Consider the following 58,148-nt stretch of genomic DNA (forward strand, 5'->3'; position numbering starts at 1 on the left):
TTTCACTTACTTGGTAACAAGTTTCATAGTACAAGTATCCCGTAGAAGTAGCAGAGAGAAATCAATGTAACCACTAAGTTGTGTGAATCAGTGGTAAGAGTCCTCTTTGGTGGGTACAGCTCTGAACAACACCAGTCAATACTGTACTCAGCCCTGAGCATCCACCAGTCCACTCAGTCAGTGTTATCCCATGGATGAGAGTTTTGACAACTGTACATCCATGCTGAATTGCCGATGAAGGCACACTATTTTCACCTCCTTGTTTGAAGTCTGTATAAATAAAACAAACATTCACTGAGATATTAGTAGAAAGCAACAGGAGAAGAAGACTGACAGATGCACACAAAGAGATAAGAAAAAGATGAACACCAACACAATAAGAGCCACAGAGTAAAGCTAAATACATAAGGTGGGAGAGACATGGGTAAACACAGCCAATCACACAGATCAATGCTCTTGTGCAGACACACAATAACAGAGATGAGAGCTCTGAGCTGACCTTCGCGATGGATGGGGCTGTCAGAACATCACAGTCTCTGGTTCGGGTTCTGAGTGGCGGCTGGTCACATGGCGATGACCCTGGAAGTGGACCGACTCCTTGAGGCCCTCCCTGGAATGGTGCATGCTGGGAGTAGACTTCAGTAGACTAACTGAGGAGAACAGGCCTAAAGCAGGAGAAGATTGGATAGGGATTCGAAATATCCTTCAATAATCTAAAACAGGGGTGTCAATCAATCAAATTGAAGGATATTATGTTTTAAAAAAGACCTAAGTGTCTTCACCGTGTTCAGCCCGCTAACAATCCCCAAAACGAAAGCTACACTCTTAGAAAACAGGGTTCCAAAGGGCTTCTTCGGCTGTCCCCATAGGATAACCCTTTTTGGTTCCAGATAGAACTCTCTTGGTTTCCAAGAGAACCCAAAAGGGATCTACCTGGAACCAAAAAAAGGTTATTCAGAGGGTTCTACTATGGGGACAGCAGAAGAACCCTTTTAGGATCTAGATAGCACCCTTTTTTTCTCCTACGAGTGTAGACAGTCCGGAACCATCAAAAAGTCCCAAAAGATTGGATAGAAATCTTTTTTTTTTTCAGATCTTGACAAGGCAATATACCCAATTTGCCATGAAGCCTCGGTGAAGACAGAATGTGGCCCCGAGGGCAAAATGATTTTGACATGCCTGTTCTTAAGCAACAGAGCTAGTGTTATTAAACTCAGTTCTGAACATATTTCGCTCAGACAGCGGCATGCCAGTCTTAAAAGAACATTATAGCTCTCATACCTCTGCCTTCAAGGTCTTGATCTCCCAGCTGAATGGACACATCAGCTGAATCCCACTCATAATTCTCATCCACTGAGGCCTTTCTCCTGAAGAAACACGCGCACAAGCGGAAAGTTTGTAATGGCTAAAGTTGAAGATTTTCTCTCATCAGCTATTCATTATGTTGCATGTTGCTCAATGTCAAAGGGACAATGTAGAAAGAAAGAATTAGAGATACTAAATAAAGGGAGACTGAAGTACATACTAGCTCAAGGGACAGACTCACCTTTTCAATGTCTCCATGTCCTGTAGGTGTGACTCCACTGTGTTTCCCTGCATCTCCTCGGTGGACTCAGGAGAGCTGGTGAGGGTTGGGGACAGGCAGATGGACATTCGCCCGTTTGGAGGCTCCAGACTCCCCCTGCCACTGCTCTGGCTGGCATAGCTACTGTAGCTCCCCCCCAAGTCTGGCACTCCCCGATGATACCTCCCAATCTCTACCTCATGTCCCCCATACCTCTCCTCCTTTTCCTCCTCCACTACTACCTCCTCCTGCTTCTTCTCCTCCTCCTGGGGTGGCTGAGGGGTATGGTGAGGTGCAGGCCAGCTGTAACCCCTGAGCAGGGAGGGAGCCGTGGTTCTGCCTCTACAGTCTGGGGGTCTGGGGTGCTCCCTGTGGTCCCTGGGGAGAGATACATTCTTCCTGGCCTCCATGCGCTGCACTGACCTCAGGGCCTCTTGGTAGGTGATGGGCCACCTGTAGGCGTCTGGGAAGATGGAAGCCTTCTTCCTGGGGTCGTGGGGGGGATGACTGGGGCTGGAAGGCACTGAAGGAGGGGTTGGGGGGAGCTGCGTCTGTCTCTCCAGCACCGGTCTTCTTACGCTTTGGATGTGCATATCACCCCCATATGCTTCACAGAGCTGCTGTGGGGCCCTGCTGGGAGGTCGGGTGTCCTGGGGGGGAGGTGGCGGGGAGGGTGAGGCAGAGAAGCAAGGGGGGCCTCTGTGTGAGTGGGGGTCTCAGGAGCTAAGGAGTTTTCGGGTTCAAAGAAGACAGAGTCTGGGCGGAAGGAGAAGGGAGAGGAGCAGTTCTCCTGGCTGAGAGAGTCGACCCAGGCATCAGGCGTCAGGAAGTTACCCAGGGATTGTCTCCTGGAGTCTAGACTCTGGCTGCGTTGGTGGTTGCTGCCGTTCCTGTTCTGAAAGCCTCCGAGACTGATAGCCTTCCTGAGCGCCGGCCTAGGAGGCTGAATGGTAGCTGGGCTTCTGCTCCGAGATGACCTCCTGTGCCACTTCTCCCGCTCCTCCCTAGGCACTGGGCTTTTCCTGTGGGCCAATGGATGGGCTCTGTGGCCTTTCATGGTCTGTGGTCCTCTGTGGTCTTTCTCAGCCAATGGGGACTCATTGTTTACCTGATGGGCATGTCTCTGGTGCCTTATGGGATTTGTAGGAGGATCCATCGAGCCTTCATCCTCTGGTTCATCCACAGTCATTTCTACACATTCTGAGAGATCAACCGATGTGTGTAGAGATGACTCTTCACATGGCTGTGACCTTGCTAACTCCACTCTCCATGAACCAGGCACTTTGTTGACAGAGACATCTGGCTTAGACTTGTGTGAAATGCTGACATTACATTGATTGCTCTTGCCATTCCATTCATGTGACTCCAAGTCACCTCTCTTCAGCTCTGTTGATATGTTAGTTTCATCACAAAGCCCTGTGTGTGTCTTGACCCTAGCAGTATCCATCCCTTCCTGCCTGTCTAGTAGCTGTTGGCTCACCCTCCTCTTAGAGTGACACTCTGGTCTCTCTGACCTGAAGGGGTGTTGTGTGACAGGAGACAGAGAGGGACACTGGGTGAGTGGAGGGTCACAGTTGAGGGCCGCTGTCCTCTCAGAGGGGGTCTGATGTGCTGGGACAAGGCTGGTGGCTGAAGTGAGAGGGCTGGCCTCCCAGATAATATAGGACGGGGGTGAAGGGCCTTTGGCCCTGCTTGAGCACCCCCTGTTGACCTGGGGGTGACTGAGATGATGGGGGTGACTGAGATGATGGGGGTGACTGTGTGGTGAAGTGTTGTCCTGAGGTTTCCATATTGGATCGCACTCTTCAAACTCTCTCCACCTCACCTCGTCGCTGCCTGGTCCCCCTCTCTTGCCGTCTAAAGTAGCGTTACTATCAAGTGTGTACTTCCGTAGCTCTCTCTCCAGCTCCTCTCTCTCCCGGGCCAGCTTCAGACACCTGCTCAGGTTGCCGGTCTCCTTCTCATGCTCCATCTGCAGGACCAGGGTGCTGGCAGTGGCTGGCTGGACAGCCCGCTTTAGGGATGGGTATCCTGGATTGCTTTCCTCCAGGCTTGGCTGGGGGGACATGTCTGAGTTACTGTCTGAGTAGAGACTACTCTTGTCTGGATGTCCAGCACAACTGTCCTTCTCCTCATCCAGGTAGAAGCGTCCGTGGAGGGAGAGGTGTTTGGCCATGGCCCGGACCCTGGTCGTGGGGTTGGGGTCAGTTCCACCACAGGGGGGTAGGTCCACTGAGAGGACAAAAGGCGGCTCCCTCCCCACCCTCTTCTCAGAGCGAAGGGACACTGACCTCTGGACCCCAGTGGATTGTGGGAAGTCTTTCCTCAGGGATCTCATGGTGTTGGAGGAGGGGGCGGAGACCTGGTCGTAGGGCAGCTCAATGAAGCGACCGTCTGGACCTCTAGAGATAAACTCCAGAGGGGAATTGGGGGAAGAGCCTATCCTGGGGAGGTGGTGATGGTGGTGGGCGGCATAGTGAGGAGGAGGTGGGGGGCAGGAGAGCAGCTGCTGGCGCTGGTCCTTGTATTCACTGTGGCTGTCTCTGCCAAAGGAGGAGTGGTCTGACTGGGAGGAGGAGCAGGAGGAGTGGGAACCGGGATAGTGGGGGTGGCAGTGGGAAGGGAGGAGCTTCTGCTTCAGCACACTGTCTGGACTGCTAGCAAGCGACCTGCTACAAGAGAGAGAGAGGGGGTTTAAAGGAAGGAAGGAAGAGAGAGAGAGAGAGAGAGAGAGAGAGAGAGAGAGAGAGAGAGAGAGAGAGAGAGAGAGAGAGAGAGAGAGAGAGAGGGGGGGGGCATTTTACTGAGCCATCACCATGTCTTGAGATGTTTTGTGAAGACATCTTGAGTCATCTTAAGACATGTCTTTGAGAAAATGAAAATGTGTCTATAGCGAGTCAAGAAGACTTCTTAAGCTGTCTTGAAGATATCAGTCTTGAAAAAAAGACAAAGGCGATCCAGGGTATGGTCAAATTAAAATCTTCTAAAAGTCAGAGAAAGAAAATCACCCTACAGTAATTAAAACAAAATGGCGAGAAGGAGAACAATTAATGATATTATGGAGGAAGTTACTTACGTTGAGGGGGGGCTTTTATAGATGGCAGGAGGGAGATCTGAAGGGGGGGTGATGATTCACAATGACACAGTCACCATGGAAAGGAAATAAATGAAAAAAAGTAAATCAAGCCCAATAATATGAGCCCAATCAAAGCAGACAAAAATGGCCAGAGCCACAGCAATGGGCCATGCCTCAAAGTTAATTACACTCACATTAATCAGCCACATTAATGAGGAATGACCCTAATTAGCTAGCAATGTAAACTAAATGAATGTATTTTACAATGAAAGGGGAATGGGGTTGACAAGCATGGCGATGTGTCTATGCACTGAACTGTGCATAGACTGAAAAGTGTATTGGAAGTCATCTACATGCTGTATAATGGTGTTCATAGTGCATGTGATATTATCAGTAAGTGATCAGGTTTCACCATCTGTCATCTTCCTGCGTCGCTGGTCTCTCTTGTGACTGAAGATACACACGGTCCCCAGGACCAGGATGAGGGCCAAACACAGGAAGCCCACGCCGCCCATCACTCCAGCCAATAGCGGCTCGGGAACAAACTCCAGGAAGCGGGAAGTGGCAGGGTACATATCCATCCCTGTGACATGACCGCAACATCAGCATCCATAACACAGAACTCTACCACAGCCAAATGTTAACAATGCATTCCTTACAGTAAATACACTAGGGAAGCTTGTCCAAGACACAGTATGATAAAAGCATGACACTATCGCTGATATATCTGTCTTCAATAAGTCCCATGGTGAAATATGAATGTTAAAAAGGCCAGATATGGTCAAATTCTAAATACGTTATTAGCTGCAATATTTCATAACTCAGACTCTTAAAAAGACCAGTATTCTCCAGAGGGCTGTTCTAATTCTGTAATGGGCCTGTGGTGCCTGTGGTAATGTTACAGAGGCGGGTTCTGCCTGGCTCCCCAGCTTGAAACACTAACCCATGGTGGAGACGTTGACTGATGGACTGGGCTCGCTCAGCAACTCCCCTCGCCGGGACAGCAGCCGCAGCTCGTACACACAGTCCTACACACACAGGGGAGGACGGAGGGACGGGGGGATGAAACCAGACTTTGTCAACATAGGATCACGCCTGCAATGCTAATCAGGCTCATCTGAATTCAGATGTAGGGAAGAGAACGAGAGAGGGACAGAGGAGGCAGACAGAGAGGGGAGAAAGGACAGATTGAAAGAAGGAAGAAAGATGATCGCTGTCATATGATAAGCCTGAGAGAGGCTTCCTCATTTAAATACCACTGTAGTGTCTAACGGAGATAAGAGTCTTTAATACTGATGTCTGCTGACTGGTCTCTGATGGAGTGACGAACAGGGACTGGCGGTTACCTTGCGCAGACCTGGAACGATCATCACACTCCTATTGGCACCAATGTCCTCGTCCAGATTGAACCACTCCCCTTGCTCAGTGCGCGATTGGAGGACAAATCCAGTGATGGGCAGGAACTGAGAATAGGGGGACCACTGCAGGACTATACCTGCCAAGCTCTGATTGGCTGACAGCGATGTGGGTGGCTCTAGTTTCGCTCTCCTTGGGAGTGGATCTGAAGGCGTAAGACAGAACACACTTAAAAATAGACCACTTAGGAACTATCATTTGGAGAATAATGTTCAAGCATGCAGCCTTAGAGTAGACAATGTCATTCAGGCTCTAAAGAGACATTGTAAACAGAAGACACTTCAACACAACGTGTACTGACTCAGAGTTCGGGTGGTGGCGATTTCGCTGAAAGGCCCAGTGCCAACTTTATTGTGTGGCAGGACACTGAACTGGTACTCTGTGGCAGGGACCAGCCCAGTCACCTGCAGACTGGAGCCAGAGGAGGAGGGCACAGGCACAGAGAGCCACTCCTGTTTCTCCCCACTGTCACCAACAGACATCTGCTTCAACCTGCAGAGAGAAGATGAGAGTGAATGGAGAGAAAGGAGAGAGAGACAGAGATAGAAAGAAAACAAACACAATTTTGATAAACTCCCATATCTACTGGGTGAAATACCACAGTGTGCCATCACAGTAGCAAGATGTGACCTGTTGTCACAAGGGCAACCAGTGAAGAACAAACACCATTGTAAATACAACCTATATATGTTTATTTATTTCCCTTTTGTACATTTAACCATTTGCACATCATTACAACACTGTATATATACATAATGACATTTGAAGTGTCTTTATTCTTTTGGAACTTCTGTGAGTGGAATATTTACTGCTAATTTTTATTGTTTATTTCACTTTTGTATATTATCTACTTCACTTGCTTTGGCAATGTTAACTTATGTTTCCCAAGCCAATGAAGTGCCTTGAATTGAAAATTGAATTGATAGAGAGTGTGTGTGTGCGTATATTCTATGCACAATGTAATATATCTATATGATAACGTAGAGATTCTACACAATAGCATTATTTTCAAGAGATGGTGTCACGATCGTCGTATGGAGTAGACCAAGTAGGTTAGAATACATTCTCCAACGCATAACACGGTGCCTGCCCGGTACAACGCCCTCTCTCTCCACGGTAAGCACGGGGAGCTGGCGCAAGTCTCCTACCTGACATCGCCACACTCCCAGTGTGCCCTCTCCCAAAACATTTTTGGGGCTGCCACTCGGGCTTCCAGCCGCGTCGCAGTGCTGCCTCCTCATACCGGCGCCGCTCTGCTTTCGCTGCCTCCAGCTCTGCTTTGGGACGGCGATATTCCCCTGGCTGTGCCCAGGGTCCTTTGCCATCCAGAATCTCCTCCCAAGTCCTTTGATTGCTGCTGCTGTCCGTTACCACGCTGCTTGATCCATTGTTGTTGGGTTATTCTGTCACGATCGTCGTATGGAGTAGACCAAAGCGCAGCGTGGTTAGAATACATTCTTCTTTATTTAATGAAGAACACAAAGAACACTTAAACAAAAAACAACAAAACGAATAAGACGAACGTGACCGCTATATAAACAATGTGCTACCGTGCAACATAGACTCCGGCCGCAAAAACCTAATCTAAATGGGAGGATCCGGGTGAGCCTCTTTCACTGCGGCGGCTCGGGTGCTGGACGTGGACCCCACTCCACCATAGTCTTAGTCTGTTTTTGTGGCCTCCTAGGAACGGCGACCCTCGCCGCCAACCTAGGACTGGCAACCCTAGTAAAGGACCCCACTGGACTGAGGGGCAGCTCCGGACTGAGGGGCAGCTCAGGACTGAAGGGTAGCTCAGGACTGAGGGGTAGCTCAGGACTGAGGGGCAGCTCAGGATTGAGGGGAAGCTCAGGACTGAAGGGTAGCTCAGGACTGAGGGGTAGCTCAGGACTGAAGGGTAGCTCAGGACTGAAGGGTAGCTCAGGACTGAGGGGTAGCTCAGGACTGAGGGGTAGCTCAGGACTGAAGGGTAGCTCCTGGCTGGCTGACGGCTCTGGCAGGTCCTGGCTGGCTGACGGCTCTGGCAGGTCCTGGCTGACTGACGGCTCTGGCAGGTCCTGGCTCACTGATGGCTCTGGCAGCTCCTTGCTGGCTGACGGCTCTGGCAGGTCCTGGCTGGCGGCTCTAGCAGCTCAGGACAGACGGGAGACTCTAGCAGCTCAGGACAGACGGGAGACTCTAGCAGCTCAGGACAGACGGGAGACTCTAGCAGCTCAGGACAGACGGGAGACTCTAGCAGCTCAGGACAGACGGGAGACTCTAGCAGCTCAGGACAGACGGGAGACTCTAGCAGCTCAGGACAGACGGGAGACTCTAGCAGCTCAGGACAGACGGGAGACTCTAGCAGCTCAGGACAGACGGGAGACTCTAGCAGCTCAGGACAGACGGGAGACTCTAGCAGCTCAGGACAGACGGGAGACTCTAGCAGCTCAGGACAGACGGGAGACTCTCGCAGCTCAGGAAAGACGGGAGACTCTCGCAGCTCAGGACAGATGGGAGACTCTAGCAGCTCAGGACAGACGGGAGACTCTAGCATCTCAGGACAGACGGGAGACTCTAGCAGCTCAGGGCAGACGGGAGACTCTAGCAGCTCAGGACAGACGAGGCGCACTGTAGGCCTGGTGCGTGGTGCCGGCACAGGTGGTACCGGGTCCGAGGACACGCACCTCAGGGCGAGTGCGGGGAGGAGGAACAAAGAGAACTGGGCTCTGGCGTCGCACGGGAAGCCCGGTGCGGGGGGCTGCCACCGGAGGGCTGGTGCGTGGAGATGGCACCGGATAGACCGGACCGAGAAGGCGCACTGGAGATCTGGAGCACCGAGCCTGCCCAACCTTACCTGGTTGAATGCTCCCCGTAGCCAGGCCAGTGCGGCGAGGTGGAATATCCCGCACTGGTCTGTGCAGGCGAACCGGGGACACCATGCGTGTACAGTGGGGCAAAAAAAAGTATTTAGTCAGCCACCAATTGTGCAAGTTCTCCCACTTAAAAAGATGAGAGAGGCCTGTAATTTGCATCATATGTACACTTCAACTATGACAGACAAAATGAGAAAAAGAAATCCAGAAAATCACATTGTAGGATTTTTTATGAATTTATTTGCAAATTATGGTGGAAAATAAGTATTTGGTCAATAACAAAAGTTTATCTCAATACTTTGTTATATACCCTTTGTTGGCAATGACAGCGGTCAAACGTTTTCTGTAAGTCTTCACAAGGTTTTCACACACTGTTGTAGGTATTTTGGCCCATTCCTCCATGCAGATCTCCTCTAGAGCAGTGATGTTTTGGGGCTGTTGCTGGGCAACACGGACTTTCAACTCACTCCAAAGATTTTCTATGGGGTTGAGATCTGGAGACTGGCTAGGCCACTCCAGGACCTTGAAATGCTTCCTACGAAGCCACTCCATTGCCCGGGCGGTGTGTTTGGGATCATTGTCATGCTGAAAGACCCAGCCACGTTTCATCTTCAATGCCCTTGCTGATGGAAGGAGGTTTTCACTCAAAATCTCACGATACATGGCCCCATTCATTCTTTCCTTTACACGGATCAGTCATCCTGGTCCCTTTGCAGAAGAACAGCCCCAAAGCATGATGTTTCCATCCCCATGCTTCACAGTAGGTATGGTGTTCTTTGGATGCAACTCAGTATTCTTTGTCCTCCAAACACGACGAGTTGAGTTTTTACCAAAAAGTTATATTTTGGTTTCATCTGACCATATGACATTCTCCCAATCTTCTTCTGGATCATCCAAATGCTCTCTAGCAAACTTCAGACGGGCCTGGACATGTACTGTCACGATCGTCATATGGAGTAGACCAAAGCGCAGCGTAGTTAGAATACATTATTTTTTATTTAATGAAGAACACGAAGAACACTTAAACAACAAAACAACAAAACGAATAAGACAAACGTGACCGCTATATAAACAATGTGCTAACGTACAACATAACATAAGTTAAATACCCTAAGAAGATGGCTGCCTAAATATGGTTCCCAATCAGAGACAACGATAAACACCTGCCTCTAATTGAGAACCAATCTAGGCAACGATAGACCAACACAAACACCTAGATGAAAACAACCCCATAAATCTTCAAAAACCCCTAGAAAGTCCAAACACCCTAGAATAAGACAAAAACACACATATCACCCATGTCACATCCTGACCTAACAAAAATAACAAAGAAAACAAAGAATACTAAGGTCAGGGCGTGACAGATGGGGCAATGTTAGTAAAAGAAACAGCTTGAAAAAGCATGGTGAAGGATACTGGTTTGTCTTTCAAACTGCTCCATCTGGCATCAGTAATTACTGGTGGGTTTCTGTGTTCTGTCCCAGTCTGTGTCAATACATTTCGTCTGTTTCTCCGTTTGTGACCGTTTACCTCTGCTGCCGCTGATGATGCGCTGTCCTCCACTGACGTTCAACGCAATATATTAATATGTTGCTAATATGGTTACACAGCACAAGGCCATGGAGAGGGAGACAGAACATAGACTAGAGGAGTAGATGACTCACCAGACTGTGAATTTCTGGGTGTATCCCCCATCAAAGCCTGGTTCCCAGGAGACATTGGCCTGCTTCGCCCCTGGAGTGACAGACACCAGGGTGGCAGCATGGGGACTGGTGCCTGACAGACAGAGGAGGAGAAGAGAAAGAGGGAGCAAGAAGTAAGAAGGGGAAGTATAGTGATAAGATGAGCGTTGCGTCATTATTTGACATTGATTCGTAACATACTGATGCGGTTACATAACGCCATGAACAATGTTCGCAGTAGACGAGACTACGCAGCTCCCCGGGGACTGCCATGCAGAATAAATATCAACCCACAGAGAGAAGCACGAGATTGAACATTCTAGAGCAGTAGTCAATCTCCAAGGCATATTCCTAGTTGATCGCCAAACATTTCTGTACAAAAAAACAACGCTAACGCCTTGTGTTCCTATTTGATGTATTTTTTCCGTCTCAAGCTGTTGGCGATAGGTGCACCCGATTCAGCTGCCCTGCGTGCCAGGTAGGTGAATTGTTGCCATTTTTAATCATTAAGTGTCTGAAGGTACAAACTCTGTCTACCCGGTGGGCCCGGAGAATAAATCAAGTGCACCTAGTTGGCCTACCGCTGTCCAATCGGATGGCTCAGATTACCGTGTCTGCAGAAACGTAGCAGGCATAAAAGAAAACTACAGCAAAGATGATACTGTGAGACTTAAAACGTTTAAAACCATGACTAGAGAGAAACTGTCAACGAATACAGCAAAGAGCTGCTGTTTTTATGAGTGAGTTAATGTTTAAGTTCTTACTCAGCACTGTCAACACTTTGTATTCAACACTTTTATAAGCCATTAAATACTCGTTCTTCCTATTTCCACTCAGTGCTGCAACAAGCACTGCAGCAGTAATGAATGAGTAGGAAAGTGTATCTATAGGCGTTGTTGTTATTATTACCGGTGTGGGTATTTTTTTATATCAATGATATTTCACTTTCTCTGTTCATAGGAGTAACAGCATGAATTTGTGCATGAGGCAGAAATAATGTGGGTTTGCCATCAGCTGGAAGACGGTGTCCCTTTTTGGTCAGTGTCAGTGGAGGAAAGGGAGAGCGGAGGGATGTTGAGAGGCGGACCCTCAGTCTGCTGCTCTCTCCCTCCGCTGAGACTGACCCTCAGTCTGCTGCTCTCTCCCTCCGCTGAGACTGACCCTCAGTCTGCTGCTCTCTCCCTCCGCTGAGACTGACCCTCAGTCTGCTGCTCTCTCCCTCCGCTGAGACTGACCCTCAGTCTGCTGCTCTCTCCCTCCGCTGAGACTGACCCTCAGTCTGCTGCTCTCCCCTCCGCTGAGACTGCCCCTCAGTCTGCTGCTCTCTCCCTCCGCTGAGACGGACCCTCTCTGCTGCTCTCCCTCCGCTGAGACTGACCCTCAGTCTGCTGCTCTCTCCCTCCGCTGAGACTGACCCTCAGTCTGCTGCTCTCTCCCTCCGCTGAGACGGACCCTCAGTCTGCTGCTCTCTCCCTCCGCTGAGACTGACCCTCAGTCTGCTGCTCTATCCCTCCGCTGAGACTGACCATCGGATGCAGGCACCATCAGCCCAGTAAAATAAAAATAAAAAGCGAAGTATTTAAATGTATGCTCACTCAGCTGTGCCTCACAAGTAATACAATAATGGATCTATTAATCGGTGTGTAAAAAAGTGGTCAGAAGAAGCAGATGCTAAGCTACAGGACTGTTTTGTTAGCACAGACTGGAAAATGTTACAGGATTCTTCCTATGGCATTGAGGAGTACACAACATCTGTCATTGGCTTCATCAATAAGTGCATCGATGACGTTGTCCCCACAGCAACCATATGTAAATACCCCAACCAGAAGCCATGTATTACAGGCAACATCCGCACTGAGCTAAAGGCTAGAGCTGCCGCATTCAAGGAGCGGGACTCTAACCCGGAAGCTTATAAGAAATCCCACTGTGCCCTCCGACGAAACATCAAACAGGCAAAGTGTCAATAGAGGACTAAGATCGAATTGTACTCCACCGGCTCCGATGCTCGTCGGGTGTGGCAGGGCTTGCAAAAATTACAGACTACAAAGGGAAGCAAAGCCGAGAGCTGCTCAGTGACACGACGCGCTAACCTATGAAGCGCAAATAACACTGAAACATGCATGAGAGCACCAGCTGTTCAGTACAACTGTGTGATCACGCTCTCCGCAGCAGATGTGAGTAAGACCTGTAAAACAGGTCAAAATTCACAAGGCCGCAGGGCCAGACGGATTACCAGGACGTGTACTGCGAGCTTGCGCTGACCAACTGGCAAGAGTCTTCACTGACATTTTCAACCTCTCCCTGTCCGAGTCTGCAATACTAACATGTTTTAAGCAGACCACAATAGTCAGGACAACAACCTCTCCCTCATGATCATCAAGACAAAGGAGTAGATTGTGGACTACAGGAAAAGGAGGACCAAGCCCGTCCCCGTCCCCATTCTCATTCTCATAGATGGGGCTGTAGTGGAGCAGGTTGAGAGCTTCAAGTTCCTTGGTGTCCACATCACCAACAAACTAACATGGTCCAAGCACACCAAGACAGTTGTGAAGAGTGCACGACAAAACCTATTCCCCCTCTGAAGAGTGAAAAGATTTGGCATGGATACTCAGATTCTCAAAAGGTTCTACGAGAGCATCCTGACTGGTTTCATCACTTCCTGGTATGGCAACTGCTCGACCTACGACCGCAAGCCACAACAGGGGGTAGTGCGTACAGCCCAGTACATCACTGGGGCCAAGTCAGAGGAAGGCCCTAGAAATTGTCAAAGACTCCAGCCACCCTAGTCATAGACTGTTCTCTCTTCTACCGCACGGAAAGCGGTACCGGAGCGCCAAGTCATAAGACTCCTGAATATCTAATCAAATGGCTCCCCAGACTATTTGCACCCCCATCTTTTACGCTGCTGTTACTCTGTTATTATCTATACATAGTCACTTTAATAACTCTACCTACATGTACATATTACCTCAATTACCTCGACTAACCGGTGCCCCCGCACATTGACTCTGTACCGGTACCCCCTGTAAATAGTCTCCCTATTGTTATTTTACTGCTGCTCTTTAACTACTTGTTACTTTAATTTCTTATTTGCATTTTTTAAACTGCATTGTTGGGGGCTTGTAAGTAAGCATTTCACTGTAAGGTCTACATCTGTTGTATTTGGCGCATGTGACTAATAAAATTTGATTTATGATCATATAGACTACCTCAAATTTCAATAAAAAAAATATTTGATTTGGCCAGAACAACAATGTATTGGCAGGACAATTCCAGCAAAGCCAATATGCAGTGATAATGTATTGGGTTTCTAGCTTACTGCACAAACCTCATTTCTACAGTACTGTTTTTAATAGGTCAATGTTGCATAGGCCTGAGTTTTTTAAGTCATGCAAATAACATATCTAAGTGGTAGATCCCCGGCTTGCATTTTGACTCAGAAAAGGTTGGTGACCACTATTCTAGAGTTTTCCCTGTTAGTGTTAACTATCAACGTTTCCCTTTACTGTGGCAATTGTGGTCGAATCAACGCAAAATTAGACACTTTAATGCAACATCATGAAACAAAACAAACTATGCAAGAGATTTTGCATCGAAGTATGATTCCATTGCACTAACATGCACAACTAAGCCCGTAGTAGACCTGTATGCAAATAGACCATTGTCATTTATGGATCTGTGCCATTTACTTTGAACTGGACTGTGTCTACAGCACAAGTGGTCGTGAGTAGATGGGCTTGTTTTGAGATCAAAACGAGAGCTGCATGTAGCCACATTTTGTTCATATCCTTTACCAGTTAGTGAGTTATTAGCCCAGTTATAGATCATTTGTCGTCAGCAATAGGGGAGCGAGAGCAAAACGTGCACATTCCTAGACATCTTTGAAAAGCGAGTCAGGTAAAGAGCTTTTTTTGTCTTAAAGGGGAAGTGTTGTATTTTGAGGCTGGCTTGAATATGCTAAGTAGCCAATCAGCAGAGGGTAGCATCATTTGTCTGCTTCTTGTAATAATGGTATGGAAATAATAATGCATATTATTTTGTAAAGTGGTTTCTTTCATCAAACAATACAACAACATGTTCAGTCACCTCGTAGGTCTAAACGGACAAGTGGATAAACAGGGTAATGTCAAGCCCTGTATGTTTTTTTCCAAACGTCTCATGGAATGTAGGCCTACATTGGCTGCATGATAGAACAGCTATATCCATGTTAAAATGTTATAGGATGCATTTTCTCCATAGTTTTTCATGGTAGGCCTACATTATGATCAAATAGCCACAGTAGCCTACTTGGCCACTGTTAAAACTGTAACTTAAAGCAGTAAACGTGCGCTGGAAGCACAGAATCTTTACAAAGTTCAAGTTTGCACTCAGCAAACCTGAAATTTGCTCAGTGCTGAAAAACAGAGAGAACATTGGTAATGAACACTTTACATAGTAGCTACATTAATAAAGATGAGTAAGTCAGTCAGTCTGTTCCACTCACCCAGCACTGAGATGAGAGTGCTGGCTTTGACAGTGGCCACGCGGTTTGTAACGCTGCACATCCACTCCCCCTGGTGGTCTTTACTGAGAGGAAGCAGCAGCAGGGAGCCGTTAGCTGCTACAGCGTACTGAGAGCGTGTGGCAGGTCCAACCTACAGACAGGGAGGACAGAGAGATCAGACTATAGAGTACTGAGAGCGTGTGGCAGGTCCAACTTACAGACAGGGAGGACAGAGAGATCAGACTATAGAGTACTGAGAGCGTGTGGCAGGTCCAACCTACAGACAGGGAGGACAGAGAGATCAGACTATAGAGTACTGAGAGCGTGTGGCAGGTCCAACCTACAGACAGGGAGGACAGAGAGATCAGACTATAGAGTACTGAGAGCGTGTGGCAGGTCCAACCTACAGACAGGGAGGACAGAGAGATCAGACTATAGAGTACTGAGAGCGTGTGGCAGGTCCAACCTACAGACAGGGAGGACAGAGAGATCAGACTATAGAGTACTGAGAGCGTGTGGCAGGTCCAACCTACAGACAGGGAGGACAGAGAGATCAGACTACAGAGTACTGAAAGTGAAGGGCAGGTCCAACCTACAGACAGGGAGGACAGAGAGATCAGACTATAGAGTACTGAGAGCGTGTGGCAGGTCCAACCTACAGACAGGGAGGACAGAGAGACCAGACTACAGAGTACTGAGAGCGTGTGGCAGGTCCAACCTACAGACAGGGAGGACAGAGAGATCAGACTATAGAGTACTGAGAGCGTGTGGCAGGTCCAACCTACAGACAGGGAGGACAGAGAGATCAGACTATAGAGTACTGAGAGCGTGTGGCAGGTCCAACCTACAGACAGGGAGGACAGAGAGACCAGACTACAGAGTACTGAGAGCGTGTGGCAGGTCCAACCTACAGACAGGGAGGACAGAGAGACCAGACTACAGAGTACTGAGAGCGTGTGGCAGGTCCAACCTACAGACAGGGAGGACAGAGAGACCAGACTACAGAGTACTGAAAGTGAAGGGCAGGTCCAACTGAAAGTGAAGGGCAGGTCCAACCTATAGACAGGGAGGACAGAGAGATCAGACTACAGAGTACTGAAAGTGAAGGGCAGGTCCAACTGAAAGTGAAGGGCAGGTCCAACTGAAAGTGAAGGGCAGGTCCAACCTATAGACAGGGAGGACAGAGAGACCAGACTACAGAGTACTGAGAGCGTGTGGCAGGTCCAACCTACAGACAGGGAGGACAGAGAGACCAGACTACAGAGTACTGAAAGTGAAGGGCAGGTCCAACTGAAAGTGAAGGGCAGGTCCAACTGAAAGTGAAGGGCAGGTCCAACCTATAGACAGGGAGGACAGAGAGATCAGACTACAGAGTACTGAAAGTGAAGGGCAGGTCCAACTGAAAGTGAAGGGCAGGTCCAACTGAAAGTGAAGGGCAGGTCCAACTGAAAGTGAAGGGCAGGTCCAACCTATAGACAGGGAGGACAGAGAGATCAGACTACAGAGTACTGAAAGTGAAGGGCAGGTCCAACTGAAAGTGAAGGGCAGGTCAACTGAAAGTGAAGGGCAGGTCCAACTGAAAGTGAAGGGCAGGTCCAACCTAACTCAGACTACAGAGTACTGAAAGTGAAGGGCAGGTCCAACTGAAAGTGAAGGGCAGGTCCAACTGAAAGTGAAGGGCAGGTCCAACTGAAAGTGAAGGGCAGGTCCAACTGAAAGTGAAGGGCAGGTCCAACCTATAGACAGGGAGGATAGAGAGATCAGACACACAAGCTGGGCTGATTGCTGATGAAGGGCAATCTGCAATCAGTGAAGTGTTTGTTTGTCTCTGTTTATCGGGAGAGGGGTGCTTGCTTGCAGGTGTGTGTTAAATAATAGCTATTTCTGCCTCAGGGTTTGTCCACAGTTCATACTGTCGTATTCACATGTTGACTGAAGAAGTCTGTAGAGTACTATCATTTGCTGTGGGGTCTGTTGGAGTGTTCTCACCTTGCTCCAGGTTATACTAGGGGCTGGATCTCCAGTGGTCTGGCAGGGAATAACAAGCATTCTCCCAACCTCCTGTCTATACTCCTTACGGGGACACACGCTGAGTGACGGGGGGTCCTGTGGGTCATAACAAAACAACCAGCCGTGTCATTTAGTCAAGGAGTTTATCACAATTAGAGAAAGTGAGTGAAACAGTTGATTACCTTCAGCTTTAGCCACGATTATTATATTTACAAAAGGATTAGATCCATAATTAACTTTGATATAGAGGAGCTATTGTAATTAGACCACATTAAACTCAATTCATGGCCTCCCGGGTGGCGCAGTGGTTAAGGGCGCTGTACTGCAGAGCCATCAGAGTCCCTGGGTTCGCGCCCAGGCTCTGTCGTAACCGGCAGCGACCGGGAGGTCCATGGGGCGACGCACAATTGGCCTAGCGTCGTCCGGATTAGGGAGGGCTTGGTCGGTAGGGGTGTCCTTGTCTCATCGTGCACCAGCGACTCCTGTGACGGGCCGGGCGCAGTGCGCGCTAACCAAGGTGGCCAGGTGCACGGTGTTTCCTCCGACACATTGGTGTGGCTGGCTTCCGGGTTGGATGCGCGCTGTGTTAAGAAGCAGTGCATGACTTTCAACCTTCGTCTCTCCCGAGCCCGTACGGGAGTTGTAGCGATGAGACAAGATAGTAGCTACTACACGAAATTGGGGAGAAAAGGGGGTAAAATTCAAAAAATAAAAATAAAAATTAACTCAATTCATGTAACAATTCAAGCAGAGGAGTGTAAGAAGGTCATCAAAATGCTTATTGGCAGATAAGAGAGAGACTTTTAATTGGGTAGCATTTTATTTTACAGTGCTGTTTTCATAGGTATTTATCTGCAATTTACAAGGAAACTAAGTGGTAAAAATGGGACATTCTAGTCTAGTTAAATTGCACAAAATTAGTAACCAACTACTTGCTTCCAAATTATTTTAAAAGAAACAAACCAATATTGCAGAAGTTATTATTATGTAAGTAGCATTTTACCACGTAATTTCTAAGTAAATACCTGGTCATTTATGTACTGTACAATAAACTGCTAGAGGACATTGGGTGTACCCTGACCTGTAGGATGACTGTCGTGGGCCCTGATTGGCCCATGGTCCCGTAGCTGTTGTAGGGGGTACACGTGTATACGCCTGTTGCATCATCATTGGCAGTCGCCATGAACACCGAGCCTTCAGATGTCAACGTCCATCCTGGGTACTGATTAGATAATACAGAGAGAGGGATCAGACACTTTTTTAATTCAGCTTAATGTGAATAATCATGTAAACAATGAATAGCAACTAATATCTTAGCTGAGGATAAAGCTAAGTGTTATAAGCCCAAAAAAGTATATACAGTGCCTTCGGAAAGTATTCAGACCACTTGACTTTTTCCACATTTTGTTAAGTTACAGCCTTATTCTAAAATGTACCAAATGTAAAAAATCCTAATCAATCTACACACAGTTTCTAGAAATGTTTGCAATTTTTATTTATTTTTATTTTTTAAACAGAAATATCTTATTTACGTAAGTATTCAGACTTCCATGAGACTCAGAATTGAGCTCAGGTGCATCCTGATTCCATTGATCATCCTTGAGATGTTTCTACAACTTGGTTAGAGTCCACCTGTGGTAAATTCAACTGATTGGACAAGATTTGGAAAAGCACACACCTGTCTATATAAGGTCTCACAGTTGACAGTGCATGTCAGAGCATAAACTAAGCCATAAGATCGAAGAAATTGTCTGGAGAACTCCGACACAGGACTGTGTCAAGGCACAGATCTGGGGAAGGGTACCAAAACATTTCTGCGGCATTGAAGATCCCCAAGAACACAGTGGCCTCCATCATTCTTAAATGGAAGAGGTTTGGAACCACCCAGACTCTTCCTAGAGCTGGATGCCTGGCCAAACTGAGCAATTGGGTGAGAGGGGCCTTGTTCAGGGAGGTGACCAAGAACCCGATGGTCACTCTGATAGAACTCCAGAGTTCCTCTATGGAGAAGGGAGAACCTTCCAGAAGGACAACCATCTTTGCAGCACTCCACCAATCAGGCCTTTATTGTAGAGTGGCCAGACAGAAGCCACTCCTCAGTAAAAGGCACATGACAGCCCACTTGGAGTTTGCCAAAGGGCACCTAAAGCCTCCCAGACCATGAGAAACAAGATTCTCTGGTCTGATGAAACCAAGATTGAACTCTTTGGCCTGAATGCCAAGCGTCACGGCTGGAGGAAACCTGGCACCATCCCTACTGTGAAGCATGGTGGTGGCAGCATCATGCTGTGGGGACTGGGAGACTAGTCAGGGTTGAGGCAAAAATGAACAGAGCAAAGTACAGAGAGATCCTTGATGAAAACCTGCTCCAGAGCACTCAGGACCTCAGACTGGGGCGAAGGTTCACCTTCCAACAAGACAATGACCCAAAACCCACAGCCAAGAAGATGCAGGATTGGCTTCGGGACAAGTCTCAATGTCCTTGAGTGACCCAGCCAGAGCCCGGACTTGAACCCGATCGAACATCTCTGGAGAGACCTGAAAATAGGTGTGCAGTGATGCTCCCCATCCATCCTGACAGGATCTGCAGAGAAGAATGGGAGAAGATCCCCAGGTGTGTCAAGCTTGTCGCGTCATACCCAAAAATACTTGAGGCTGTAATTGCTGCCAAAGGTGCCTCACCAAATAACTGAGTATAGGGTCTGAATACTTATGTAAACGTGATATTTCAGATTTTTTTATATAAATTTGAAACAAAAATAAATAAAACTGTTTTCGCTTAATTATGAGGTATTGTGTGTAGATTGATTGGGGGAAACGATTTAATCAATTTTAGGATAAGGCTTTAACGTAACAAAATGTGGAGAAAAAAAATCAAGGGGTCTGAATACTTGCACTGTATAAATCTCTGTTAAATGGAAACATATTCTCTGTTGAGCAGTAGGCATACAGGGCATATTGGAAATGGTCAAATCATCAGCATCAGACGGTTAACGGCTATCCCTATGAGGGGAGATATGAGGCTGATCTCCACCATGGCCAGATCCAGTGGCTGTCCATCCTTGGTCCAGTCGACGCGGAGCAGGGGTGGCTGAGCTCTCACGGGGCAGGAGACCAGACCTCCCAGGCCTGTGGGGAGATATGTCTGTGGTGGCATCAGGAGAGCCTGGGCAGGGTCTGAAAGGGAGAGAGGAAACAAACTGAAGGTTGGACGGGATTTATGGACAGGTAGGATTTGTGTCATTATGTGGGGACTGAAGATTGGAGAGGAACGCATCAACACATAGACACTTACGTGTCACAGTGAGATTGGCAGATGCAGTAGGCGGAGTCAACAGTCCGTTGGTGGGCATGCAGGTATAGTTCCCAGAATCGTCTGGGGTAATGCGGGTGATGAGCAGGGTGCCGTCCACCATGATCTTCACACGGGACTTCAGAGCCCTAACACCAAAAAATAAAAAATAAAACTTAAAACCCATTCAGACACACAACCCGTAAAGGACATTCAAATGGAGCAAACGCCTCATTAGAAACATTACAACATTCGCAAAATCCCATGTAAATATACAATTCCAATATAAAGAAACCAGGTCAAAATGCACCAAACTCACTCTATGTGGTAGACATTCTCTCCCTCTCTCTGCCACACATAGGTCATGTTGGGAGGATCAGCCAAAGCCTGGCACTGCAGCTGGGCATCCTGGGTCATGTTGAGGGAGGTGTCCTTCGGGGGGATAACAATGACTGGAGGACCTGTTTGAGATGGAAAGAAATCCCTGATCTATTCTATGATAAAAGTCAGCAGGACATGGCAGATTAGCAAGATATCTCAACTCCAATCAGTTATCTGGTGAGAGCAACACTGCACAGCATGACAGTGACATTCATGTTGGGAGATTATGGCTGATTGGGATAAATACTTAGAGGATTTGTTTGAAGGCCTGTTTTAAAGGCTTACATAAGGATTTGAAAAAGTGACTACAGCCAGAAATCAAAGCCTTATTATAATCCTAACAGGTGTCACTGCCAAAAACACACCCAAATCTAAAACGGCATATCCTGGTCATATTGACGTCATGCGGCATAACATAGTGCGACTTAAAAATAAATGGAAAATATTTTATTACATAAGTGAAATTTATGAGGGAAAATATCCACAGTATGGACACACCATATAAACCCTTGGGTTCACCTGTAACTGAACATCACACAACCACCACCAGATGGCGATAACAACTCTCGACACTCAGGGGATAATTAAAGAGCAGCAAAAATAACAATAGCGAGGCTAAATACCTATATAGAGGGGGTACAGGTACAGAGTCAATGTGCGGGGGCAGGTAATTGAGGTAATATATACATGTAGGTAGAGTTTAAAGTGACTTATGCATAGATAATAACAGAGAGTAGCAGCAGCGTAAAAGAGAGGGGGGGGTGCAAATAGTCTGGGTAGCTATTTGATTCGATATTCAGTAATCTTATTGCTTGGGGGTAGAAGCTGTTTAGAAGCCTACTAGACAAGGTGTTGGGAGATTCCTATTAATTTTTCTGTTCTTCCAGTATGACCCAGGGGGAAACTGTAGACGGGAATCTCCTGAACAAACAAACAGACAAATAGCGACTGACCTTTGACTTTAACTTTTGTCACATGAGTCACATTGCCCTCCGCATTGGAGGCGAGACATTCATACTGTCCTCCTGCCTCCCTGTCCACTGCTCTGAGAGACAGCGTTCCACTCAGAACCTGAGAGAGGGGGAGAGAGAGAGCAATGAATTTCCCTGCAGGGACAATACAGTTTGCATTGAGAGAGAGATAGATTGCAATGTTGGATTGTAGGGGTGATGTTTTTTTGATTCCTCACCTCAACCTTATCTCCTTCAATGAGAGTACCATCTTTAGCCCAGGTTATGGTGGGTGGTGGGTTACCATGGGCAACGCAGGCCAGAGAGAGAGGATTCCCCACTAGAGCCTCCATGACAGGGGGAGGGGTCTTGCTGAAAATAGGAGGAGCTACAGAACAACAACAAAGACAGTCAACACAACATCCTCTATCCCTTTTCCAAAGAGACAGTTAAACAGTTTGTAAAGGTGAAGATCTCACAAAAAACAAAGCAGAATCAGCAGGTTTGCCATAGTTTAAAGTCATATTGGCTGAAGGCGCTTGACCTGGGGTAAGCAAACATCCCTTAGAGGCCAGTCACTTACTGTACAGCTCACCATGAGTAAAGCATGTGTTTGTTTAGGAGACAGAAAGAGAAGTTCTGCCTGGCCGTGTGCTCCAGGCCCTCCTGCCAAGGCATCTTAACCTTATTAGACAATGAGCCTGAGACGTGACCCTGCCGTTGTCCGGGCCATGTGCCTGGCTAATCTGTCCTAATGCCTCGGCGCCTCTCCTGCTCCTCTCTCACCCCACCAAAAGTCTTCCTAGTAGGAACGTGTCCTACATGGGTGTGTTTGTCTGAGCAGTCGTGTTTTGTTGACAGAGGTCACAGAGAGACAGAGGGAGTGTGTGTATATGATATGATAAGGTACGATGAGGATAGTAGGACTGTATGGCCTTAAAATAAAACCACTCCCCATTACAAGCCCCTCCTCTCACCGGTGACAGACAGCAGGGTCCAGGTGCCATTGCGGGTCTCATCTGTGGTTTTGTCCAGCAGGAGGATACGACACTCGTACAGGCCCTGGTCCTCTATGAGGAGCCCCTTCACCCTTAAGACAGTATTCCTCACCAGAGACACACGGCCTGGAGACACAGGGGAGGACACAGGAGTGAGAGGGCACGAGACAGGGTCAGAACCAATCAAACCATTGGAAATAATGAGGAATTTCAGGGAGGTTCAATACAAAGAATGTGTTTTACAACTGATAGGAGTGTTCTATGATACTTCAATTGCCTACAGATAAAGCCTTCACATCCAAACATACACGCACACACACTCACTGGGATCGTCATCGAGAGCTTTGAAATGTTATCTCCTGGTTGCCAGGTGACTGCACCCTGTGGCAATGGTGTTTGCTGACTCACCCCTCCCTCCTTCCCTGTGGCGTCTCTCTCATCTCCCTCACTCCATTTCTCTTAAGTTGTCATTTCTTTTGCTATTCAATTAAGCCATATTTGTAACTAAATGACTGAAACAGTGCAGTTTAGCAGCGTGATAAGCCTGGACTTCACAGACAGTGAAGCACTGAGGAGAATATCCAGACACATACAGCTGCTGCATAAACATACAAGACATTACAAGAACACGAGCCTGCCTCACACTGTAGCGCTAATGTGTTTGTGACACTGAGTCATTGAGGTGTGTTGAGCTAATCATTAACGCCAGTCCATGTCTCCAGTGACAGGGAGGGACCGTTTCTATGCCCACAGTGGGGATCAGGAAGCTACTGCAGTTAAAGGGGTGGTGGCTGTGATAACAGATGAGGAACCGACTATGACATCACATGCTGTTTACTTTTTCCAAATGGAATGGGGGCTAAATCCACATGTGTCACGGTCAGAGCAAAATACCAGTTCTCACACGCATGCACGCACACACACGCACGCACGCACGCACACACCAACTAGGGATTGGATCACCTACCGCTGTTGTGATTTGAAAAGGTTCACATGAAAAAAAATGCATCTCTAGATTTGAATAATATGTAAATTGAGAAAGCAAGAGGAGAGAGAGAAAGCAAAAGGAGAGATAGAGACAGGGAGAGGGAGAGACACACATGTATGCACTAACACAGGCACGGTATTGCATATGCAAACAAATCAACTCTGTAATGAGTTTAGTGGGGCTTAGTGTGGGGTTTCAGTGAAGGCATTGTTGATTTAAATACAGTCACAAGACTGGCCCAGTGAGCCTCCTCTTTGGCAGCCATTCTCCCACATCATGGCATTCTCTGCAACCACCAAATGTCACTCCCCTCCACCACTCCTCTAGCCTCGTATATACCAGACTTATTAATGCTGCAGCGAACCATTCACGTAAGCTCGAGGGATCAAGCAGCTCGCGAGGCTACCACTCCTCCCCCTCTTTCTCTCGTTCTCCACTTGCCGGTCCCTCCTCTCCTTTGGCACTCTAATGATCCAAAAAGTATTTCTGTTGACCGCCATGTCAGTCTCTGTCTGTTTAATCCAGGACAACACTCTCTCCCACACCCATTAGTGCAGATACAAGTGTGGGACATCTGAGTCCGATGTTATGAATAATAATAATGTTTCCATTGGATGTCCAGTCCTGCAACTCAAAGAATTGGACCACACCCCATTGCTCTGAATGCATCACTAGACAAAGCCCAGCTAGGTTTGATCCTTCAATGGCCTCAGCTCTCAGGTGACAGTCCAACGGGAAAGCATCTACACTAGCAGCACAGACACATGACAATGACTCAGCTCAAATAATGCACTTATTTCAATACACTACAACCCAATAAAATGTTATGTTTTAATTTGTAGATGAATGGCAACAATCAAACAGATTAGATCAGGATCACTAAATTATGCTAAGCCTGCACACAGGCTGCCTTCAATCTACTATAAACAGCTTTGCATTTGTGTAAATATCTGAATATGTTTTGTTGCTGATGGGACTTTCCAAGTGCCCACGGATATGAAATTCAGAATCTATGGTCCCTATCCCTTCCTAGAGACATGTCGTCACCCTTGGGCAAAGGTTTCCCAGGCGCTGGTATTCTAGTTTCGGTCGGAGAAGAAAGCAGATAGAGTTACCTCCTGAAACCCTTCAGTTCCTAATGTCTGCATGTTGTTTTCCTGTTAAGAGACTCTGTGATCATTTGACATTGTAATCACCACAGTTTGGCTACCAACTCAGAGACTAGGAAACTGCTATGGAGCCGTATGCATGCCTTAATGAAATATTAGTCATTCAATATAAGCCAGTCGCCCAATAATCGTAATATGATCCAATGCTAGTCCGTAGATGTTGGAAAATATACAGGCCAGTACAGTGGGGATATTCTTAATGTATTTATGATTTGCTTTGTAGACACTCTGGTAGTATTGTAGAGTACAGGATATCATTATGTTACACAGCATTTATACAGCTGTATTTCCCAAAGCATTGACTATTCTCTCTCCCGGGGTCTGAATCAGCATTTCTGTGTGTACAGAACTAACAACCTGCTCACTTCTCCAGATCACTTCTCTCTCTACACAGCGCTCTCCCTCTCCTCTGCTCTATATACACAACAAACACTGAAAAGACCCATTCAGCTCTTCCTCCTCCGTAATAGAGGGGAGAGGGCTGACCTATCCAGAGGACATTAGTCAGACTTTCTCCTCTTTAGGTTTCTTCCTAGGTTCCTGCCTTTATAGAGAATCTTTCCTAGCCACCGTGCTTCTACATCTGCATTGCTTGCTGTTTGGGGTTTTAGGCTGGGTTTCTGTATAGCTCTTTGTGACATCTGCTGATGAAAAAAGGGCTTTATATATTCATTTGAGTGATTGACTTTCTTGCTTTTTCTTTGGCAAGAGCAGCACTAAAGATTGAGGCATCAGTTATCTCTTATCACCAGGTCATATTACTCTGAATGGCTTTATAGCAAGTCTGCTCTACACCAGTGTCAATGAGGCATGTATGGTTATCGTATTTCCCTGTCTGGTTGGCATGGGTGTGTCATCTGGCTCTCTAACATTCTAATACGAATTGGCTGAACAGGTGTATAGTGTGATTCCTGAGCCCTAGCCAATACACACATATGAATGCACTGCACCCGTGCACAAATTCCAATGATCAGAGACAGGTCTAATCTCACTCCCACCGGCCCGTTGGAAGACAGATCTTCCTCTAGTTAGGTTCGTCCTAAAACACACAGACATGCTCTCCCTCTGTCCACGTCAAACCCTTTGTCTGAGACTTTAAAGGACAGAAGCCGTCACAAAAGGTATTTCTGCTCTATTGAAGATCTCTTTCCCCCATAGACTGCCTTTTGTTCTCTGATCCTGGGCGGAATGGGGACAATAGACCATGATGCAATCTGAGAGGACCAACGAACACAAAGCCCCCAGCTCACACAGACCATTGGGGTGCGGTGCAGTAAGGAGGACTGAAGCTGACAAAGGGATGAGTTACTGTTGTTTTTTGAGTGAAGATAGCTGTTAAGGAAGGATATAGGTAGGATGAAGTCTGGGTGGACTTTTACTGTAGGAAAGGGGGCTTGACAGTGTTAATGGACAAGGCCCCTGGAAAAACTGTTTGGGGTCTGGAAACCTCAGCCTTGGGCAACAGATGATACCAAAGTGCTGAGACGGACCTGACAGGGGGCTGAAATGAAACACTCTCACTGTAAGATTAGATCCCAGTCGAGCCTCTGATGGGCTGAATATGGACTTACCCTCGTAGTTGGGATGCACCCGAGGAGCATACACTCCAAACTTCATTAGGACTGGGATGTCGAATCCCTGGCGCACCCATTCCACCACGTGCAGGGGCACAGACTCACCCGCGTAAGGGAGTGGCAGTCTACACGCCATCTCCACCACACCCCCTACCTTGGCACGCACCTCTGGCTTCTGACCATGAGTGACCCCTATGAGGGTCAACAAAAAAATGACATTATTCACATTATTATAATCCTGCTGAGGGAAATGGCTGAATGTAGGGACAGGTATGGATGTGGCTGTGGAGAGAGCGAATGACAGAGAGTTCATTACAGAGGGAAAGCATTAAGTACTCTACTCACACAGAAGGCACAGTGCCGTCACCATGGTAACATCCAGAAAAGAGTCTCTTTTTGGTCCCATAGCTGCCAGTCAAACAGCCTTCAGCATACTTGATCTGTTGACAAAAATACACACTTGTCACACATTGCATCTTGCCAACAAAACAGACACCTGTCACCTCTCTCCAAACTAGCGGGCAAGAGAGAACTGACAGTTGTGTCTAGCTTATAGACATATGGAAGATGTGTTTAGATTTCTTCAAGTACTTTTCTCAAGATTGGAATTCACCCCATATCATTTCACAAACGGATATCCAACAGACAACCCTGCCAAAACCCTCCCAGCCCTACATGGTTCTCATAACTTCAATGCTCATTAAATGTCACATAAATCTACAGAGTCCGTTTTGCAGAGCACCTGACCAGCTCCAGTAAGAATCAGTGTGGTTTTCTCAGAGAGCTTAGTGAACTTGTTGGCTGTCAGCAGTCAAGGACAGAAATAATCTGGGCTGCCTCAGACATACAGCAGCCAGTAGCACTGTACTGCATGTGGTGCATCCGTCATTGGTGGCATAAAGCTGGCAGTAGGCTACTTCAAGCAGGTCAAAGACGATACTGTGCTTGTTTTTATGATCCACCATGAATCCATGATGAGGTTTCCAGTTAGGGGGAAGTCAGAGCCTCTACAATTATAACCTATACAGTAACCCTACAGCAAGGGTCGGCAACAGGTGGCCTGTGGGCCAAAACCGGACAGCAAACCATGTTTTGGGGGCCCCCCAGTTTTTGGTCAAATTACCTGGAATTCGGCAAAGAAATGGTTTAATTTGTTCCCAAGTATCCCCTCTAACAAAGAAAGATTCATCTATGATCGTGTCTCAATGTGATCAAGGTATGAAGTTATTGTTATTTTCAAATACAATCTATTTTTGGGCTTAGTTGTGGTCAATTTGCAGTGTATAAATTATTAAAATTGTGTTCTGCCCCAACGACCATCCACTCTGAAACAAATTGGCCCACGGCTGTATCTAGAGGCCTACCCCTGCCCTACAGTATGCCTCCATAAAGCTAGAGATACATGGATTGCTTTGCTGGAGTCCTTGACCACATAAGACATGTGTGGTGTGCTCGTGTGAGGGAGCGATTTAACGGGCTAATACTCCACTCAACACTCCATCCCCAGCACACTTTACCACACACCACTAATGCCAGCTTATTACGCTAAGTTAATTAGAGCCACTGCAGACCGCAAGAGCAAAGGCTATTCTTAGAGGGAGCAGCGGCACTCACCAAATCCCACGGACACGTGTCATCCTACGCATACACCCACAAACCAACAAGTCCACCAAAGAGAGCTGCAATCAAGCTCAAGAGGATTTCATAGCAATTCAAAATGCATTTTAACTTCAATAAAAAATATTGAATTCATTGAAATGTAAATAGTATCAATAGTAAATAGCGCATAAGTACAGTTGAGTATGTATAGAAAGCCATTTTCTATGGGTCTTCACTGTCGGTATTAGAGGGAGAGCAAAAGGTCAACAGTGACCGCTCCCTGAATGACCAACTGAATACGTAAAGCAAGACTCACCCTGTTAACACAATTTCAAATAGGTAATAAGCTACGTATAAATTGACACTCACCATAAAACTTTATAGGACTCTTGCACAAAGTCCAGATGACAAACTAAATTAAATAAGATTGTCTTGTAAATTGAGTATCATGAGGAAGTCTCTAGTACTACAGTAATAACCATTTTGAGTGTGTTCGTCTGTTGTCACTCTATTTCAATTGCATTACTAAGCAAGCTGCCTCTTCTTTTTCTCCCAAACAGAGAGAGGATGAAAGGTTTGACTGGTTAGGAAGAAGGGCTTGGTGTGTACACACAGGGCTGACTGTGTTTCTGTGGATAAGCAGCAAACCTACTGTCCTAGCATTTGGCTCACAATGAACAAGGACTAATACCCAAGAAACCCTACTCCCAGTGCTTTTTAAATGCCCGTCTCGCTCCAGCATGGAGGTCAGGTAGATAGAATAATCTGTTCTGGAGGCCAGCCTCACAGAAGAGACAACTAAGCATTCATAAAGAGACCGATGACATAATCCATCTGTGCTGTAGGTCTGTCTCATTCTAAGATGTCCTAATCTGAATCCTAATCTAAATGCAAAGTAAGGCCTGAGTGTACAATCGGACTGTGACAATGGAGGTGATTTGGGTGGTGCAATAGCCATACATAGTGAATGTACAGTTTTACGACCATGATTTGTTAAAGCAAGCAAAGATAGCTTCTCTCTTCAAAGGAACAGCACTGCAATAAAGCAATAAAAGAGGGTGAGGAAAAACAGAGCCAGAGCAATAGTCAATACTGGGATAGTCGAGAGAGAGAGACAGAGAGAGAGAGAGACAGAGAGCAATAGTCAATACTGGGATAGTCGAGAGAGAGAGAGACAGAGAGAGAGAGAGAGAGAGAGAGAGAGAGAGAGAGAGAGAGAGAGAGAGAGAGAGACAGAGAGAGAGAGACAGAGAGAGAGCAATACTCAATACTGGGATAGTCGAGAGAGAGAGACACAGAGAGAGAGAGAGAGAGAGACAGAGAGCAATAGTCAATACTGGGATAGTCGAGAGAGAGAGACAGAGAGAGAGAGAGAGAGAGAGAGAGAGAGAGAGAGACAGAGAGAGAGAGAGAGAGAGAGAGACAGAGAGAGAGCAATACTCAATACTGGGATAGTCGAGAGAGAGAGACAGAGAGAGAGAGAGAGAGAGAGAGATAGAGAGAGAGACAGAGACAGAGAGAGAGACACAGAGAGACAGAGCAATACTCAATACTGGGATAGTCGAGAGAGAGAGACAGAGAGAGAGAGAGAGAGAGAGAGAGAGAGAGAGAGACAGAGACAGAGAGAGAGACACAGAGAGACAGAGCAATAGTCAATACTGGGATAGTCGAAAGAGAAACAGAGGGAGAGAGACAGAGAGAGACAGAGCAATAGTCAATACTGGGATAGTCGAGAGAGAGAGAGACAGAGAGACAGACAGAGAGAGAGAGAGGAGATTGTACGTAGTTGTAGACTAGTGAAAGGTCTGAAAACATTGGGAAAAGGGTGTAGTTTATTTGTTTGGTTAAGTGTTAGGCCTAATCAACAAAGCTGTTTACTCATTATTGAACCATAACTAAGAGGATGAGACAGAGTGAGAGACAGAGTTGTGAAGCTTCTTTAACCGTGGCAACCTAGGCCTGGGCAATTCCCTCAGTACACTTCCTGCCTCCAATAAGCAGCGTCGCCTTACAAACACACTGATGACGTTAACACAATGCTCCTGCAATGTTTGTAGAGCAAAAACAACAGCCCTAGTCAACGGGCAATGCCTATCTTTGATTTATCAGCATATAGGAAAGCAGGGAGGGCAGTGAGAATGTTACTGGTGAAATACTATGTGTATTACTACATTTAATCAGGGAAATGGGCAGCGATTGATTTGTAGCCACTAGAGAATACTTACCCATTCACCTAGCTCTATAACCAGGCCATAACCCTGCCTGGACTGGCTAGAGAGGAAGCTCTGGATGCTGTTAAAATAGAGGCTTTAGCCAGATGTGCATTTAAGAGGGAAGGATTCCAACTCATCCTTTGGCACTATGGGTGCGAGAGAGATTTTCTCACTCTTATTCTATTCATGTGAAATGGAAGAGACGGGTTAGGCCTATCACATGTGGGTTTTGGGGGTGAGGCATTGGCCGCAATATTAAGAGAGGCCACAAAGATCCCACACCTCTGAGGGATGCCGTGATTGAAAGTATTTTTTTAGAAGCTCTGTGAATGTGTGTGTTTGTTGCAGAGATGTAGACATGTTCTAAAAGCAAAATAATAGATTCGAAAGGTGTCTTTGATGATCACACAGAGGTGACTGGATAAGCAGGTGTATTACACACCTGTTAATGCAGGTTGATCCTGCCAGCCGTGGTTTGAGAACTGAGGTAATGAGGACTGGTTGTTCCTGCCAGCCGTGGTTTGAGGACTGAGGTAATGAGGACTGGTTGTTCCTAGTCATAACAAAGCACTCAGAACCCCACAGGTGAGATATTGTGCTCTATTCAGAACAAATTAGGCTTCTCATTCTCTTAAGCCTCAAGGTATAAGCGCATCTTCTGAGTAATAGCATAATAAAAGAGACGGTTTTCCCTGCACCTAGAAATCATCAGGGAAATGATTACATTCTCACATATCTGTTTGGAGGAGAGTTACCAGTAGATTTCTTGCCAGTGGGCTGGAATCGCATCATGACCGATGCAGTTCACACTTGTAGCCTTTTTTTTATACCCCTTTTCACTCAATAGTGATAACAATCTCAATTTAAAAGCATCAAATGGTATATGATTGGAGTATGTGGTTTAAATCTACAGTAATCTAACATAACCCCCACAACCCCTATTCACAGCAATGCTAGCACATGTTTTACAATAGCCTATTATACAATTACTTGTCTTGTGTGTCCTAAATTACTAAGGCAAGAGTAAAGTCACCTCACACCACGTGACTCCAGTGATTCAGGAGGACTTTAAACCTGAGCATAAATAATAAATATGAGGCTGGCATGGCAGTCAACTGCAAACACTGGCTCAGAGTACAATGAACCCAGTGGTCTCTTAAAACAAGTATCCCAGTTCCCTGTTTGTCATGTCTGCGACATCAGAGCAGGTGCAAGTGTCGAGGTTAGTCTAAAATAAAGACGCTCAAAAAGAACTGGCTTGTAAAATAACTTTTGAGATAGGTCAAGACTCACATTTGAGTCATTGAACAGGTTAAATCCTAGAAGGTTCTAGTAATAAATATTTAAAAAGCCATACAGAAGAGATGAAAAAATATATATATCTTGAAGTTGTCGGGGAACAAATTGAGTTAGCAAAATACAATTTACCTGTTTTACACTAATGCAAATAAAGGCAGGTTGTATTTCCATTTAGTGCGTCAGTCTGAAGTATTCTTTCAGTAATTCCTCTAGTCCTCAGTGCAAAAGTTACAGGTGTTTCACCGTGTTATTCCCAGGTGGCAAATATGTTGTTTCAAATTTCAACAGATTTGCTAATCCTTACTGAAATATCGAATAGTATATGCAATTTAAAGCAAATCAATGATGGCGCATTATGCGCTGAATTCTCAAATACAATTGCTAGACGCGTTGTATATCCATCATATTTCCTCAGTAATATCCAACATGTATACGAAGATTCACGATACTCCCAATGTTAGAAAGTACCCTAAAAAGCAGAGAATAACTTTCCCTGCACCTTTGATGCTCCGTAGCGAAGGTTTCTACTCTCTCACCTCTTCCCTCTTCATTGAGCCGCTTGTTTGACCAATCACCTCCCCCTCCCGCTCTCCCTCACACACGCAGGCAAGCGCTCGCACGCACGTACATTTTTAGAAAAAGGTTTGAACCAATTGTGCTTTTAACTTTCCAGTCTATTTACCTTTTTAGCACGTTTGTGTGTGGTTTAAAATTGTATTTTGTAGGCCTTCTTTGAACGGAATGTTTTTTAACATTTTATTTAACTTTATTTAACTAGGCAAGTCAGTTAAAACAAATTCTTATTTACAATGACGGCCAACCCCGACGACGCTGTGCCCATTGTGCGCTGCCCTATAGGTTTCCCAATCACCACAGGTTGTGATACAGCCTGTTGCTTTCCTGCATGGACTTAAACTAACTGATCAAATAAACAATTACAGATTTGTGAAACTAGACTGAATGAAAATGTAAAATAGGCTACACTAGAATAATTTAATAATATCCACACAAAATGTATGCTTTTTTTAATGAAAATTATATTTCCATTGGAAAAACAACTGCAGGCTATTCCCGTTTGTCTGACAGTAATGAAGCCTGGTGCAAATGCATTTTAGCCCATTACCGATGACTGTAAATAATATTTCCCATTCCATTACAAAGATTTGGCCCAAAAATATTTCAATAGATGATATGGGAATATTTCTTCAAGCTATTATTCCAGAACAGGGGCAGGTCATAAAAAACATGTTTCAATTGAGACCACAAGAGGGGGCACTTCAACAAATGATAGTATCAGTAAAACCTTGTTATTGCCATGTTCATAGCAAAGACCTACACTGACTGTACAAAACACCTTCCCAATATTGAGTTGCGTCAAGTTGGCTGGATGTCATTTGGGTGGTGGACACGGGAAATTGTTGAGTGAAAAACCCAGAAGCGTTGCAGTTCTTGACACATTTACAATACATTTACATTTAAGTCATTTAGCAGACGCTCTTATCCAGAGCGACTTACAAATTGGTGCATTCATCTTATGACATCCAGTGGAACAGCCACTCTACAATAGTGCATCTAAATCTTACCCATTCACCCCCTGAATGGCACAAACACAATCCATGCCTCAATTGTCTTAAGGCTTAAGTCGTTCTTTAACCTGTCTCCTCCCCTTCATCAACACTGATTGAAGTGGATTTAACACGTGACATCAATAAATGGATCGTAGCTTTCACCTGGTCAGTCTGTCATGAAAAGTTCAGGTGTTTATAATGTCATGTACACTCAGTGCGCTTTCAAGCTTAAAATCTTGAAAACAAAAGGACATTCAAACAAGACCAAATGAGGTGCATTAGTGCAATCTAGCAAGACGCTCTATGTATTTTTTTTTTTTTTACCTTTATTTAACCAGGCAAGTCAGTTAAGAACATATTCTTATTTTCAATGACGGCCTGGGAACAGTGGGTTAACTGCCTGTTCAGGGGCAGAACGACAGATGTGTACCTTGTCAGCTCAGGGGTTTGAACTCGCAACCTTCCGGTTACTAGTCCAACGCTCTAACCACTAGGCTACGCTGCCGCCCCATCCTGAGCGTCTTGCTAGAACAATGTTGATCAAGAAATGGAAGTATAATTTTTCCTATTTTAATAGAAAAAAAGAAACAAACAAAAAAATGACGTATTTGTACAAAGCCATGCCATTGGATAGTTTATTTTATTATTATCAGAAATCTGTAACGTAAACTGGATAGTCTCTTTTACAACCAATCACACATCTTTAGAGAGCATTACAAACAGATAGTCATGACAAAATATATAACAGGCCTTGCATATCTTAAATACTTAAATACTCTATCAGTAATAAATACTGTTAAGTTTAAAGCCAAAGCCACAGTCGCATTGCACACGTGTGATATGCAATAAAACAAAGAGAAAGGTAAGCCACTTGGTGATGCTGTTTCTCAGTCTGGGAGATACTCGAGGTAAATGAAACAGTCTCATGCAGCTAACAGGGGCAAAAGGGTGGCTCAGTCGTCAAAGTCTGGAATGTCGTCATAGGAGTATCCGCGGTAACCCTTGGAGGCGTAGTAGGCGATTCGTAAATGGTAGAATCCAGGAAGGAACACAAGGATCCCAATGATGAGGACTGGAACTGTACGGTCCGGGTGCTGAAAAATAATTGCCTATTTAGTCTATGTATCACAATCAGTGCCTGATTAACAAATTAGCCTGTGTTTCAGTATCTTTCACAGAGAGGCGCGCACACACAGATACAGGATATAGGAACTCTATCCATCAAATTACAATTTGGCACATATGCATCACACAACACCACAACACTCTGACAAGGCAGGGCTGTAAGAGGAAGTACTACGTAGGCATACTGACCCCCACATGGCCAGTCAACACACATAGCATTTATTCTCCGAGTGATGTCACACTAGAGGGAGTGTGCTAGAAATGGACACTGATGACCACATACTGTACTACATGTTTCATGGCATGCAATGATGTAAATCGGTTTTAATTTAGGGGTTTGTTTTTGATGTTATGCGCACACACTGTTGAGATGAGAACTCTTGAATTATCTGGAATTGAATGGTCACTGATCTACATGGGTGTGGAATGTGAAATGCACAGACACCCAGGAAAGGATTACACGTCAAGCTCAATCAGCCAGGTGCTGGAGGAACCTAGGAGACCTGATACATTGATCCCCATTAGGATGTTCCTGAAGAGGAAAGCACTGCCATTGTCATTTACAATTACATTATAGCATTGTACAGTGCATGACTTGGGATGGAATAAGTGCAGGAGCTGTCCTTTTCCAAGTCGGTCCATTAGACTATGTCCACCAAAATTCACAAATGACATTATGCTATAGAGACCTCTGATTATTCACTGTTAATGGTTCATACACATTTTTCATGACTATATCCTACATGAAAAAGTAAGCATTTTGAATGGAAAGCTGCTGTGTGATCCCATGTAGACCTACCACCTCCTGCCGTTTTGCCACTTAGCACCCCACATAGATCTGCACTGTTAGTCACACATTGTCAGCATGTGGTCAACCCTCCATCTGGAGAGCTCCTGGGTGTGCAGGCTTGGCTTTTTCAACATTACAAACAAATACTTCATTCAACAAATCAGGGATCAAATGGATAAGGTATGCTACTTCAAAACAATGTAGCTAACTATACATGTTTATGCACAGCAAGTTATTTGTCAATTAAACTATTCTTAGAATGTGTTTTACGCTGTCATAATTACATGGCTACTGTGTAATAGAGGGGAATCCCAACTTTTATTTAGGCTCTACAGTGCTGGTGTAAAGGCAACAATGAAATGAATTATTAGTTAGCTATAGTTAACTGCTACAAGTTATGTTTTGAATTGGTGATCTAGTTAGTCAGTCTGTCATTTTATACTTGCTGCTGAAATGACACTCTCTGTCTCCACGGGTGGCGCAGCGGTCTAAGGCACTGCAGTACTAGAGGCGTCACTACAGACCCTGGTTCGATACCGGGCTGTATCACAACCAGCCGTGATCAGGAGTCCCATAGGGTAGCGCACAATTGGCCCAGCGTCGTCTAGGTTAGGGGAGGGTTTGGATGGCGTAGGCCGTCATTGTAAATAAGATGTTCTTAACTGACTTGCCCAGTAAAATAAAGGCTAAATTAAAAAATGTAATGGCTGATATATCTTTTTTTTTATTGATTGATCATATTTAAGTGTGTTATCATGAATTACATGAACAATTATGAAATTAATTTCAATGACCTTACAAACCCTCATTTGACAACTTGGAACAGAGCATCATGCCACAGGCTGGCACATTTTCAATCTGTGCAATCTCAAACAGCCTACTGTCGCTCACAGATTCACAGACTAGCGGCAAATAAACTTGAACAAAGCGGAATCAGGAAATGAATTCCCACTCTTCATTGCTATTCAATGAAGATCCTGCCTTCATTCTACTTTGATCAACCTTTTTTTGCCTCAGTGTGTGAATCTGGGCCAGCGATAGATTACTTTGTTTCTATAGAGGAGCAGGACAATTTCAAAGTCATCACATAATACTGTAGTACTGTAGGTGATGTTGCTGCTGATTGTTTCTTTAAAGCCAGGATATCAGCCCGCCAAAAGGGCACTGTTGTTTTATGTAGCCAAGCTACTGCAATGACGTCATATACACTACATGGCCATAAGTATGTGGACACCACTTCAAATGAGTGGATTCGGCTAATTCAGCCATACCCTTTCCTGTTTCAGCATGACAAAGCAAGGTCCATACAAACAGTTTGTCGATATTGGTGTGGAAGAACTTGATTGGCCTGCACAGAGCCCCGACCTAAACCCCATCGAACACCTTTGGGATGAATTGGAACACCGACTGCGAACCAGGGCCAATCGCCCAACATCAGTGCCCGACCTCACTAATGCCCGTGGCTGAATGGAAGCAAGTCCCCGCAGCAATGTTCCAACATCTAGTGGAAAGCCTTATCTTAGGAACAAAGGGGGGACCAACTCCATATTAATGGCCATGATTTTGTAATGAGATGTTTGACGAGCAGGTGCCCTCGTACTTTTGGCTATGTAGTGTACGTATGTCTGTGAGCTACTCACCGAAACTTCTATGGATCCTGCAAGGAGAAGTGCACCGATTACAATCAGTAAGGAGCCAATCAGGAAGAGGAATGTAGCCAGGGCAATAGCCTTGTAGGGAACTTTGGGAGGGCTTTTCTTGAACTGTTTGGTATAATGGGTAAAAAGATTGGATTCATAATAACCAAGACAACCACAGGTTACAATGATATGTGATATGACAGAGATGACTCCAAAAAGGCTGAACTATAGGTGGTTGGGAGGTTAGAGAGATATGCATGCTACATCCAGTTGTCTGTGTCTCACCTGCAAGTCAATGTAGCCATCCTCATCGCCAGCTAGTCTTGAGTACTTAACTTTGTTACTGGATACCCCACCAGCAGCAACAGTGCTGCGTGCAGGCATCATTACAAGACGGGAGCTGTGTCAGGATAGAGAAGGCGACAACTTGAATGGCATTCAAATCATATAGACCCTATAACTTAGTGTCCAGAAAGCGATATATGAATAGCTAGTTATAACTTACATAAGTAGCTATAACTAGATAAGTACTGTACAGACAGAGTAACTAGCTAGTCGCTACAGGCACACAACTTGGAGGCTAGGCACTGCACAACAGAAATGAATTCATTAAACAGACTCTGTTTGCATCAGAAACGGTTTATTACTCCAAACAGAAAACGTTTTGCAATGAAAACGAGTTTATTGGACAAATTCAAGTAGGTCCATCCCCGTTTCAAATCAAATGTATTTGTCATCTGCTTCGTAAAAAACTGGTGTGGGCGAACAGTGAAATACTTAATTACGTGCTCTTCCAAACAATGCAGAGATAAATAAAATAGAGAACTAATGTGAAAGTAAAACACGTAATAATAAATACACGAGTAACGATAACTTGGCTATATATGGGTACCATAGGTAATTGAGGTATACTGTATATGTACATAACTAGGAATAAAATAACAGTAGCAGCAACGTATGTGATGACGAGTAAAAATATATATTTTTAAAGGCTGTGCAAAGCATTTACTCTCTTTGCTTCAGTTTGGTACTTAAAACGGTAAACGGTTTCCGTTGCAAGACGTAATGATTACAACCGAGGCCCTGGTTTCCCGATAGCGATGGAACTCGCTTACGAGTGTTTTAAAGATGCAAGTCCGAAGATGTAACACCCAACGTTTCCCAAAACACCACGCAAAGAGAACGTTCGCTATTAAGTGCGTCGTTGAGGCATGTGTCGATACTGATAGAGTCGAAAGAAATGAATCATTTTTATGTAATTAATTTCATTATTCTTTTGGCCAAATTTCATATACACAAATGTAAATTTACAAACAGAAAACCACATTTTCGTATCCTACAAAAAGAAATTGAACTGTATTTTAAGACGGTTAAATGCTCTACTAACAAAAAAGCTGTTAGAATTGTAAGTATATGCATGTCCCTTAAGGTCCTTGTGTAATGTGATATTGTACCCCCTAGCTCGATTGTCCATTGTTTGTAATCTATGTATGCTTGTGTTCCCTCATGTGCTTTATGTATTGATTTGTTGTTAATAAAATAAAATAAAAATTAAAAAGAGTCGAAAGAAATGTAACGCTGCTCTCGGATCAGCTTTCCCCATTTAAATCTTACACTAACATTATAATTATTCCACAATGAGAGTTATCATCACCTATGGCTGCACATGTTGAGGAGGCTATTCTAATTCTTACATTATAATAATGTACTAAATTATGATGGTCACAGAAAGGCAGAGAAACCATGTGATTTCATGTTTAGCGGAGATCTTCTGTGTATTAAGTGATGCGGGAGGACAAAAATTGAAGGTTACGCATGTAACCACAGTTGTGTGAGCTATATGGATCACTCCAATATATTGATATTTACTCCTGTGTACACCGGTGTCACAGCTGCGGTCCACCCCTATACGTAGACCCCATGGCCGCGATACACGTTCTCTGCATCATTCTTTGAGGCACCGTAGCACTGTAGAGGATTGGAGTGATCCATATAGCTCACATAACCATGGCTACATAAGTAACCTTTGTTATGTTTCACTATATTGGATCACTCCAATATATATTGGTATACCCGTACCAGATTAGTCGGTGCTAGAGGGACCTGGCCAGCCAGCGGCAAAGTCCTAGAGTGGGACCAGGGGCTGTCAATGTGTGTGTGTGTAGGGGGTCCCTGAAAGGGAGGCGATGCCCAGGACTGCTGAACCAACCAACTAGTACCGCTGAATCAACCCAATAGTACCTAGCAAAGGTGCAAGAGGAAGCCCAGCTGGCCACAACACAGATCTCAGCGAGGGGCACTCCTCTCAGTAGAGCCAAGGACGCAGCCACACCTCGTGTTGAATGTGCCACCCCAGATCCCAGGACTGGCATGCTAGTCAGTACGCTGTTGTAATCGTGTCCACGATCCAGTGAGAGCCTCTGCTTTGATAGCCCAGCCCCCAGGACTCTCTCACCATAGCAGACAAAGAGCTGGTCTGTTGTTCTCACTTGTCCAGGAGTGAGGACATCTCCAGCCACAGGGTTTTCAGGGGGTCGGCCACCGTGGTGACACGAAGGCCCCTGAAGGACGGGGGCCGGCACCGGAATTGGTACCCCTCGAGCATTGTGGACAACACTCAGGGGGACTCCACACCCTCATCCCACTTTGCCCTTTGAGACCGAGAGAAGCGGCCGAGGAAGGGTGTGTCAGGGGTCCTGCCTCTCCTCTGGCGCCCTGAGAGCCTGCGTCTCCCAGGCACGTCCCTATGGAAGTGACGTTTAACACCATCACACCTGTCACAAAGGTAAGCCATAAGCTCAGCCAAACCAACAAGGCCATGAAGCAGGGGTCTGACGCCCTGGGAGAGCTTATGTCGTGACCCGCTTGGAGGAATAGGAACCCGGTTTAGGGATAAATTACCCAGTACAGTACCTCTGCAAAAACCGGGGAAGACCCGTGTGGGAAACACGGGCTGTTGCTTCACCGCACGCTGTGCCCCTCCCCGCTTTCGTCCCTTAGCACGAGGCGACTGGGAAGGAGAGGGACCCCACCGTTGTTCGGGTGCAGGTGGGTGGCGACGGTCCGTCTGCCTTGGACCCAGGGCCCGAGGCGGCGGGCTGAACTATCTCAGGGTCTGCCGGTCCCTATGAACCTTATCTGTCTGCTCTAGAATGTCATCAGCCCTGGGGTGATGGGGTGAGCGGCAAATGTGCTCTGGAGAGCTGGCAGATGCGATTGGGCCAACCAGAGATGGCGCCGGGAGGTAACCACCTGCACCGTGGCCCGTCCGTTGGCGCGGGCCAGATCCCTCTGGAGCAGGGAAAATCAGGCAAGACACCTCGATCACGTCCTGGAGGAGCTCCTATGTGCCCTCCTGCAGCCGGGAAAACAGAATCTGCAGGTAGGCCTGCAGCAGCAGTTGGTAAGGCGGCAAAGGGAGCAGAGGGACCCATATGTGGCTTTCAAGTCCGCATCAAAGACTCTGGGGGGGGTCCCGCCTTCAGTCGCAGGTTCCGCCCGCCTTCAGTCGCAGGTTCCGCCCTGGCAGAGGCCCAGCTCCCCTGCAAGACCTCGCAGAACTCAGCAGAGATGGGGACAGATGGAGTCATCGTCATCCACCAGTTGATGTCCAGTGCAGTGGTTACCCAAGTGAGTAGGCTCCTCATAGCCTCGAGCCGCTGGGGGCGATGAAGCCCCGTTTGCAGTTTCTGATGGCCTGTTAGCCCCGCTCATAGTGAACAGTGCCAGCACTGTCCCCCAGGAAAAGCCTATTACTGGTCAACAGGGAACAGTTGTCATCGCCATCGAAGCTATCAACCTCCTGACGCAGGGCATGTACCCTCCATTCAAGGTGGTCCCAGCCGATTCATGCCCCCGTCCAGGACTGGCAACGGATGGGCTCTACCTGCAGTGCCTCTGGCCCTGGGGTACTGGGCTCAGTAGAGGGACTAACAGCTCGCTGCCGCACCACTCCTGTTGGATGGAGCTCGTCCCCAGCCTGAGCCCGGCCGACCCACTCGCGCATGGCCTCCAATTGTGCCAGGTGCAGGCACCACACAAAACAGGTAGGGAGCTCCACAGCTCTGCGGATCCCCAGAGGCGATGGCACCATCACACCAGTCACAAAGGGAATCCATAAGCTCAGCCAAAACAATGAAGCAGGGGTCCCACACCCTGGGAGAGCTAAGTTGTGACCCGCTTGGAGGAATGATAAATTATCCAGTACCTCTGCAAACACAGGGAGAAACAGGCAGACAAAAAAAAACGGCAAACAGTTCATGGATTGGATTTATTCGTTTTATGCCAACTGCAATACTACCTAGTCGGTTTAATATCCAAGCAGTAAAAACAGCACCATATGATGGAGTAACTCCGTTAAGGAACTCCAAAGTTAATGTCTCAATGTAGTGGAAATCCCACCACGACAATCACACGCTGCAAGGGAAGGAACAAATAAAAACCCTGCAGGATAATTAGCAGAGAACCCGCGCAGCATTACATCAATTCACAACACACACATATAACAAGCCGGTCTGCAAGTTGTGTAAGGTAAATTAAAGTTTGTGGCAGCAAGTTCCACCAATATATTATTGCACACGGAGTCGTAGTAAAACGCTAAAGAAACACAAGCACAACAAACCACCGGCGGAAGATACAGATCAACCGCGTGCGGCGAGTCGAGCACTCATTAGGGGCTGGCCATGTGGCCAGCTGTAAACAGCCAGTGAGTATACTTCCACGCTAGATATTACACTGATCAGTGATTTACCAAGCGAAATTCTGAAAGTTTCTACCTCAAAACATACGGACGTCCGCCGAGAAAATTAAAGAGAACGTGTGTCGCGGCCATGGGATCGGACACAGGTGTACGCCAATATAGTGAAACATAACATCTAACGCATTTGGTTGTTCTACCAATGGCCTGAGACAGGCGCTAGATTACGAGCATTTTGTAGTAAGTTAATAACGATGGTTTTGTGAAACAGCTCGGAGATTTAACGATGCCACTACTAAGATGCTTTCGATTAATTTAGCCTTTAAAATGATTTTGGGAAACTGGGCCGTGTTATTGACAGTTACGTTATCTAGCTACATTCAAAGGGGGGTGTATTATTCACGGAAACCGTTTATCAATTAATAACCAAACGGAAGCAAACAGAGCAAAAACGGTTGTTTCTATTCGACAAAATTCAGGTAGGCCCCTCCCCGTTTCGTTTGCTTCCGTTTAATAAACGTTTATAACCGAATCGGCGGAATACACCCCTGATGAGCTGGCATAGTTTGCTAGCTAAATAAACATTACCTCTCACCTGTATTACTGCTGGACGCAAAATAATAAGTGACATCAACGTAATACTATTTTCCCCAATAAATGCTCATTTCGCGGTAGTGATAGACTTTTCAAATAGCTACAGTGTTTTGTTCACTTGTTTTCTATCTACAGAACTTCACCAAGCCCTCTGTCTGCTTCCTTGTTTTCCAGTATTCGTGGCTGCGCGCGCAAGAATTGGTCACCCAACATACAGCCTTCTACGGTTCACAGACCGTCTCGAGCGGCCATATTGGTAAGGGCAGAGTAAATAGACTGGTAGGCATGCTATCCCTGGCTCCTCTATACAATTAGTGGTATAATAAGCAATATGGCAAACAAAACTGAATGACTTTTGTAATAACTTGGGTGACTAGCCCTACATGTTTTTTTTCCCTAACTCTAATATGTATTATGTTATATGAATATAACAAAATAAGTATTCACTCACTATCAGCTTGCTGTTATGAAAACCTCTACATGCGTTGGTGATCTCCAAACCAATTAATTGGTTTGAAATGCTATACAGACACCTTAACTTTCCTGCCTGAGAAATGGAAATGAATCATTTTTGCACCTACAAAAACGTACAACACAGAAAATGACTTACAGTTGGATAATTAAATGTATGATAAGTAATCATGGCCCCTTATGCTAATTAAAATCAGACCTGGATATTTTGATTGATTAGGAGACAAATCAAATATAATAGCATAAATAGTTATATTTGGTTGTATTACTATATGGTTATGAACCATCTCTGATAATAGCAAACCTAAACTAAATCAAATCAAATGTTATTTATCACATGCAGCAAATACAACGACTATACAGTGAAATGCTTGCTTACAAACCTCTCCAAACGATGCAAAAATAATAATACAAACAGTCTAGGATCCAGTTGCAGAGGGAGGGGATCAGTCCCAGGCTCCTAGCTTTGCCTGATGCTATAGTACAGAAGATGCTTCAATTCAATAACATTAGCAGTCAGCTCACACTTAGAGATGCAAGAAGCCATATGAGTGGCCACTAATCTGCAAGTCCACTCTAATGAGGTGCAGAATTAAATTAGAATCGACACAATTTCTTTGAAACACTAACATGGCTATTGTAGTTAAAAGAAAGAAAAAAACAATGCCATTCAGTTGATGGATTTATGTGTGTTTGTGTCTTGCTAGTTCATATAATTTACTCCCTTTATAATATTCTTGTTTTTCTGATGGAATTAGTTTTAGTCTCAGGTGAATGTTAGAAGAGGGGTACAATCGATTTCACAGCTAAGCTATTAGATGCCGTCATGTTGCTGTCCTGCATAGTGTGTGGGTATACCGTAAGGCTGGTTCAGTACTAAGCTGGCTGCATGGAATGATGGTTGATTTAAGTATTTTGTCTCATGTTGATGTGTGTTGCAGACCATGGTTATTATAGTATTGTGTTTATATATTTGTTTTTTTATTTGAAATTCAGTTTAGTTTGTTAGTTTTCAGATAAACTTGACTCGTTTTTATTTACTTCAATTTTATAACATTTATATAATCGGTTTAAAAATATTACTTAGCTTTAGTTTCAGTTTTATTGTTAGTAGCCTATGCGTGGGAGGCTAGGAGCCTTGTACAATGTATTCAGAAAGTTGTCAAACCCCTTTATTTAATTGATTAGACATGATTTGGAAAGGCACACACATGTCCAAAAAGGTCCAAAAAGGTCCAAAAAGGTCCAAAAAGCTGACAGTGCATTTCAGCGCAAAAACCAAGCCATAGCAATTGTCCGTAGAGCTCTGAGACAGGATTGTGTCAAGGCACAGATCTGGGGAAGGGTACCAAACATTTTCTGCAGCATTGGTCCCCAAGAACACAGGGGCCTCCATCATTCTTAAATGGAAGAAGTTTGGAACCACCAAGACTCTTCCTACAGCTGGCTGCCCAGCCAAACTGAGCTTGAGAAGGGTCATGGTCAGGGAGATGACAAAGAACCTGATGGTCACTCAGACCGAGCTCCAGAGTTCCTCTGTGGAGACGGGAGAACCTTCCTGGAGGACAAACGTCTTTGAGGCACTCCAACAATCAGGCCTTTATGGTAGAGTGGCCAGACGGATGCCACTCTTAAGTAAAAGGCACATGACAGCCCAGTTGGAGATTGCCAAAAGTCACCTAAAGACTCTCAGACGATGAGAAACAAGATTCTCTGGTCTGATGAAACCAAGATTTAATTATTTGACCTGAATGCCAAGCGTCACGCCTGGAGGAAACCTGGCACAACAAATACGGTGAAGGATGGTGGTGGCAGCATCATGCTGTGGGGATGTTTTTCAGCGGCAGGGTCTGGGAGACTAGCCAGGATCGAGGGAAAGATGAACGGAGCAAAGTACAGTGAGAACCTTAATTAAAACCTGCGCTCAGGACCTCAGACTGGGGCGAAGGTTCACCTTCCAACAGGACAACGACCCTAAGCACACAGCCAAGACAACGCAGGAGTGGCTTCGGGACAAGTCTCTGAATGTCCTTGAGTGGCCCAGCCAGAGCCTAGACTTGAACCCAAAGCGATGCTCCCCATCCAATCTGACAGATATTCAGAGGATCTGCAAAGAACAATGGGAGAAACTCCCCAAATACAGGTGTGCCAAGCTTGTAGCGTCATGTCCAAGAAGACTCGAGACTGTAATCGCTGTCTGTAAAACTAGTTTTTGCTTTGTCATTACATGTGTAGATTTGATGAGGAAAAAATACTATTTAATCAATTTTACAATAAGGCTGTAACGTAATAAAATGTGGAAAAAGTCAAGGGATCTGAATACTGTCTGAATGCACTGTATATGTTGTATAGTTTTTGGAGAATTCACTTCTTGCCAGTGTGGGGCAGTAATGCATATGGTGATGGGTCAGGTAATAGGTTAGGTTAAGTTTAAAGGTAGACTCCGCAAGATGATGTAGATGCACAAACAACCAGGAGAGTTGAAGTGCGAGGCTAAACTTCTCAGCTGTTTTGGTCCCGTAGCTACTACGTTGTGGGAGTGTGAAGTGCACATGCACAGATACTCTGTGTCACTGTGTGAGAGCAAAGTCTTGCATTGTGCTCCTCTCAAAAATGATGTGATCGAAGGTCATGAAGTTTTGACTGCAGTCGACTGCAAGTTTTTGCAGTTGGCCTTTACCAAATTCATCCTGCAGCCATTGCCTGTATTGTAGGGTGCTCTATTGTCAACCAATCATTAGGGTGTTTTTGTTTGACCCATGTGAACGTGACCAAAGAAACAGAAACCCATTTCTATACAGTTGTCATGACGTTGCCCTCTTTGGGTATAGCAAGCCCCATCCCCCTCTCCCTGCCTCCTTCAACTAGGCTGATGTGGTCAGAGAGAGGTCGTAAATTCCTGAGGAGAAGACCCTGCCACATGGCCACACAGTATAAGAGGCAGAGTACATTTTCCTAGGGAACAAAATAATTTCTTCCACCTCACAGAACTTGAGGTACGAACAAATGTCATGTTCCGGAGAAAGTATAAAAGATCGGTGAAGAATCCAGCTACGAACTGGTCCGTTTATTGCAACTTGAGGAAGCTCATGGGAGACGTGTGGCCACATTATCATAACGCTGTTTATATAATAGCCTAAAGATATGAGGTTTACACCTAATTGTTGTATAAGATGAATGAGTGAGTAATGATACTGTTTGTAAAATTGTGTAATATGATTTTGGACTGTTTAATGAAGGAAAATCCAATTCCCTTTGGATTTGAACTAAATCAGAGAACCGCCCCTGAGCCCAGTTAGGATCAGGCATCCTGGGACAGCCCCTTTTCTGCAATTCCGAATAAAACTATCAAACTATCACCAGACCATGTTTCTCTCAATCACGGGAGTACAAAGGTTGCAGACCATTGTTGAATCTTTTAACCATACCATGTGGTATGGTCTTAGACTATCGATACCGGCAGAATAAGAACAAGTCTTTGATATTAATTACTAGTTTGCAGCTAGGAATTCGGTATCATTGAACGCGAAGAACGACAACCGCCGAAACATCCATTCTATAACGAATGAAGGAATGTCACTCTGAACTACCCACTATAACCACAACCGAGAGAGAGAGGGAGAGAGATGGACAATTCTACAAAAGAAACAAACTTTTCACCAGTGATCAAGACGACACACTGAGCGTAAATATATATATTGATTGATTGCAATTGTTCCCGAAGGAGTGAGCGTTCATGTGTAAAGGATTAGCATTTCAATTGTTATAATTATCAACTCTGTAGTGACTTCTCAGCTGACCCCCACTCCCCGTTTTGTCCACCAAGCCGCGATGCCGGTTTAGCCCACTAGGGCACATTCCCTTATCATTTCTTGTAACCATATTTACTGTGTTTGTTTATGCATTTCTGTGAATTACTTAGTTAGTAATAAATCGTGCAGATAACCAACAATTTACGACATTTGGAATGAGACTAACATGAGGTAAAGTAAATAGCTCATTAATCAGAAGACTATGGATCAGATATGAAAATATCTGAAAAGTTATTTTAGAAAATGATAATATATACATACAAATGGATATATACATACAAATGGATATATACATACAAATGTGATATTTGAGGGTCTATCTCACTGATGATTGTTCAATGTGGACACAATATTAAATTATGATTACAGTTTTTGTTTGATACGGGGGTTAGTTACATGCTTATTTCAACATCATAAAGAAAACATTTAATAAACCATTGCAACACTGCCCTGTTGATCTGAGCTTTGCTGTTGGAAAACCACATTAGTGTGTGACTGTTGACTGTCGCAGATGCACCTCCCCTGACTTCACTACTTCGACTTTCGTCCACAGTCAGTTGCTTTAGCCTTACCACTCAAACGCACCCAACATCTGCGGCGCTGCTCGTGGCAACGTCTTCTTGCTGAGTCTACCTTTAAATTATGATGTCAATCTTAATGTGACCTGCCAGATTCAGAAGCTTGAAAACCTCAAACTGAACATAATTCATTCGTTTTTATTTTATTTTAGTTTGGGAGTCAAAGATCACATTGTCAGTATAGTTTTGTTAATTATTTTATTTCCGTTTAATAAATTAGTTTTCTATGATTAGTTTTCATTGTAGTTTCAGTTTTAGTTTACCCTCATTGTTGCAGAAAGTAAATAATGCTGCTGAGTGGTTAATTAAATGACTTGATGTGGCATTAAGTGCTTCGGCAAGTATAACTGAGCATGTGTATTTGTGTGAGATTGTGAGTGGTTGAAAGAAAGTGAGAACATCAATTAGTGAGGAGGGACCACGATGTGACAGCAACCATGATGTGGGCCAATGTCATGGGAGATACAATGTCTGTGACAAGACTAGATGCTGACAGTGGAATGAACGAGGTGAATGAAAATGAAATTACAAATTGCTTCCAAGATCCTCAGGAGACCAAAAACAGAAGTGATGTATTACATTTTCCTCCTCTTATTACATTTTTATTTCCTGGCATCTCAAAATACCACAGCCCTCAGGTCTTGATGAGTCACCATATTGTATACTTTGAGATAGAAGATTGAGAATGGTTTTATGAGATTTTCTTTTATTTGTTTTATGAACATCATCATGTCTCTCTTTCCTGTTAGTTCCATTCTGGGTATTTGTGCCCCACAGGAGGTTGGCGGCACCTTAATTGGGGAGGATGGGCATATGGTAATGACTGGAGCAGAATAGGTGGAAAGGTATCAACATTTTCAAACACACGGTTTCCATGTGTTTGATGTCATTCCATTTGGTCCGTTCCAGCCATTACTATGAGCTGTTCTCCCCTCGGAAGCCTCCACTGCTGTGCACACTCAAACTTCTTCCTGCATTTTAACAGTAACCCGCAGAACAATTAGACACAGTAATCTCTTAGCACCCAGCCTTCTCCCCACTATGAATAATGTATTAATTATCCACCTGGAGCTGATAAGAGGAAATTGTATTTCCCACCACTGAGTGGCGGTAGGAGAAGATTGAGTTTTACCCAAATGTAATCCGTTTATAATGTCTGAAGTTTTACGTGCTATGTTAGGAAAGTTCAGTTGTGAGAGGCTGCCTCCAGTTTAGCAGTAGCAAAGGGTAATCGCTGCCTGCTGAGATGACTACCACCAGAGGCTTCTCCTGGGGCTTTGATTCTGACCTACCCACCTGTATTTATCTGTATAGATATGTGTTGCTGTATTTCAACCTTTCTTGTACTGTTGTTTGTTTGAACACAACAGTGTTTGAATCAACAGACTTGCTAAAAACTGAATGGGAGGAGGGGGTTAACTGGAATCAAATTCAACAAGTAACCAAGTAGATGCGCACATTGTTGTGGCCTTTTGACTTGAGAAAGGCTACTAATCTGTGTAGACATTGCCAAGGCCTTCTCCAATGAGTCACACAGTTCGTCTATGATATAACATTTCTAGATGGATTGGCAAGCAATTATTGTCCTTCAATATTTGTCTAATTGTTACTGTAGGCACTTTGGGCTCAGTTTGAGTTCATCCAAGACTAATTGTAACTACATTAACTTGTGGGAAAACGATTCTGCCGTGCTTTTAATATTCCCTGCACAGCATTCTGTCTCAGCACCCATAAGAGAAACAGCACTGCCGTGCTTTTAATATTCCCTGCACAGCATTCTGTCTCAGCACCCATAAGAGAAACAGCACTGCCGTGCTTTTAATATTCCCTGCACAGCATTCTGTCTCAGCACCCATAAGAGAAACAGCACTGCCGTGCTTTTAATATTCCTTGCACAGCATTCTGTCTCAGCACCCATAAGAGAAACAGCACTGCCGTGCTTTTAATATTCCCTGCACAGCATTCTGTCTCAGCACCCATAAGAGAAACAGCACTGCCGTGCTTTTAATATTCCCTGCACAGCATTCTGTCTCAGCACCCATAAGAGAAACAGCACTGCCGTGCTTTTAATATTCCCTGCACAGCATTCTGTCTCAGCACCCATAAGAGAAACAGCACTGCCGTGCTTTTAATATTCCCTGCACGGCATTCTGTCTCAGCACCCATAAGAGAAACAGCACTGCCGTGCTTTTAATATTCCCTGCACAGCATTCTGTCTCAGCACCCATAAGAGAAACAGCACAGTGGTGGGCCAATTACTCTTGTGGTATTCATTTTCATTACGCTCTCTCTCTCACTCCCAAAACAAAATAAATAAATAGAAAATAAAAATCAGGAAATACAATGTTATCAGTAGGCATACAGTGGCAGAATAATTACGGACGGGGTGAGACAGAACTAACAGGTTGAACATGTTTGCATTTATTCTGCTCAGCTAAGTACATGGACATTAAATAAATGCCTTGCCAATTAAAACATACAATTAGCTCTGTTATCCTTACAAAATCACTCTGGACTGTATTCAAGCCTGCATAAATGACATACCCATTCAGCAATGCCTTAGCATTGTATCCTTTTAACCACGGGCAGAAATGAATGTCAAAGGACCACCATATGAGATACAAATATATAGTGGGGGCTTAACAAGGGACATAGATTTGCCTTCACAATGCCTTCAGTGGAGACAATCGTAGGAGGTAGAGGAGGTAGACACCAAGTCTTGAACCTCAGCATGACCTCTCAGTCCAGGAGAGAGAGATTAAGAATGAGAGACTCCTTCTGTATAATGAACAGAGATATACATGACTTTTCTCCTAAATCTACATGGGGTTATGTAACCGATTGGGGTCATGACCAGGTCTCAAACTTTACAACTTGATTCAAACTTAACCTGAAAATGACACAATTGGTAGAGGACAATGCCATTTTGCTCCTCCTGCATTGAGAAATGAAATTTAGAAATGACAAATGGACATTATGACCTTCCAATTCAAGTTCCATCTTCATTTTCACCAGTCAGTGCCATTTGTCAGATCATGTGTCATCTACATAACGCTATTCATGTGTTCACGTGAACATTCTCTCTGTCACATAACACACCAAAACACACAAACCTACCTTCAGGGCGGACATGACATTAAATGAGAAAACACTTCGTTTGCCAGCACAGACATTTGTAAATGTGAAAAAAATATGTATATTTCCGAAGGAGGGTTGTCTCAGGATTGGTGGAGCCACAGAGTCTGTGGTTGGGTTATTCAGTCAATTCATTCTGTGGATGAAGTCATTTATTATGGCTTGGTTTCAGTAGAATATGCCCTAAGTGAAAGTTGCTAACAGGATCAGAATATCTACCCTGGGAAATCCTAAATGTATTTTTAACTTAACACCTCGAGTGGCACAGCAGTCTAAGGCACTGCATCTCAGTTTAAGAGGCGTCACTTCAGTCCCTGGTTCAAATCCAGGCTGAATCACATCCGGCCGTGATTGGCAGTCTCATAGGGCTGCGTACTATTGTCCGGGTTTGGCTGGGGTAGGCCGTCATTGTAAATAAGAATTTGTTCTTAACTGGATTTGCCTTGTAAAATATAGGAGCTATAGCAAACAAAAGAGTCGGTCGTTAAAATTACATTTGTCACATTTTGTTGACAGTACAGCAGGTTGTCATAAAATTTAATTAAAACAAATATATAAATTGGGAGAAGATTAAATTAGAATGAACTTAATAAGAAAAAATATAATTTTCTATTTTTCTACCAATAATTTAATTATTTATGGAAACAAATAGTGGCAATACCACAGTCCCTAGTTACCAATTCCACGATCAGCAGCACTTAAGAAGAGCTCCTCCATAAGTTGCAATTTTTGTGAACAGTTTTGTCAGTTCAGTGCATTGCTGTGTTCTGCACGTCTAGAGGAATTGAAAGATACTTTTCTTTTGTGGAAATAGTCTGGAGAGATTGATCGACTTGGTTCTTTGTCACGTCTGCTCCCTCTCCTGCCTCAAGGTCACCAGGCTACTCATTATGGCGCACACCTGTCACCATCGTTCCTCGCACCTGCGTGTCGTCAGACTCACCTGGACTTCCCTGATTACCTTCCCTATATATTTCACTCCCTTTGGTTTCTTCCCCAGGCATCATTGTTTCAGTTTCATGTCTGTGTGCTGTTAGTGGTTTTTGTTTTGTAATATGTATTTTATTAAAACACTTACTCCCTGAACTTTTTAATTTTTATTTCACCTTTATTTAACCAGGTAGGCAAGTTGAGAACAAGTTCTCATTTACAATTGCAACCTGGCAAAGATAAAGCAAAGCAGTTAGACACATACAACAATACAGAGTTACACATGGAGTAAAACAAACATACAGTCAATAATACAGTATAAACAAGTCTATATACGATGTGAGCAAATGAGGTGAGATAAGGGAGGTAAAGGCAAAAATAAGGCCATGGTGGCAAAGTAAATACAATATAGCAAGTAAAACACTGGAATGGTAGATTTGCAGTGGAAGAATGTGCAAAGTAGAAATAAAAATAATGGGGTGCAAAGGAGCTAAATAAATAGAGTAGGGAAAGAGGTAGTTGTTTGGGCTAAATTATAGGTGGGCTATGTACAGGTGCAGTAATCTGTGAGCTGCTCTGACAGCTGGTGCCTTAAGCTAGTGAAGGAGATAAGTGTTTCCAGTTTCAGAGATTTTTGTAGTTTGTTCCAGTCATTGGCAGCAGAGAACTGGAAGGAGAGGCGGCCAAAGAAAGAATTGGTTTTGGGGGTGACCAGAGAGATATACCTGCTGGAGCGTGTGCTACAGGTGGGTGATGCTATGGTGACCAGCGAGCTGAGATAAGGGGGGACTTTACCTAGCAGGGTCTTGTAGATTACATGGAGCCAGTGGGTTTGGCGACAAGTATGAAGCGAGGGCCAGCCAACGAGAGCGTACAGGTCGCAATGGTGGGTAGTATATGTGGCTTTGATGACAAAACGGATGGCACTGTGATAGACGGCATCCAATTTGTTAAGTAGGGTATTGGAGGCTATTTTGTAAATGACCGCCGAAGTCGAGGATTGGTAGGATGGTCAGTTTTACAAGGGTATGTTTGTCAGCATGAGTGAAGGATACCTTGTTGCGAAATAGTAAGCCAATTCTAGATTTAACTTTGAATTGGAGATGTTTGATGCGGGTCTGGAAGGAGAGTTCCACAGTCTAACCAGACACCTAGTACAGTCTAACCAGACACCTAGGTATTTGTAGTTGTCCACGTATTCTAAGTCAGAGCCGTCCAGAGTAGTGATGTTGGACAGGCGGGCAGCTGCAGGAAGCGATCTGTTGAAGAGCATGCATTTAGTTTTACTTGTATTTAAGAGCAATTGGAGGCCACGGAAGGAGAGTTGTATGGCATTGAAGCTCGTCTGGAGTATACAGAATGGTGTCGTCTGCATAGAGGTGGATATGGATCAGAGACTTACCAGCAGCAAGAGCGACATCATTGATGTATACAGAGAAGAGAGTCGGTCCAAGAATTGAACCCTGTGACACCCCCATAGAGACTGCCAGAGGTCCGGACAGCAGACCCTCCGATTTGACACACTGAACTCTATCAGAGAAGTAGTTGGTGAACCAGGTGAGGCAATAATTTGAGAAACTTGCTTCCTGACTCTCAGCGAACATCGTTACAGAATGATGCCTCACCTGAGGGAAGCATCAGGGAGTGTTTAATTTTTTAAAAACTTTTTATTGTTATTATTTTTTGGTGGTAATGACGTGGATCCGGGAACCGCTACAGGCTCTCATGCCTCAGACAGATTGCCAGGCTCCCCAGCCTCCGCCGATTGGTCAGGCTCTCATGCCTCAGCCGGATCGCCAGGCTCCCCTGCTTCCACCGGCTGGTCAGGCTCTCATGCCCGTCAGCTGGTCTGTCAGGTTCCCATGCCCCAGCCGGGGACAGGTTCCCACGCATCAGCAGGGGTGACCGGTCCACTCCTGATTCCCGGGATCGTCCCTTTGGTTGGTGTCCTACAGCTGGAGCCGAACGCGCCTGGGAGGGGGTACCATCATGTATGCTCTCTGGTGCTCTAGGTCTTCTTGCTCCCGCATCTCAGCCGGACTGACAGGTTTCCTGTGCCACAGCAGAGGTGACCGGTCCGCTCCTGATCCCCAAGATAGTACTATCACGTGTGCTCTCCGGCCTCTAGGTCACCAGGCTGCTCATTATGGCGCACGCCTGTCACCATCGTTACGCGCACCTGCGCATCATCAGTTTCTTGTCTGTGTGCTGTTAGTGTTTCTTGTCTGTGTGCTGTTAGTGTTTCTTGTTTTGTATTATGTTCCGTTTATTTTATTAAAACACTCCCTCCCTGAACTTGCTTCCTCACTCTCAGCGCCCACTGTTACATTCTTGCAAGACTCATCTGCTAAATCATCAGGCAAAACAAGGAAGAAATGGGATAGGGAAACTATAAACCCAACAAGGACAACAATAAGAATTAGGACATAGATAAACCAACAGAGGGAGAAAGAGGAAGGATTTATGGAGGATAGTTTAGGCCTTGCTAGTGAAACAAGTATTTAGATGAACAAACAAGCGGAAGAGCACGTGGAAAGGAGGTAGAAACATTCTTAACATTGAGAGTATCATAATATATGGTAATGTATTGTTTCATTAACATATTTAATCACTTTTATTTGTATTTATAAAAGTTTATTGTTTAAAAAGTGCATTTATCTATTAGGTGCATTATTTTAGTAAGTGCTTTCATCAAGAGACACATGAACATCATTCTAGAGCAGAGTGCATTGTTTACAGGTCACCATGGAGATGAAGATGGATGCATTCTCTAAGCATTGTTTCAGAGACCTTGCCGTCACGTATCCTGAAAATGTTACAAGTGAGTCAGGAAAAAATCTATTAAAAAATCTATTGCAAAGAGATTCCCCCAGAGACTCTGAGGGCTGACTTCATCCTAAAAGCAAACAAGGAAATAAAAGGAGACTATCTGTTCTACACGGATGATCCTAATGCTTAGCACACAGCTCTCCACAAGACCAACAATGAATTTAAAATGTCAGAAAACATTTGTTTCATATTTATAATAACACTGCGATGGTTCAATGTTCGGAGGCGAGTCTGGAACAATTTGTTGCTGAACTTAAAACCTCTTCACTGTCACTACATACAACAGTCTCCACTCCCTCTGTACCCCAATATGTAGTCTCCAGTGTTCCTCTCCCTCGCCTGCAGCAGACACAGGCCGGAGCATGCCTCTCTCACACGTGACACCTGGAGTATGGCCTAACGTATACCTGGCCTAAAGTATACCTGGCCCACCATCCCATCCTCAGCCTGGACTGTTTTTACGACAATGTACAGCTGTACAAAGAGGCAGTCCCCACTTTTGCCAGGACATTAAAGTATGTTGCTCTGGGTGGCCAATCCACCTCACCCCACAGTAGCAACAGAACCCTGAAACAAATCAGACGCTCCCTTAGACCTGCATCTGGTGGCGCCTCACAGAGACTGGAGAACTGCCAGCAACACTGCCCCCCACACCACCCTCCACCACTTCTCTACCAGGATCTGCATGCAGATACACTGAGCTATCCCCAAGCCGTACGCAGTTAAAGAGTGCATAGTTTAGAGCATCGCCGGCCACACTGCCCTCCACACCACCCTCTTCAATTCCCCCTACAACCTCCCTTCCATGCTTCCAGACCAGGCCCGCCTCAGCACAGCTCTACCAGACCCTACCCATCACAGCACAGCTCAACCAGACCCTACCCATCACAGCACAGCTCAACCAGACCCTACCCATCACAGCACAGCTCTACCAGACCCGACCCATCACAGCACAGCTCTACCAGACCCGGCCCATCACAGCGCAGCTCTACCAGACCAGGCCCGCCTCAGCACAGCTCTACCAGACCCGACCCATCACAGCACAGCTCTACCAGACCCGACCCATCACAGCGCAGCTCCACCAGAACCGACCCATCACAGCACAGCTCAACCAGACCCGGCCCATCACAGCACAGCTCTACCAGACCCGACCCATCACAGCACAGCTCAACCAGACCCGGCCCATCACAGCGCAGCTCAACTAGACCCGGCCCATCACAGCGCAGCTCAACCAGACCCGCCCCATCACAGCGCAGCTCTACCAGACCCGGCCCATCACAGTACAGCTCAGCCAGACCCGGCCCATCACAGTACAGCCCAGCTCTGCACAGCACGGACCACTACCCTAGAGTCTGGCAAAATATTGTTGAGGGTAGTGCACCACATATTTTTCATCATCAGCCCTCATATGCTGAGAGTTTGGAGCTTTGACAGCCACACTGCCCTCCACACCACCCTCCTCAATACCCCCACAACCTCCATCCCAGGCTAGTTTTGGGTACCCTTCCTACTCCCATCCCCAGGACAGGCCTGGGACACTGCTGCCCACCATGGCAGCTCCAACCCTACTACAGGAGCCACACCAAGACCTCCTGTGCACATCCCGAATGGAGCACTGGAAGCCACTTCGATCCCCTCCAGCAGCTCCATTCCTTTGGCGGGAGCTTCATCAGGGCGGACTGAACTCTGCCAACACTGCTGTCCCAGTTGAGGGAGGTCTGATGACCCTATGCCTGTTAGCTCTTATGGGACTGAGCTGAATACCCTCTCTGACTTTAAATCTCATAGGAGGCTTGGGCTAATGCACCTATATGTGCCAAGTATGAATTCAATGAACACAATTTACATTTGGGTGCAGGACTCGTGTCCTGACATTCTGGTTCTCTCTGAAACATGGTTAACTGGTTCTGTATCTGATAAAGAAATTGAAGTCGATGATTGGAATGTGTTTAGATGTGACAGATTACAGAAAGGGGGAGGAGTGGCCATATACTGTATGTAAAATGTAATTTTATGCCGTCCCAATCTTTAAATATTGCTGTTCCCAAGAAATTTGAGGTCCTGGTTATAGATGTGTCCATAAACCAGCATGCACGTTCATTTGTTGCTAGGATTCACCGCCCACCAGCTGCCATGGTGGATGCTATTGGTGCAATATCTGAGTGTTTCACACCTTTTTTTTATCCCCAGAGTTGGTCATTTTAAGGGGATTTGAATCTGGATTGGCTATCCACCGCCTCAGATCAATGTAAGAGTATATGCATTGATTTTAATCTGACTCAATTCTTCTCAAAACCCACACGGCTAAATGTAGAAAAACCCTGTTGACACCTCATTTGATTGATTTAATTCTTACAAATAACCCCAAAAATATTTGTCTAGTGGCATATTTGCATAATAAGTATTAGAGATACGAAACAGAAGAATACTAATCCTCGTTTAATTAAGAAGATACATTTTAAAAGCGTTTTTTACATTACATGTTCTACTCTGATTTAGCCATTAGCTCCGATATTCTTGACTGAGTTGGTTTTAGGACATTTCTCCTCCATATTTGTTCCTCTACTCCCCTTTTAAAGAATTCAGTCAAGGATAGATTCAGTCAAGGATAGATTCAGTCAAGGATAGATTCAGTCAAGGATAGATTCAGTCAAGGATAGTCAAGGATAGATCTTTTTATTTGAGGGAACTGGTGGTTTAATTGACCCTAGTCAGTCAATAGACTGTTCTTCTCTCTGCCAGCCTCTCGCTGACTCAACATTTAACCCGTCAAATTCCAGTGAATCTTTGTTTTCATTTAAACAATTTACTGTCTATTATGTGATAGATGCCTTGCTTAAGATTGATGTAAAAACAAAATCCACTGGAGCTGATCTGCTTGATCCATTCTTGCTACAGCACTCTGCCCCCCTGATTTCTCAATCATTAACCCACCCAAAGTTGTAGCCTGACAATTATATCTGATCCTATCCGCAAGGTTTGGAAGGCAGCCCATGCACTCCCCCTTCACAAAGTTGGTGACCCTTGTGAACTACAGTGGCAAGAAAAAGTATTTGAACCCTTTGGAAATACCTGGATTTCTGCATAAATTGGTCATAAAATTTGATCTAATCTTCACCTAGGTCACAACAATAGACAAACGCAGTCTGCTTAAACTAATAAAACACAAACAAGTTTTCATGTCTTTATTGAACACACCGTGTAAACATTCAGTGCAGGGTGGAAAAAGAATGTGAACCCTGGAAGTAATAACTGGTTGACCCTCCTTTGGCAGCAATAGCCTCAACCAAACATTTCTGCTTTGCGGATCAGACCTGCGCAACGGTCAGGAGGAATATTGGACCATTCCTCTTTACAAAAATGTTTCAGTTCAGCAATATTCTTGGGATGTCTGGTGTGAACTGCTCTCTTAAGGTCATGCCACAGCATCTCAATCAGGTTGAGGTCAGGACTCTGACTGGGCCACTCCAGAAGGTGTATTTTTTTCTTTATTGCCATTCTGTTGTTGATTTACTTCTGTGATTTGGGTCATTGTCCTGTTGTATCACCCAACTTCTGTTGAGCTTCAATTGGCGGACAGATAGCCTCACTTTCTCCTACAAAATGTCTTGGAGCACAGCAGCTCCAAACCATGATGCTCTCTCCGCCATACTTTACAGTTGTGATGAGGTTTTGATGTTGGTGTGCTGTGCCTTTTTTTCTCCACACATAGTGTTGTGTGTTCCTTCCAAACAACTCAACTGTAGTTTCATCTGGATATTCTTCCAGTAGTGCTGTGGAACATCCAGAATACCACCCCTACCTTGTCACAACACAACTGATTGGCTCAAACGCATTAAGAAGGAAATAAATTCCACAAATGTACTTTTAACGAGGCACACCTGTTCATTGAAACGCATTCCAGGTGACTACCTCATGAAGCTGGTTGAGAGAATGCCTAGAGTGTGCACAGCTGTCATCAAGGCAAAGGGTGGCTACTTTGACAAATCTAATTTGTAATCAAACTTTTTGGGTTACTACATGATTCCATATGTGTTATTTCATCATTTTGATGTCTTCACCATTATAATGTAGAAAATAGTAAAAATAAAGAAAAACCCTTGAATGAGTAGGTGTCCAAACTTTTGACTGATACTCTATATTGGTCGGGTTTTAGACCAGGTCATAGCACTATCTCTGCTGGATCCCTAGTTATAAATTATGTGGTTAACTATATGGATTAAAGGTAACATTGTGCGGCCCTCTTCATTGACCTGTCAAAGGCTTCAATACTGTTGATCACTCACTGCTAATTCAGAGGCTTTCCTCAATTTGCCTAGACCGGGTTGCATTTAACAGTTTACAAATTACTTGACAGATAGAACTCAATGTGTTGTAACTGATGGTGTTAAATCAACTTTTCTGGATATTACGAAAGGTGTCCCACAGGGG

The 58,148-nt window shown here is 45.1% G+C and overlaps 2 protein-coding genes and 1 long non-coding RNA gene across 10 annotated transcripts; 1 reads left to right on the forward strand and 2 right to left on the reverse strand.

The window, feature by feature from the left end:
- Positions 1–1,992: 1,992 nt before the first annotated feature.
- Positions 1,993–32,110, reverse strand: igsf9a (immunoglobulin superfamily, member 9a). Of its 5 annotated transcripts, none has more exons than XM_035776121.2 (19): positions 32,086–32,110; positions 26,784–26,878; positions 26,436–26,630; positions 22,687–22,833; positions 21,949–22,097; positions 21,713–21,830; positions 20,698–20,839; positions 20,382–20,527; positions 20,121–20,263; positions 18,168–18,308; positions 17,066–17,182; positions 15,077–15,227; positions 10,576–10,687; positions 6,358–6,548; positions 5,987–6,201; positions 5,584–5,668; positions 5,053–5,223; positions 4,641–4,677; positions 1,993–4,236 (listed from the first exon to the last, which is right to left on the reverse strand). In XM_035776121.2, the coding sequence occupies exons 2-19, from the start codon at positions 26,842–26,844 to the stop codon at positions 2,139–2,141; spliced, it is 4,419 nt and encodes a 1,472-aa protein (XP_035632014.2). In that variant the 5' UTR covers positions 26,845–26,878; positions 32,086–32,110; the 3' UTR covers positions 1,993–2,138. The 5 variants fall into 5 exon arrangements, with proteins under 5 accessions (XP_035632014.2, XP_035632013.2, XP_035632016.2 ...); XM_035776120.2 differs by having other exon boundaries at positions 32,049–32,107; XM_035776123.2 differs by lacking the exon at positions 32,086–32,110 and adding an exon at positions 31,679–32,079 and having other exon boundaries at positions 1,993–4,233.
- A 1,628-nt stretch (positions 32,111–33,738) lies between these two features.
- On the reverse strand, positions 33,739–42,150 carry tmem230a (transmembrane protein 230a). 2 transcript variants are annotated; one of them, XM_035776125.2, is made up of 4 exons: positions 41,964–42,150; positions 36,958–37,072; positions 36,673–36,795; positions 33,739–34,211 (listed from the first exon to the last, which is right to left on the reverse strand). In XM_035776125.2, the coding sequence occupies exons 2-4, from the start codon at positions 37,057–37,059 to the stop codon at positions 34,071–34,073; spliced, it is 366 nt and encodes a 121-aa protein (XP_035632018.1). In that variant the 5' UTR covers positions 37,060–37,072; positions 41,964–42,150; the 3' UTR covers positions 33,739–34,070. The 2 variants fall into 2 exon arrangements, with proteins under 2 accessions (XP_035632018.1, XP_035632017.1); XM_035776124.2 differs by lacking the exon at positions 41,964–42,150 and adding an exon at positions 41,448–41,916.
- On the forward strand, positions 40,829–50,992 carry LOC118387594 (uncharacterized). Of its 3 annotated transcripts, none has more exons than XR_004826434.2 (3): positions 40,829–41,202; positions 42,137–42,218; positions 50,831–50,992. It is a non-coding gene; the product is annotated as an uncharacterized LOC118387594 (long non-coding RNA). The 3 variants fall into 3 exon arrangements; XR_008143241.1 differs by lacking the exon at positions 40,829–41,202 and adding an exon at positions 41,239–41,377; XR_008143240.1 differs by lacking the exon at positions 40,829–41,202 and adding an exon at positions 41,463–41,608.
- The last annotated feature ends 7,156 nt before the right edge of the window (positions 50,993–58,148 follow it).

The sequence above is a fragment of the Oncorhynchus keta genome, chromosome 9, assembly GCF_023373465.1.
Source record: "Oncorhynchus keta strain PuntledgeMale-10-30-2019 chromosome 9, Oket_V2, whole genome shotgun sequence".
Lineage (NCBI taxonomy): Eukaryota > Metazoa > Chordata > Actinopteri > Salmoniformes > Salmonidae > Oncorhynchus > Oncorhynchus keta.

Excerpts from the sequence above, each read along its gene's own strand:
- igsf9a (XM_035776121.2), bottom strand. The coding sequence starts at position 26,844 with ATGGGACCAAAAAGAGACTCTTTTCTGGATGTTACCATGGTGACGGCA. Across the intron at positions 20,840-21,712 it reads GACAAAAGTTAAAGTCAAAG|GTCCTCCAGTCATTGTTATC; the intron begins GTCAGTCGCTAT and ends CATCTCAAACAG. Across the intron at positions 6,549-10,575 it reads ACCCAGAAATTCACAGTCTG|GTTGAAGCAGATGTCTGTTG; the intron begins GTGAGTCATCTA and ends TTCTCTCTGCAG.
- tmem230a (XM_035776124.2), bottom strand. The coding sequence starts at position 41,503 with ATGGCCGCGACACACGTTCTCTTTAATTTTCTCGGCGGACGTCCGTAT. Across the intron at positions 37,073-41,447 it reads GGACGTCCGTATGTTTTGAG|CTCCCGTCTTGTAATGATGC; the intron begins GTAGAAACTTTC and ends ATCCTGACACAG. Across the intron at positions 36,796-36,957 it reads ATGGCTACATTGACTTGCAG|TTCAAGAAAAGCCCTCCCAA; the intron begins GTGAGACACAGA and ends TATACCAAACAG.